Source organism: Helianthus annuus, chromosome 11, assembly GCF_002127325.2.
Source record: "Helianthus annuus cultivar XRQ/B chromosome 11, HanXRQr2.0-SUNRISE, whole genome shotgun sequence".
NCBI classification, from domain to species: Eukaryota; Viridiplantae; Streptophyta; class Magnoliopsida; order Asterales; family Asteraceae; genus Helianthus; species Helianthus annuus.
The window spans coordinates 25,225,799-25,296,908 of NC_035443.2; the positions used below are offsets into that span (position 1 = coordinate 25,225,799).

The following is a 71,110-nucleotide window of genomic DNA, read 5'->3' on the forward strand; positions in this document are numbered from 1 at the left end:
ATGATCACTAGATGAAAATGGAGTGGATAAAAGCTTATGTGAGAGGTCCTTCAGCTTCTAAGAGTTCCAAGCTTCTTTGTATAGCTTTTTACACCTTTGGATATCGAAAGAATGGATGGAAGTTGAATGAAGGTGAGGGTGGTGGTGCTTGGTGATCTCGGCCGAACCAAGAAGAAGGGAGGGAGAGGAGTTTTGGTGTGTTGTGTGGAATGAGAAATGATAGTGAAGAACTAAAAGTCTAACTTATAATCTCCCAATATTGCATAATCCAAAGGTTCATGTGTTTAGTAAAGTTAAAACATGATCTATTATAATCAAAGAAAATCACAAGTGGGGCCACCATGTTAGGGCCGTAGGTGGGGGGGGGTGTAGAGTTGGAATGTAATGTTATAGTTAGATTATGGTTGAAATCTAAGTGTTTAGTTAGGTTATTTAGTTATTAGATGTTTATATAGTGTGTTATGATGTTCGGGGACCATAACTAGCTTGGCAATGTTAAAATAATGCTTCTAGTGAAAATTTGGTGTTTCGGGTAGTGTCCGGTTGTTCGGTTGGTTACTGGTTCGTTAAGGTGCTAAATTATGCAGTTTAGTGTACTTTATGTTACCTTTTGTGACAGTTTTGATTCCCGACACTTAGGAAAGCATTCAGGACCATTTAACCTTATTTCTACATGATATTAAGTTGTTTAAATGCTGAATTTTGCTGAATTCTGCTGAATTCTGCAGAATTCTGCAGTTTATGTAAGTTTTAGACACTTTCCGACACTTAAACTATCACTAGAAAGGCAGTTTTGTGATCCTTACTTTCCCACACACTATACTAGTGTAACTCTTGGTTTCTGGCCCATTCTGTATCTTAGTACCATACCTGTCTATGTACTGAACTCCGTCAACATTTTTCTGATTTGTCTGATAACTGTGCTACCTTTGTTTCGTGCATCATTTGAATCAACAAAGTTTGCATGCAGTAACATTATGTCATTTGCAATATATGATGCACATGTATGCATAATAATAATAATCAGAAAGCAATTCATGTCATAATTTGTAAATCATATTATGCTAATCAGAAAGCAATTCATGTCATAATTTGTAAATCAGCACAGTCATTAAGCATTAATCATTGTCTAATAATTGTACGGATGCATGCAAATTTGACAGTTGTCACAAAAAGATCAAAATTACTCTACAGTTTTTTGATAAACATGCAGGGTAATTTTGATTCACTTGTAAAAGTAATTTTGATGCAGAGTAATTTACAAAATTACTCTACAAAAGATCAAAATTATCCTACAAGAGTAATTTTACAAAATTACTCTACAAAAGATCAAAATTACTCTACAAGAGTAATTTTGATAATTACTCGTAATTATAAAAATGACACCGTGCTTTTTTATCTTTTCCTTTAATTCGTATGTTTAGTACATTTAGTTTATTTTTATTTGATCTTTAGCCTATAAAACTAATCTTAGTGTAACGAGATATATAAATTTATAAGAAATTATTTATAGTATATATGCCATATAAGTTAAACTTTAAAAAAATTGTAAAAGTGCAATTTTAAATATAATATTACATGTTAAAAGTATTTTTATGTGTCATTTTTCTATAAAAAATATTGGAACGCATCTTTATATAATTATATCTTATTATTATTATTATTATTTATATATTTAAAAGTAGTCATAATCTTATTATTTTCTGCGGTTGCTGGAAGATAAGGTTTTAGATGACAAACCTGATGTATGGAAATGGGTATCGGGTGGTCAAACAATGGAGTTCCAGGTCTGTGATTTGCAGCAAAAGTTCGATACAATTCCAAGCATGCTAGAAACAAAAAAACTTGTTGTTGATAAATTGGATTCCAAAGACGGTAAATTGTTTTTATGACGGGCTGTCTTGAACCGAATACCAACTAGGGAGGCTCTAATCAAGCGCAAAATTTCGATTCCCTCAGATCGCTGCGTCATGTGTAGTAACGGGATCGAATCTGCTGACCATCTCCTGGTAACCTGCGATTTTGCACAACAAGTCTGGATGGCAGTTTTGTTATGGTTAAAAGTTCCCTTACCTCGTTACCTACTAAGCGTAGTGGAGCTTTTTGAATTTGTGAGAAATCTTGGAGTTTCAAGCAACAAAAGGAAGAAGATTTACTTGGTGGTGGCGGCTGTTTGCTGGTCATTATGGTTGGCTCGTAATGAAACATTGTTCAGAAATAGAGTGCACCAAGTCTTCAAAGTAATTAGGGAGATTAAATTGCTTTCATTCTTGTGGGTCTCTTCAAGGGCGACTGCAATTAAAACGGAATGGGCAAAATGGCGTGAATATAATATGAATCAATAACTTGTAACTCGTTTTACTTTTGTTTTCCTTTTTTCTTTCACGTACTGTACTCTATGTCTTGAGCATCTTGTTTAAGTTTGTATTTATAAATCGTCTCCTTTCAAAAAAAAAATTAGAAGCTTGTATTCCCATAATTGGACTATAAATATAATTCACGCCCTCATGTTTAATAAGCATGATGTGATAATGTAAATAACAAAAATATTTAAAAAATCGCTCATATTAATATATACATATACCTTGTTTTAAGTATTACTTATACTTTTTAAAATATATAACAAATTTATTTATTATCTTATTTATAAAAACTTATAAATTTAGAATGTGTGTAAAATCAATATATAAACATTTTATTACATGTTATAATATAAAACATGTTAACATGTCATGTAAAACCTTTCACAATCTAATCTACATATTATATATTACTATCATTCATAACTTATAAACCATAAACCAAATATGGATATGGCACTAATTTCTAAGTTTATGGTATAAATTACTAAACAATCAATATCTTATTTCATAAAATAAAAGTATGTAGATAAACATTGATATAGAGGTTCATTTGAGAAGAATCTTTTTAAAAGAATAAAAAATGAATTAATCTAGACCATATATTTTTTTATTAATGGTTATGAATCAAAATATCATTTTTGTCAATTTTTAATTAATGCTTTAATTACTAAGGGTAGTATAAACATTTTAATGTAGAATATTAATAAATATTTTAAAGAGTTACTCAATTCTTATTAATGCAACCATAAAGTTCTCCTTCACCATCATTAATGTATTGACTCCTACACAAATTTTATTAGAAGTGACAAAATTATTTAAAAATTTTGTGTCCTACACATATTTTATTATGAGTCGCAAAATTATTTAAAAGTGTTTGAGTCCTACACATTTTGTATCATACACCAAAATATTGTTTTAATGGTGGTAAGATCATGTGTAGGATTATTTTTATTGTGTAAGGTGCACAACTATTTTATAAGATAGGCTCATTAAATGATTATAGTTCATTAATTTGAATAACAAAAATAAATAATAGACTCATTAAATGATTTGTTCAAATTACCTTTGTATCCTTTATTCTTTTTATTCTTAATTTTTAATTCTTCTCATTTGAACTCTCCACTTAGCAGTAACAGGTTCTTTGATTATTGTTTAGATAAACATTGATATGTTAGCAACAATAGGTTTTTAGATTGTTGTTTAACCTGTAGGTACACATAAAATTAAATATCTGAATGTTTTACTTTTAATTTAGCATCGAGTCTCTTCTTGTTAAGAATATTGCTAAGACTACATGTGATGTAAAGATAGACGTTACATAAGACAACCATCATCTCCCCACGTTTAGACGTTTAAAGTTGCTCTTTTAGCGGCGCCAGCTAATACGAAACTATTTTGACAATTACATCCTTATAGTTTGATAAAATCACAAAACTAATCTCTTTTCAAATATGTCAACATGCTAATATATCTATAGTTATTAAAAAAGAGTTAATTGCCCGGATAGTCCCTGTGGTTTTATTTTTTTTTTTCACGTTTAGTTCTCACCTTTTGGAAATAGCGTGTATGCTCCATATGGTTTGTTATTTTGTTACTCGGATAGTCCCCTGAGTAAATGTCAGTTAGTTCGGTCAGTTAAGTTGGTGTGAAATTACTAAATTGTCCTTACTAAACATAAAAATCTGATTTATTATTTAAAAGAAAGAGTTAATTGCCATTTTCGCCCCTAAGGTTTTGGCACATTTGCCATTTTCGTCCAAAATGACAGTTTGGTATTATTTAGCCCCCCACGTTTGTCACTTTTTGCCATTTTCATCCAAATGCCTAACCTAGTTAGTTTATACCGTCAGATGGGATATTTTTTGAAATTTGTTAATGGTAAGGGGGTAACTTGTAAATAATATGTAACAAATGAAATTTAAATATGATCATCAAAACCCATAAATCAAGATCATCTTCAAGAAGTATTACAGATTATACCGTAACAAATGATCTGTAACAAATGAAATATAAATATGATCATCAAAACCCATAAATCAAGATCATTTTCATCCAATTTAAATATATAACAAATGAAATATAAATATTTTCAAATAGTCTGTAACAAATGAAATATAAATATTTTCATTTGTAAGAAGTATTACAGATTATTTGCTATGATGTTCATCAAAACCCAGAAATCAAGATCATCTTCAAGAACATCATCATCAAAACCCAGAACATCGTTCATCTTCAAACATCATCATCAAAACCCAGAAAATCAAGAACATCATCTTCAAGAACATCTAAAACCCAGAAAATCCCAAATCAAGAACAAATTCCGAAACACCAGAAAATCCCTTCATAATCTGCACCATCTTCATCATCTGCAAATCCGACAACCTCCTCCTCTGCACCATCTCCGGCAACGACGGCACAACCTGCACAACCTGCAACTCCGACAACGACGGCACAACCTGCAACTCCGGCCCATCTCTCTCTCTAGATCTGAACAACGACGGCTTCAAATCTGTATGCGGTGGCCCCATCTCTCACTCTAGATCTGAACAACGACGGCACAACCTGCAACTCCGGAGATGACACAGCCGCCGCCACCACCGTAGACGGCCCTCCTTCTTCACCTCAGACTCTCTTTCTCTCATGCTCGGAACAACCCGACGCCGTCACTGCCGCCGTGAATCTTCGTTTCTGGTCTGTGAGTAGGGGATTTGTTATAGGGTAAAAGGAGGTTTAAGTGGGTGTATGATGGTCGGAGGAAGGGCTGTATGCGTCACCGGAAATCCCGCCGCAGGCCGGGGAGTATTCTCCGGTGATCGGACCGGAGAACAGAGGGGAAAGGGCATGCTTGGGCGGCGTTAGTAAGAGAAAAGGGACTTAAGGGTATGTATGCATTGGCCACTTTACAATTTACCCCTTATCATTTTCAAATTTCAAAAATACCCTAAATTGGGTAAAAAGTAACCTGGTTGGGTATTTGGGTAAATAGGTTAAGCATTTGGATGAAAATGGCAAAAAGTGACAAACGTGGGGGGCTAAATAATACCAAACTGTCATTTTGGACGAAAATGGCAAATGTGCCCAAACCTCAGGGGCGAAAATGGCAATTAACTCTAAAAGAAATATATATATTAATCAAATGAACATAAACATCTTGAAAAAAATATTAACATCTTCAAATTCAAATGAACAATATGAACATTTTCAAACAATGAACACGTGCAATGGAAAATATGAACATGAGATCTTCAAAATAAAGAAAATAAATTCTGGAACATGATCATCATAAATTCGATCTTAAACACCATCTTCATAACCACCACCAACATCATCTCATCATTTGTTTCAGATCTATACAACCACCAAAAATTGAAGAACTTAAATCAACCTAAATCATCTCATCCACCAACATCATCTCATCTAACTTCAATCTAAATCTCAGATTTAAGAACAACACCAAACATTAACTCACCTAAATCTCTGATTCAAGAACACCACCAACATCAACTCATCCACCACCCTAACACCACTGTCACCACCATAAACACTGTCGTCGCTGCCCCTAACTCCGCCGCCTCCCCTTTGCTCAGATTCAAGAACAACCACCACCAACATCATCTTGTGGCTCTCTCTCTCTCTATGGAATTTTTCTCTCTCTAGAATCTAAAGGTGTAAGGGTAGCTAGGGTTAAAGATTAGATGAGATTAAGATGGGTGGAAGGGGATAACTCTGATTGTTGTTATTTGAAGATGATGATTGATGAAGGTTGTTGTTTGAAGATGATGATTGATGATGGTTGTTGTGAGAGAGAGAAAGAGAGAAACCGATGGTTATATATTTATTTTAAATAATAAATCATATTTTATGTTTAGTAAGGACCATGTAGTAATTTCACACCAACTTAACTAACCAAATTAACTTATATTTACTCAGGAGACTATCTGAGTAACAAAATAACAAACCATAGGGAGCATACCTGCTATTTCCAAAAGGTGAAGACTCAACGTGAAAAACGTGAAACCACAAGGACTATCTGGGCAATTAACTCTTAAAAAATTAAGTTTATAGCTATACCGTACGAGATTCTATAAAATGTCAACTTGCTAATATATCTATAGTTATTAAAAAAATATATCTATAGTTACTAAAAAATTAACTTTATACGGTACGAGATTCTATAACTATATAGAGTGATAGACTAAAAAAATTTATGAGTGAAATTTTATAGGATCCGATTATCTATTGTTTTGATATTATTTTTTTAAGGAAGATTATTGTACTAGAGGAAAGAAATATACGAAGTGTAGGAAAGAACTTCGGCCTTTGATTTGCAAGATCAGTAGTTGAGATTAGGTGGTCCCGAAATATAGAATTCATATAACTAAAAACAAAGGAACAAGTAGGGAAATAGTAAAATAGGAAAATCCAATTTTATTGACTCATAAACTCACTCCCCATTGATTTTCAAATGGCTATAACGTTTTCATATGTTAATATGTTTTTCTAAAAATTACACCATATTAAAGAACATTTCATTCTCTTTAATTCGAGCAGCCTATTACTATATTTTTCTTAAAAAAATTGCAGGATTTTGAATACCCATTACATGATTACATGATTTTGAATACCCAGTAAGTGACTACCTGATTTTGAATACCCATTACGTGATTACTTGATTTCATTATAGTATTTTGTGTGAAACCCACTAAGTGATTACGTAAAAATAGTTGACTATGTATTATTATATGACTACATGATTTTAAATACCTATTTCATGATTACGTGATTTCATTATAGTATTTATGTGAAACCCTACTTAGTGATTACGTAATTATGTATAAACAAAACATATAATACATAATATTTCATATGGAGTATCTAATATTTCAGGTATAATCACGTATTAAGGATAAATTATATACAAAACATTAGCCAAACCTACCTATAATAAGAACATAATGTCGTATATTAGAGATTTAACCACGTAATAAAGAATAAAAAGTCAAGTTCTTATTATTGAATGTGTAATAACGTTATAAGCATAATTGCATTAACATTAGTTATAACAAACCATATTGAAGTCTAATCACGTAATGAATTTACATTGAAGCGTAATGATTTATATTGAATGTGTAATCACGTAATGAGTATTAAAAATCACGTAGTCATGTACCCGGTATTCAAAATCACGTAAGGAGTACTGAGTATTCAAAATAACGTAATAATGTAATGGGTATTCAAAGTCCTGTACATTATTTTTAAAAACACTATTGAAATAGGTCTACTTCCATTTTTGCTTTGTGTTTGTTTTCAAGCTCAAACTTTTTTCCCTATATGCGCTAGATTTCTAAACAAACCAAGTTCAAGCTTAATTTTTCAGCTCATTAGAATATGTCGAGCTCATTCGCGCTTGCTTGTCTATTTTTGACCTCGAGGCCTAGGTGACCTTAAATCGACTCGTGAAATCCCTTAGTATTAGAGTTGTTTTTTCTGAATTTAAAAACTTTTGAGTCTTTTATCCATATCATTTATTACCTTCGTTATATTTTCATTTGCATTAATAGAGCGGTGTTTTCTAAAATTGAAAATTAGGTTTTAACTAAAGTACTATACCTAGAATTTAATAATAATAATAATAATAATAATAATAATAATAATAATAATAATAATAATAATAATAATAATAATAATAATAATAATAATAATAATAATAGTGATAATAATAATGATGATGATAACAACAATAATAATAATCTATACTATATAATAAAAGAAACCAACTTTGGGACACTTGTTATTATTGTAGACCATCCTTAATTTTAGATAATTATTATTTAATTTAAATTATTAAATATTAATTAAATTAATATAAATCTTATCAACCCTAAATTATTGACATAAACTTAACTTCAAATCGTAAAGTCTTATCTAAACTAAAAAGGATTGTTTCACTTAATAGTAGATAAACATGCATATTATTTATTGTTAATGTTATTATTGTTAATTATTAGGAATTATATTAAACAACTTATTAATCAAACAAAAAAATTAAAATAGTATTAACCTAATTTAAAAAATAATAAAAAAATACATTTTGATTTAGAAAGATTTTTTTAACAATAGATAAACCCGTGTAATACACATGGTTTTTAAAGATATAACACTTTTTTTATTATTTGCTATATAAAATTAGATTTACTAAACCCGTACAATAAACGGAGTTTTTTTAAAATATAATTTTTTATTATTTAGTATATAATTACATTTCTTCAACCTGCGAATACACAAGGTTTTTTTTAAATATAATTTTTTTATTGTTTGGTGTATAAATTTACATTTGTTCAACCCGCACAACAAACGAGGTTCATAAAGATATAATTTTAAATATTTTTTTAACAATAGATAAACACGTGTAATACACAGGGTTTTTAAAGATATATTATTTTTTATTATTTGCTATATAAAATTACATTTATTCAACCCGTACAATACACATAGTTTTTTAAAATATAATTTCTTTTATTATTTAGTATACAAATTATATTTCTTCCACCCATGAATACACATGATTTTTTAAAAATATAACTTTTTATTGTGTGGTATATATAATTACATTTATTCAACTCGCACAATGAACGAGTTTCTTAAAGATATAATTTTTTTATTATTTAATATATAAAATTATATTTAATCAACACGTGTAATAAATGAGGTTTTTAAAAATATAATGTTTTTTTTATTTAGTATATAAAATTACATTTATTCAACCCGTGTAATACACGGGGTTCTAACCTAGTAATAATAATAAAAGCAAGGGACGATATCATATAAAGCTACATATACTCTTACTTCTTTTTTCTTTCAAAATATATAATCTTACCTTTTTTTCTTTCAAACTGAAGTTATTGCATTATATTATATACTAATAAAACATAAACTCAATGAACAGTAATTTTGAGTTTATTTTTTATTAGTATATTCAATTAATTAAAAATATATTCAATAATGGGGCGGGGTTGTAACGTGGGTTGAGTACAAACGTCCAAGTCACCATCCCGGGTGGGCTTGGGTTTCGGCGTAGCCCCTTGGGCAGGGGTTTCAGCCAGGGCGATGGGCGGGGCTATCAAGATGACATGACGGGATCTCATTGGCCAAGACAAGACAAGTAGCTGTTTGGGCTAGCCGTTGGCCAACGGCTATGTGTTAAAAAAAGATCTAGTAAATATTATAATATGGGATATGGGGCGTAGGTTGTGGCGTGGGTTGGGTACAAATGCCCAAGTCACCACCCCGGGTGGGCTTGGGTTTCGGCGTGGCCCCTTGGGCGGGGGTTTCAGCCCGGGCGTTGGGCGGGGCTATCAAGATGACATGGCGGGATCTCATTGGCCAAGACAAGTAGCCGTTTGGGCTAGCCGTTGGCCAACGGCTATGTGTTAAAAAAGATTTAAGAATTATTAGAATATAGGGTATGGGGCGGGGGTTGTGGCGTGGGTTGGGTATAAACGTCCAAATCACCACCCCGGGTGGGCTTGGGTTTCGGCGTGGCCTCTTGGGCGGGGGTTTTAGCCCGGGCGTTGGGCGGGGCTATCAAGATGACATGGCGGGATCTCATTGGCCAAGACAAGTAGCCGTTTGGGCTAGCCGTTGGTCAACGGCTATGTGTTAAAAAAAAGATCTAGGAAATATTAGAATATGGGCTATGGGGCGTGGGTTGTGGCGTGGGTTGGGTACAAACGCCCAAATCACCACCCCGGGTGGGTTTGGGTTTCGGCGTAGCCTCTTGGGTGGGGGTTTCAGCCCGGGCGTTGCGCTGGGCTATCAAGATGACATGGTGGGATCTCATTGGCCAAGACAAGTAGCCGTTTGGGCTAGCCGTTGGCCAACGGCTATGTGTTTAAAAAAATATCAATTCACTATAAATACTCACACTTCTATTCATTTTTTACCACAACTACTCCACCTCTTCTATAATGATCTCTATCTTATTTTAAAAAAAAAATTCTCATCCAACCACAATACGAAAAAATGAATCCTCATAATCGAGGTTTTGTCCCGAAAAATCCGTGGGCATTCCAAGAAACACCTAGCCCAGCATCCAATCGTCCAATTGCTCCCTTTTTAATGCACTCCACGATGCCGGATATGACTGGTTACGCATCGTTTATCTTGAATCGTTTGAAGAATGATGTCAGTCAGTTTACTTACTGTGTGTATAAAAGGTAATCTAAACTGTGCAATTACTTGTATTGCTACGTTGTTACAGGATTTTATGAGCTCGGTACCAATCGGTACCGAAAATACCGTTACCGAAATCCCCAAAAGTATGTATCGGTACCGAATATACCTGGTACGGTACGGTTCGGTACCGGTTGGTACTGGTACAACACCGGTATTTGAGGGTAAAAATCGGTGAACACCGGTGCCGAACCGGTACCGAAAATACGTTACGTTTTAATTCGAGCTACTTTTTGTTATTTGACATGTTTTGTCATTCTTATAGAACGATTTGGTTTAGCGCGCCGCAACGCGCGCGCATGGAAACAACTAGTTAATCATTAAAAACTTGATTTCTAGTAATCAAATTTTTCGGCCTCCCATTGGCATTTGGGCTGTTGTGAATTAAAAACCATTGGCATTTGGGCTGTTGTGAATTAAAAACTTAATTTCTAGTATCAATTTTCTTTCGGCCTCCCATTGGCATTTGGGCTGTTCTGAACTGTTGGGCTTCATTTTAAATCTTAATTTTATTTTATTAAGCAACAAAAACTGTTTTATATTTTTATTTTTTTAACTCTTTTTTTTTTCTTGTATCTATTTCTCCTCACATGGGATATCCTGGTGTCCATGCTCCACAACTGAAAGATTAGAGGTTGAACGTTAAATCATGTAGGGTACATGTTACAGGTGTATTTATCCTAGAAAATTTAACAATTGGTGTTAAAAAAAGCTCTTTGTCCTCGGTATTTTCATGTCTTTGAACCTCTCTTCCCAACTTTTACATTTTCAGTTATTATATTTGACATCTGTTAATATATCTTGTACTTCATTAACTTGCTCGTATTTTTTTTATTGTTTATCCCCTTACTGAGCAATTGACACGGGTTATCTTTTGTTTTCTTTGTGAAAGTAATGGGATGAATAGCGTTAGTACTTTGTTTAGATTTCTATTTGGGTATTGAACCTTTGGTTTTATTAATATTTAGGGACGTTTGATGTGATTATGATTTCTATTATAGTAACACGTCAACCATGATGGATCATTGGATTGTGGTGTTACACCAACTTTATTATTTTGCATAAATGTTATTGTATTAAAGGTGGATTTCGATGAATAAAGACTGCTTCAATTTCTTATTTCTCATGAGATTTTGTGTATTCTTTTAGCCCTAAGCACCTCAACTTCATTTACCTTACAAACTCCTCTTCCAGTGACCACTTATTCATGATTTAGTGAAAAGTTCGATTCTTCACAAGTTGAGGGATATGGTGTGGTGTTAATTTCTTTAAATAGAACATAACATTTTAAATGAACATGTTATTACCAATTTCTCCACCTATAGTATTGAATCTCAAGGAATGTGATGGATTCATTTTGGAAATAATGTAGATATTTGTAGTGGGTTTTTGGTTTTAAGATCAACAATAAAAACAAAATGAATACTAAGTTCATTACCATCAAGATCGGTGTCAAGATTCTTAAGTGAAAAGGGTATGGGGTCTTGGTTGGGTATAATTCGTCATCTAGGAATATGAATGGAAGGCTATATGACGTGTGCGGCGGTGGTTATATTTTTAAGATATATTTTAGCTCTCTTTACTTGTAAATTCAAGTTTTAAATTTATAAAACACGATATACTACTATCACTCAATACATGTTAGGGCAAGGTGCACCCATCGCGGATGTAATATAGTGATGGCAAGATATCGAGGTCATCCAAGGACACAATAGCTTTTAATACCGGCTTATCGTTAATGTCTAATCTAATAAAACTTTGATAAAAAAGTTTTAAAGCTATAAAAAGATAAACTTAAAAGGCAAAAATAAAATATAAGGAAAAACAAATAGACAAGAAGGAATCACTTGGTTCCATCTCCTCTTTTACGTATCCTTTTAATGATTTCCGTACTTTAGGCATTTTAAGATATTATCTTTAAGTTATAATAGTAGGCCCTCTTCCAGGCAGCGTTACCCTTAACCTATTGGTCTGAGTCAGCAGGGATACAATCCCGCAAGGTCGGATTATTGAAAGATAATTAAGTAAGTTATTAATGCGAAAAGTGGTAGGCCCCCTTCCAGGCAGCGTTACCCTCAACCCTTTGGTCTGAATAAGCAGGGATACAGTCCTCGCAAGGTTGGTTTAAAGTTTCAATAGTAGTTTATAGATAAGGGATTCAAGCGGTTTCTTACTCTCAGTCGGGCCAGTCATTCCTAGCCAATCCATAGAGCAGTACTAAGCTTGAACCAGATTCTCGCAGGATCTATACACTAAACGAGCCATAGAATTACCCAACCACCATTCTAACCCCCTTCCAAGTAGTTAACGCGCTTTATATAGACCGTAAAGACACGAATATGTGAATCAACAACATATGAAGAATGGTTAGATAAATTCGCCTTCAATATAAAAAACTAGTTATTAAAGTCATTAATACATACCCAATTAAAAATGAGCCAAAGATTGGAAATAAAAAAGAAATATATAAAAGATTTTTCTTCAACAAGTGATATAGGAGTTTGGCCAAGCATGGCCTTTGTTTGAAAAGAACTCTTACGATCGATCTTGGATCCCGAGACTACTACATACTGTAAATGATGGAAGATGGATGATGGTGGTGGATGATGGTGTTGTAGTGGTTGTGGAGTGGTGGCAAGTGTGAGAGAAATGGTTTGGGATGGATTGGAATGAAACCAAGCACCCCTATTTATAGCTGAAAATCAGACGTCCAACACGGCTCGTGCCCGCTTGGCACGACCCCGTGGCCTTCAGTCTCTCTCCTCTTCATTAACTGCAGTGTCATACTTTGTACTAACATGGCCCCGTATGTCAACGGCACAGCCCGTGGCCAATGTACTTGTTGTACTATCTCAGATTCTGCGAATCCCAGAGTTGACAACGACCCCGTGTTGAGCTTTGGATTTGTCTTTTGTTGTTATCTTTTTCTTCTACAGAGAATTCTCACTAGGCACGCCCCCGTGCCAAAGCTTCCGATCTTATTATTTCCTTGGTTTGGATGTGGATGGGGGCTTGGCGAGTTGTGTCAATCCTCCTTCATTGTATTTTATGTTGGTTTTTGCCGTTATTTTGCTCCTTTCGTGCATTTAAGCTCTTTTGACCCTGTTAATTAAAAAGGAACAAAGAAACGAGCTTTTTCCAACATTAGTACTGAAAAGGGGTTCATTTTACGCCATATTTGATATAATTTATATGTTGTATTTTAAGCACATCACTATACCACCCTCTTCCCTAATCCACCATGGTTTGCATGGATTAAACCATGGCAACCATGACCCTCCTTTCCATTTTTCAAGTAATTATTTCCTTTTTATTTAGACAAAGATAAATTAAAATAAATAAGGGGGTAGTGGTTTGGGTCATGACCACACCCTTAGGGTAGTGGTTTTGGATTGTGGATTAGAGGTGGGTGACATGGCACTGACGTGGAGGGTCATAGTGATCATAAGGGTCATGACCACACCCTATAACCTAATAAAAGTTATGGTATGCTAAATAAATTCCAAGATATGATAAGTATGATCTTTAGTTGCAATTTTTTTTAATAATTACTCTACAGGTGTGTTTATATGATTCTTTTTTGAACTAAATAATATGTTTGACTAGATGGGAGATAAAAATTTCAAAAAAAAAAAAAACTTCCTTCTCTTTTCACGTTTAGTAGATTATTTATACAATAACATTACTCTATATTTAATCATATATATATTGGGTAAGGTTCTAGAGTGAACACTAGTGTATTTGCGAACTAAGTGAACAAATCCTGGTCATTGATTTACACACGTGTATGGCTAGGATTTCATCATCAAATCGTAAAATACACTAGTGTATTTCATCATCAAATCCTGGCCATTGATTTACACACGTGTATGGCCAGGATTAGTTCGCACAGTTCGCAAATGCACTAGTGTTCACTTTTGAACCTAATCCTATATATATTAGCCTTAATTAAAATAACTATGTGCGTTCTAGATTAAAACTGAGCTTAAGTAATTACATCTATATTAATTAAAAGAAACTAGTATGATGCCCGCACGTAATGCGCTACACGCATCATGTATACCAACCATTTATGTCCGAAACTCAATTCTCGACATACATTGAAAACCCGATTGTTACATAAAAACTTCACACAATTCTTCCACAATGAAAGCTATTCTAATCGTTTGTTCTCAATTTCCACACTTCATAATATAGAAAAGAGTTTCAAAACGATAAGCCTAATATTCTAAGAAAAATGTAAGAACCCCAACCAAATTTTTTGTGTACTACCAAGACCACCCTCTCTCGGTGATGGGCTAGCCTCTTTTTTCAACCCCTGGTTCTATATGGTTGCAGGTGCACACTTGATTCCCGGCTAATGCCCCATTCATGGGAGGATGTTGCCGATGTTTCTTCTTCACGCCCATTAGTTGATACAACAAAAAGCCAATAACTGTCCTGGAATTGCGTGTGCTTGGTAACCTACAAAATCAATAAACAATTATGTCTAAACATAATAAAATGCATGTGATACAAATATAATAGGCAATATGTTTACCATGATTGAATTAACTCTAGCACCCACCTCGTTATGTACATCTAACATACCGTACGTTTGTATTTTGCGAATCTGAAATACGTCGCCAGTTGGGCAGGCAATAACGCAATAAGCAACCAACTAACCCAATATGTGTGCCATACTGACACGATACCAACCAACAATTCTGCATAAGGTACAATAACCTATTGCACAAAAACAACACTAATGTATAAGTCAGTAACAAAGCAAACCCACAATAGTTGGTATTTGATATTATATGAGCATAAAAACATGTACAAGTGTAGCCTAACTAAAGTTACTTGTTATAAAAGTCGAAAATGTGATATCAAGTATCAACCATCATTGGTTACAAATGACCATAGGCTCAAATTAAAATAGGTGTGGTTGCTTGTTCTAAGCCATCTCAAATGCCTAAAATAAAGAACGTAATCATCATCGCCTAATATTAATTGAGCTGACTCTAATTCCCTGTAATATAGCAGACCAATGGCTCACCTAAGGTTTACAGTCACCAACAAATCCAGTTCAAAAGATATGCAACACAAAAAACAAGTTTAGGTACATAACAACTAGAATAATCCAAAACTAATTAAAGGTTGCTTGCAAACGTATCAAAACGAGGTTCAAATATATATCATCAACTCTGCATTCTGAGATCAAACTCATATGCAGGCGATGTTTAAGTCCACAACAACCACATATCCATTAGAATTCACCAGAATAAGGCTTAAGTACACATCATCGTCCTTACATTTAGAGAAAGGTCCCCGATTCAATCAATGGCTAGTCGCATAACCAACATATACCCAAAAACTGATTAAAGGTTAACATCACAATTCATAATCTATAGAGCTCAAGCACACATCATCACCTTACATTCGGAGAAAAGGTCTCCAATTCAGCAATGGTCAACCGCATAACCAACACATACCCAAAAACCCAATGAAAGGTTAATAGCATAATTCATGATCAATAAGGCTCAAGCACACATCATCGCCCTTACATTCGGAGAAAGTTCTCCAATTCTACCAATGGACAGCCACATAACCAACACAAACCCGAAAACCCGGTTAAAGGTTTTAACTTAACAAACAATATACATGCCTCAAAACACATATCATTGGCTCTGCATTAGGACAACAAAGCCCACCAAAGGATCATCGCCTTTGCATCTCGGAAGTAAACACGATCATACCAAAACAAACATAAACATAAGAAAAGTCTGGAGCTCAAAATTTCATATATAAACCCGTGTTCAAGGAATCTAGGGTTCTGGAAAACAAAAAAAAGAACCAACGCTGATACAAAGAATCAACTAATACCTGATTACGTTCGGCGGCAAACAACATCTGACACAAAGTCATCAACAAGATTCTAGAGAGAGAGAAAAAGAGAGAGTACCATATGCTCAGTTGATATAGAGAGGTCAAGGATATAAGAAAAGAGGGAAACTCCCCCAAATTTATGTGTGGCAGTGTATATACAAGTGCCCATCGCCACCCCCTCCCCCAAAAAAAAAATAATAAACAAACCACAAAGCTTACAATACAACAGCCCAAAGCGCGAAAAACCACTCAAGCACAATGTACAAACACCTAATATAACAACCCTAAAAAATGTCCTAAAACACTCTGTAATCAAAAAACCGAACTCGCTAAGAAAACCTTTCGCGAGGCGCGAGAGGCTTGTACCTTTCTGGACACGCCTTGGGACACGTGTCGTCCATGTGTCACACCTACACCGGTGACTAGTCACACCTAAGCCCTAGATAGAGGGTCTCGCGGGCCGCGAGAAGAGTAGCCTGAGGCTGTCGCGGGGCGCGTGAGAGTCAGAAATTGCTATAAATAGAGCATTCGTTCAGCAATTTGAAATCGCTCAAATCTCTTTCTTTCTCTCAATATTCTGAACGAAAATAATACCCTAATTTCATGAAGCTCTGCCCCGTTGAAAGTGTTTTAACCTGTCACGGCCCCCGACCCGGTTTGACCCGTTTCAGGAACCGCGGGACAGAAATCCCGTGATATTTAATTATGTGATTTTAGCAGCGGAAATTGTATCGTCAGGATCGTTTTAAAACTAAAAACTTTTCCCGATTATTTTATTTCACAACTCGGGATAAAACCCCGGTAATTTATAATAACTTGGTTTTACTGAGAAATCTTTATTTTTACAAAACAGAATTCCTTATTTTATAATGAGCCACTATTTTAAGCCTGCACTGCTTCCCAGCACTTTTCCTGAATTACAATAGATCACCTGAAACATGTTTGAAAAAGGTTTTGTCAGCGGGAAATACTGAGTGAATCATTCTATTTACTGAAAACGACACATTTATTATAATTTACAGTATTAAGAGTTTTTACATATGTTTCAGATATCTACCAACTACCCACAGTATTTGTCACTCGACCGGATCTGTGACTGTGGTCATATCACCATTGGCTGCCCCAATGAATGACGTATATCACTTAAATTTAGGTTCGCCCACCTAATGTGATTAAGACAGTAGTAATGTGCACAATACCCCACATACTGGCTGTAATTTGGTGATTACATAAACTTAATCACTGTAAGTTATAATTCTGAAAATAATTTGGAGTATTGTAAAACATTTGATAAAAAGAGAATGACTCACATTGCAGATTTAACACAGGCAGAATATGATTTAGCCTTGTTAACCTAATTTAATAATAATGCACACAAAACCGGGTTAGTGATCAATACAGCAGTTACGATAACTCACGAGATCAAATTCTCACAACGAACGACAAAGTGCAATACTTAAACATTCATCGATTTAACGACGAACGACAAAGTATAACCCGATGTGGGCGGCACTTAAACATCCATTGGATATATTGATCAGTCTGAAAATGAATCGTAATAGCGATCGAGTTATTACCCTGTTTTGCGGCAGCACTTCGATACTAGTGTGTGTTTTGGACTGTTTCTGCTTATAACGTACTCTACACAACGAATTTCTTCTTCGAATGAACAACAGAAAGCAAGTCCCAATGTCTGCTATTTATACTGATTTTTGGACAGGCTTACGGACCGTATGGCTTTTCCCTTTACGGTCCGTAAAGGGTGCAGTCTAATTACATAGACTAGCTGGGTTCGGGACTAGCTTGCATGACTCACTCTAAATTCGAAATTCAATCTGTACAACGAGACATAAGGATAATTATCACTAGGGTTTACCCCCTCTTGAGTTTTAGGGGCCCTGATCCTGATTCTGATTGTTCTGAAAATTTTAGGGTTAGTGCAGAATTATTTGGGTGTCTCAATTAGGGTTTCCTTATTATCTAATTATCATCCTAATTATGGATTTTAATGAGAATTGTTACATCCTCCCCACCTTAAGAAAAATCTCGTCCTCGAGATTTACTGAAATAGATGAGGGTATTTCCGCTTCATTTCTGACTCCAGTTCCCAAGTATACTCTGGTCCTCTCTTTGAATTCCATTTGACTTTCACCAGTACTAGTCGCTTGTGTTTGAGAAACTTGACTTTTCGATCTTCTATTTGTAAGGGTTTTTCTATGAATTTCAGCTTTTCATTTACCTCTACGTCTTGAAGAGGTACTACCAGGGATTTGTTTGATAAACATTTCTTAAGATTGGATACATGAAATACATCATGTACTCCAGTTAGTTCTTCTGGTAGTTGTAAGCGATAAGCTACTGGTCCTATTCGTTGGATCACTGGGAATGGTCCAACATATCTTGGACTCAATTTTCCTTTCTTACCGAATCGTACTACTCCTTTCCAAGGAGATACTTTCAATAGTACTTTGTCTCCTATCTGGAATTCTAAGGGTTTGCGGCGATTGTCTGCATAGCTTTTCTGGCCATCTCTGGCTGTTTTCAACCTTTCCTTGATTTGAGTTATCTTGTCTGTGGTTTCTTGTACAATCTCTGGACCTGATAATTGACTTTCTCCTATTTCTGCCCAACATACGTGTAACATCTGTCAAAATGCATTCCCGAAATCCGACCCGCTTTGAAATGCGAATCCCAACCTTTGAAACCACAGAAATTCTTCGCGAATTAAATAACCGTCGAAAGATTTTTATATGGTTATTATCTGTGTAACTAATTATTTATTTGTCAAAAAAAAATATAATTCAATATAGTAAGTAATTAATTAATTTAATTAACTTAAAGGTTATTTAGATAACCTAGTTAGTTATAGGAAATCAAAATAAACCAAGTTAAGTTAGCTTATTAGTTAACTCTTAAATTGAGGGGCTATCTGTGTAAATAATTGAAAGTATAATTAAACCTAACCCTAACTCTTTTCTTGTACGCAGCCACATTCCCACACCAGACCCCAAATACGCTCTCCTACCTCTCGATCCCCCCTCCGGTCGTCATTACTGTCGGCGACAAGCACGCACACTCCCTCGGACCTCTACCACTCTCGTTCTCCTCTCCCTCGCTCTGCACAAACGGCCGACCACCACCGCAGTGGTGGCGGCGCACAAACAACAGCAGCAGTCGCATTCTCACGACGGACGTGGGGCGTACCCCCTAAATTAGACCTTCCGAGTCCGCCATTGGTGTCGGTTTCTCTCGGAGCATCGAAGGAGGCAGTTTCGAGCTCCGAACAGATACATCGTCGAGTCTTCTTCTCCGGTAAGTTCACTGATCTTTCATTTTTTTTTTGTTCTTTTTCTTTGATTCCGGGTCAGATTGTTCCGGCTTCGATTGTTGCGGGTCTCGGTTCCACAGGTCATAGGTTCGGGTTTGATTGGTTTGAGTTTTGGGTTGTTTTGGCTCGGGTCTACAACAAACAACAAAGCCGATGCGCGCGACAGTAGCCGGCGTCGGCAGTGGAGTTGGCTCAGATGGGGTTTTCGGTTCGAGTTTGAGTTTAGTGTTCACTCCAATCAGACTATCAGGTCAGATTCAAGTTTCTGTTCGGTTCATTTCGATTTATTCGGTTTTCATTCGGTCCATTTTAATCCGGGTTCGTTTCAGATTTGGTTCGGGTTTTGTCGGGTCAACCGTGGTCAACAACAGTCAACACAACATGTTGACTGGTCAAACCTGGTCAAACAGTCAAATCGGTCAGATGCGATGTTCGGTAAATTCTAACGTCTTGAAGTTCGTCATATTCTTTATGTTAACGATATTTTATAAACGCGGGCCTCGGTGTTTTAATGACGCGAATATTAGTTATATTGTTTTGGATTTAGTTATTGCTTTAGTCGCGGAACCGGCTCTATATAACATGTAACAACTGTTTACATATACATTGTATCGACAACTTGTAATATGTAACATTGATTACTTATTGAATTTTGACAATCTATCGACAACTTGTGTTGTTGGGATCATCCAAAAACAGAGGAAACTCTGCCCGTTTTTTTTTGTAAAAATCGGTAAAACGAAATGTGTGAAACTCTTGAAGCGAAACCTATCAATTCGCTTACTTCTTATAGAAATAGATATAAATGAACATTTATTTTGTCGATACTTCCATAATATTTTTCGATAAACTTAATTTAGAATATTACTTAAACTATATATAATATATATATGTAAAAAAATATATATACTTATCGATCGACTAGATATACTTTAGTTTTCACTTCAAATCTACCGTCGTAATTCCGTTTACTCATGCACCATCGTTTGCCCATTTAGGGTGACCTCGGTGCTCCGTCCTCCTAAACTCGCACACTCGTCAACACTTGGATAATCGGAAGACTTAGCAATTTTGTGAGTATACTCGAACCCATTTTACTTTTAAACACTTTGGGTGCAACATGTATTCTATATTAAACGCACGTGACACTTGAAACTTATTTGAAACTTACTCTATCTATTTAAACATGAAACATGAAACTTGTGATACTTGAGACTTTTATGCTATGTGAACGTTTAATCCCTGTGTGTAGTTCCGCCTTAACAATAGTAGCGCTATAGGAGTAATGCACCTCCCCGTTAGTCTTTGGGGTATTGTTAGGATGAGACATATAACCTCCCGTTAAACTTTGGGAAAGGCACTTAACGCATTGGAAACTTGGGCTATCACTTGGACTGCGTGAACTAGCATGGCTGAAACTATTTTATTATGTTCATGTTGGATATGAGTTTTATTCTATTATTCTATGTAAACAAACTTGTATACTCGCTCTTTGCTTTTGCATTGAAACTCTATTTTAATACATGTTGCAGGTTGACAGTCAAGATGTTGAAGAATCAAGTTAGGATGGACTAGATACCCATTTTAATAATAAACCATGTTTGTTGCAATTTGTCTTTATTTGAATCAATGTATTTGAATTTAGTCATTTATGAAATTTGATTTAATCTATATTGTCACAAATAGTGTTATGATGTTTTTGAGCGATTTGTTCGTCTCATCCCGATGTTTCCGCCATCGGTTGGGGTGTGACAGATTGGTATCAGAGCCATAACTATAGGGAATTAGGAAAAGTAGGAATGCTTTAACCTAGTCTATAGTTTTAGAGCTTTATTCTCATGTTTTGCTTGAAACTACTTGTATGCTATCTTATTTGCCTTTATTTATTCTCTTTTTATCTTTCAAACATATATGTCACTTATGTTATAACACTTCACATGCTATATACTTGTTTTATTATGTGTTAATACTTGTTCCGTTGTTCGATTCTTTATGTGTATTCTTAGCATATTTCTCTATGTGTTGGTACTTGTTTTATTGTCCTATTCTTTATGTACCGTTCTTGATGTGCATTCTTATGTGTTTACACTTGTTTTCGTATTCCTTTAACATACTCCCCTTTACTAAAGCATTTTACTCGATTTTTCTTAAACTCGAAAACACTCGCATTGTACAGACGAGACGAGTTTACCAAAATAGGCGTGAAACCCACAATTTGGTAAACAACTCTCATCCCGCTTGATTTCATTTTTGTTGCACGAAATTACACCATTAAGTTAGGAGTGAAATCCACATCTTAATGGAAATTTCAAATTTCAAATTTCAAATCCAATTTCTAGTGGACCCTCGTTAACGTGTCGAAATTAAATTTTGACCCAACGAGTACCGACCACACTTAGGGTACGAACTCGTCAAGCTAGGGGTGAAACCCGCATCTAGTCGACTAGTCCCACTCCTTGATTTTACATAAATCTCGCCAAGTCTCGAATTTTCGATTGAATTGGGGCATGTAGTAACCGGAAGGGTGAATACCGTTAACCGACTTGTCGGCGAGAGTATACCACCTATTAGGCCAAAGCATGCTCTCAGATTCAAAAGACCTTTCGACCACTTTAGTTAGTCAACGTTCTGTTTTGGAACCATCGGAGTTTCTTTTTATCAGATGTACGCTTTATTATCTTCGATCTTTTATGATGAAACTCTTTCTTGTCAATTTTGAACCATTTTTAAGATTTCACTTTTGCGCATACATCATACGATTATATATCATTAGCATGCATAATTTTACTTAATTTTAATTACACTTTTGTAACAACGAGTGAAGACATATCATCAAGATAGGAGTGATTTCCTTACCTTGACGATTAACTTCACTTCCTTTTTCATCTTACAACGACCTCACCAACGGATTAGGGGTGATTCCCTTACCTAGGTGGTCGTTACCAATGCTTTCTTTTAATAGATTATTTTATGTAAATACAATCATGTTTATATCCAAATCGTTTATCATACAAACCTCTAATTATTTCAAAATGCATTACTTATATAAAGGAATTTCTTACCTTACCATCTATATTCCTATAGCTCACATACACGAAATTCTTAACTCTTTCATAGACGCTTGTTCTTCAACATTCGAAATTTCACGAAATGCTACTCATCAACTTAGTCAGTCAAAAAAAAAAAATCCATGGCCCACGAAATTTCGCATTCAACATAATTAATAAAACACGCTCACCTCACAACATTAAACTAGGGATTTTTTATTTTCAATCAGGAATCAACAAACTTTTTTTTTGCACACGTCTATAAAACATTAAAAACCTTATTCAAACATTTACTAGAACTTCTTTCAAAATCAACAAAACATTTTATTAAAAGACGCTTTCAATAATCACTAAGTTCATGCACCAAATTTCTTTTCTAGGGATCAACTTTTCTCAAGAATCTATAAACTTCAAAATTGTTTATACACAAAGTTATTTAAAACGATACAAACTTATTAAACCCTAGAACTTTTCAAATCTCACTCGATACGCCAATTAAATTCAAAATACGTGGGCAAGGAAACTTCATAAGAACCGACAAGTTCTCAACTATGTAAATTCTTTTAAAACCATAATAGCATTTCCATTCTTTTACAAAGTATCCTTTCGCATAATCAAAAGATGTTTTCTTTTATATTCTCCTTACATTCACAAACTAGATTTTACATTCCATGACAACTCAATCTATTTTAACTTCACGTTTTGCGCAAACAACTATATATGTATATCATTTTACACGTTTTAGTCAATATCTCCCAACAATCTCACGCGTGTCACTCGTTCTCTTTTTTTTCCTTTCATATTCAAAACTTTAAATCTTTTATGCGCATAAACTCGTGTTTTTTTTAATTTTATATTATAAACAAAATCATTATTTCCTACATCCATACTTATACATTTTATGCCTTCACTTATGTTCACACTTACGCATTTATGTTATACTCACGATTCAAAATTCATACGTTTTACGTTTATACACACTTACGTTGTCCTTACATTCATGTCTATACTACATTCGTATTCATATTCATACGAGTTATGTTTTCATTTGCACTTTTACAACTTTGTTACACTTATACTCATACGCATGTATTTTATTCATACTTAAACATTCACGTTTTACACTTAATTTTCACATTTACATCCATACTCATGCATCTTATGTTATATTCATATTTATACTCGTATTCACACTCGTACTCGTGTTTATACTCTCATTTATACGATTTATGTTATATTCGTACTCGCATTTATACTCACGTTTATAAGATTTACGTTATATTCGTACTCGCATTTATACTCACGTTTATAAGATTTCTGTTATACTCGTACTTTTGTTTGTACTCTCATTTATACGAATTGTGTCTATACTCACGTCATTCGTTTGTGCTCAAATTGTGCTCACATTTATGCTCATTTTTTTATACACGTTATGCTTATACTTTTACTCATACTCCTGACATGCGTTTTGTGTGTATGCTCACGTGCGTGTTCAAATTTAAACTTATAACTATGCTCATGCTTTTTACTCAAAATTTATACATTCGCACATGTACACGGGCGAAACCCGAAGGATTCGCTTACGTGGGACTTATACTATTTGGAACGTAAACATGCTTATATGCTAAATTTCTGTACTCACGCATTTTTGTTTTCAAAATTTATGTATACCTTGAGTCATACGTAACTAGTACAAGCTATGCGGATTATGCGACGGTCAATATAATCGCGGGTGCACACGGGATTATAGTGACGGGCGTATGAAAACCATAGAGTGTACTACTGTGTATGGTAAGACACGGAACGTAACATGACACCGAATACGAAACATACGTAATGTGGTCAAAACATGGTGGATACGCCGCTGGTACTTTTTACATATAAATGTTTGCACCATATTACCAAACTTTAGTAAAACACGCCATGAGAAATTCAGTGTCTTGCAGACCTTTTGGACCTAATTCAACCTTTAAACAACTCACAACGCATTATATCCGATTATCCACGACGAGACTCCATTCTTAGTATGCGACTTTGGTTTATCCAATACTTGTGTCATTCTTGTACTTGCATTCACTTAGAGTCAATCGTTTACTTCCATACTCCCACTATTCACTATTATTCCATGTCTTTTATACGAACCCCTTTCACGATCAAGTCTCATCTATTCTCTCTGTTGAATCTTCAGATGCCATCTTTTCAAAAGTCTTCCTCTTAGATTTCGAGGACGAAATCTCCTAAAGTAGGGGAGACTGTAACATCTGTCAAAATGCATTCCCGAAATCCGACCCGCTTTGAAATGCGAATCCCAACCTTTGAAACCACAGAAATTCTTCGCGAATTAAATAACCATCGAAAGATTTTTATATGGTTATTATCTGTGTAACTAATTATTTATTTGTCAAAAAAAAATATAATTCAATATAGTAAGTAATTAATTAATTTAATTAACTTAAAGGTTATTTAGATAACCTAGTTAGTTATAGGAAATCAAAATAAACCAAGTTAAGTTAGCTTATTAGTTAACTCTTAAATTGAGGGGCTATCTGTGTAAATAATTGAAAGTATAATTAAACCTAACCCTAACTCTTTTCTTGTACGCAGCCACATTCCCACACCAGACCCTAAATACGCTCTCCTACCTCTCGATCCCCCCTCCGGTCGTCATTACTGTCGGCGACAAGCACGCACACTCCCTCGGACCTCTACCACTCTCGTTCTCCTCTCCCTCGCTCTGCACAAACGGCCGACCACCACCGCAGTGGTGGCGGCGCACAAACAACAGCAGCAGTCGCATTCTCACGACGGACATGGGGCGTACCCCCTAAATTAGACCTTCCGAGTCCGCCATTGGTGTCGGTTTCTCTCGGAGCATCGAAGGAGGCAGTTTCGAGCTCCGAACAGATACATCGTCGAGTCTTCTTCTCCGGTAAGTTCACTGATCTTTCATTTTTTTTTTGTTCTTTTTCTTTGATTCCGGGTCAGATTGTTCCGGCTTCGATTGGTGCGGGTCTCGGTTCCACAGGTCATAGGTTCGGGTTTGATTGGTTTGAGTTTTGGGTTGTTTTGGCTCGGGTCTACAACAAACAACAAAGCCGATGCGCGCGACAGTAGCCGGCGTCGGCAGTGGAGTTGGCTCAGATGGGGTTTTCGGTTCGAGTTTGAGTTTAGTGTTCACTCCAATCAGACTATCAGGTCAGATTCAAGTTTCTGTTCGGTTCATTTCGATTTATTCGGTTTTCATTCGGTCCATTTTAATCCGGGTTCGTTTCAGATTTGGTTCGGGTTTTGTCGGGTCAACCGTGGTCAACAACAGTCAACACAACATGTTGACTGGTCAAACCTGGTCAAACAGTCAAATCGGTCAGATGCGATGTTCGGTAAATTCTAACGTCTTGAAGTTCGTCATATTCTTTATGTTAACGATATTTTATAAACGCGGGCCTCGGTGTTTTAATGACGCGAATATTAGTTATATTGTTTTGGATTTAGTTATTGCTTTAGTCGCGGAACCGGCTCTATATAACATGTAACAACTGTTTACATATACATTGTATCGACAACTTGTAATATGTAACATTGATTACTTATTGAATTTTGACAATCTATCGACAACTTGTGTTGTCGGGATCGTCCAAAAACAGAGGAAACTCTGCCCGTTTTTTTTTGTAAAAATCGGTAAAACGAAATGTGTGAAACTCTTGAAGCGAAACCTATCAATTCGCTTACTTCTTATAGAAATAGATATAAATGAACATTTATTTTGTCGATACTTCCATAATATTTTTCGATAAACTTAATTTAGAATATTACTTAAACTATATATAATATATATATGTAAAAAAAATATATATACTTATCGATCGACTAGATATACTTTAATTTTCACTTCAAATCTACCGTCGTAATTCCGTTTACTCATGCACCATCGTTTGCCCATTTAGGGTGACCTCGGTGCTCCGTCCTCCTAAACTCGCACACTCGTCAACACTTGGATAATCGGAAGACTTAGCAATTTTGTGAGTATACTCGAACCCATTTTTACTTTTAAACACTTTGGGTGCAACATGTATTCTATATTAAACGCACGTGACACTTGAAACTTATTTGAAACTTACTCTATCTATTTAAACATGAAACATGAAACTTGTGATACTTGAGACTTTTATGCTATGTGAACGTTTAATCCCTGTGTGTAGTTCCGCCTTAACAATAGTAGCGCTATAGGAGTAATGCACCTCCCCGTTAGTCTTTGGGGTATTGTTAGGATGAGACATATAACCTCCCGTTAAACTTTGGGAAAGGCACTTAACGCATTGGAAACTTAGGCTATCACTTGGACTGCGTGAACTAGCATGGCTGAAACTATTTTATTATGTTCATGTTGGATATGAGTTTTATTCTATTATGCTATGTAAACAAACTTGTATACTCGCTTTTTGCTTTTGCATTGAAACTCTATTTTAATACATGTTGCAGGTTGACAGTCAAGATGTTGAAGAATCAAGTTAGGATGGACTAGATACCCATTTTAATAATAAACCATGTTTGTTGCAATTTGTCTTTATTTGAATCAATGTATTTGAATTTAGTCATTTATGAAATTTGATTTAATCTATATTGTCACAAATAGTGTTATGATGTTTTTGAGCGATTTGTTCGTCTCATCCCGATGTTTCCGCCATCGGTTGGGGTGTGACAATACGGGAGTTCTGCACTTACGTCCATACAGTGCTTCGAATGGAGCGGCTTCGATGCTTGAATGATAACTATTATTATAGGAGAATTCAATTAATGGTAAATGGTTATCCCAATTACCACCAAAGTCAATTACACATGCTCGGAGCATGTCTTCTAGAGTTTGGATCGTCCTTTCACTTTGTCCGTCTGTTTGTGGATGATATGCAGTACTTAGATTGAGTCGGGTTCCCATTGCTTCTTGGAAACTTGTCCAGAAACGGGAAGTGAAACGACTATCTCTATCCGATACAATGGAGAGTGGGACTCCATGTAAGGATACTATTTCATCTACGTACAACTTGGCTAACCTTTCCATGCTAAAGGTTTCCTTTATTGGTAGAAAATGAGCAGATTTGGTTAATCGGTCCACAATTACCCAAATCGCATCATTACCTTTTCTGGTTTTGGGTAGTTTAGTAACAAAGTCCATTGTTATGAGTTCCCATTTCCATACAGGCATTTCTAACTGTTGTAGTAGACCTGAAGGTTTCTGATGTTCGGCTTTAACTTGTGAACAGGTTAGACACTTAGATACGTATTCGGCTATATCCTTTTTCATTCCTATCCACCAGAAATTCTTTCTTAAATCTTGGTACATCTTATTGTTTCCTGGGTGAATAGTATATCTAGATTTATGAGCTTCCTCTAAAATCTTATTTCTTAATTCTCCCTGTTTAGGTACCCAAATTCTGCTTTTATGGAATTTCCAAATTCCATCATTTCCTTGTTCCAATTCTTTTAGGTAACCTTTCATTCCTTCGGCATCGTCCTTGATTGCCGTTTCCTGAATTTCCTTCAATTGTTCCATTAAATCTACTTGTAGATTTATTCTAAGAGCACGGACTCGCCTTTGCTTCTCATGATACTTACGACTTAAAGCATCTGCGACTACGTTTGCCTTTCCTTCGTGATATTGGATATCACAGTCGTAATCACTCACGATTTCCATCCATCTTCTTTGCCTCATATTTAGCTCTTTTTGCCCAAATATATACCTTAAACTCTTATGATCTGTATAAACAGTAAACTTACTTCCATACAGATAATGTCTCCATATCTTAAGGGCAAAAACTATAGCTCCTAATTCCAAGTCATGAGTCGTATAGTTTTCCTCGTGCTTTTTCAATTGTCTGGAAGCATACGCAATTACCTTTTTGCGTTGCATTAACACACATCCGAATCCTAATTTTGAAGCATCACAATATACTTCAAAATCTTCTGTTCCTTCTGGTAAGGCTAAGATTGGTGCATTGGTTAATTTCTGCTTTAAGATTCTGAAAGCTTCTTCTTGTTTAGGTCCCCATTTAAACTTAATGGCTTTACAGGTTAGCTTAGTTAATGGTACAGCTATCTTGGAAAAATCCTTAATAAACCGTCTATAATATCCGGCTAAACCTATAAAACTTCTAATTTCCATTGCAGTTTGCGGAACCTTCCAATTGGTAATTGCTTCTATCTTAGCAGGATCTACGTGAATACCTTCATGATTCACCATGTGTCCTAAGAATTGCACTTCTTGTAGCCAAAATTCACACTTTGAAAATTTGGCGTACAACTTTTCATTTCTTAACAAAGTTAAGAGTGCATGCAAGTGTTGACAATGTTCGTCCTGACTTTTTGAATAAATAAGTATATCGTCTATGAAAACAATTACAAATTTATCCAAATATGGTTTACAAATCCTGTTCATCATGTCCATGAATGCTGCAGGTGCATTAGTTAATCCAAAGGGCATGATTGTAAACTCATAGTGTCCATACCTAGTTCTAAAAGCAGTTTTAGGTATGTCTTCTTCTTGAACTTTCAACTGGTGGTATCCAGATCTTAAGTCTATCTTAGAGAAATACCTAGCTCCTTGCAATTGACCAAAAAGATCATCAATCCTAGGTAATGGGTATCGATTCTTAATTGTAACCTTATTTAGCTCTCTATAATCGATACACATTCTCATCGATCCATCTTTCTTTTTCACAAACAACACTGGTGCACCCCAAGGGGATGAGCTAGGTTGTATAAATCCTTTGCTTAGTAATTCATCTAATTGCTTCTTCAATTCTAGCATTTCGGTAGGAGCTAATCGATAGGGTGCCTTAGCTATCGGTGTAGTTCCTGGAATTAGATGAATTCTAAATTCTACTTCCCTATCTGGTGGTAACCCAGATAAATCTTCCGGGAATATATCTGGGTATTCTGAGACTACAGGAATTTCCTTAAGTTCTTTACCTTTAGTACTAATGATTACTGAAATCATATATACTATTCCTTGTTTTCGTTCATAATTAGCAACTTTCATTAGTGATATGAACTTCAGTGGCTTTCGAGGTTTATCTCCTGTAATCATGATTATTTCTCCAGTAGGTGATTGAATTTCTATAGAATTTTTATCACAAATGATTTGAGCATGGTTGGCTATTAACCAATCCATTCCTAACACAACATCAAATTCAGCTAATTTCATAGGTAATAGGTTTGCAGCAAATTTATGACCTGAAAGTTCTATTTCTACTTCTTGCAAAACCTGATTGATTTTTACTGAATTCCCATCTGCGGTTTCGACTGTAAAAATCTGCCTAATGGTAGTTAAGGGTAACTTAAGAGCTTGGCAGAATGAAGTATTGATAAAACTTTGGTTTGCACCAGAGTCAAACAATACTTTTGCATAAACGTCGTGAACTAAAAACGTACCGGCTATCACATCCGGAATGAGCTCTGCTTCTTGAGTGGTTAGCTGGAATGCTCTGGCATTCTTCTTAGTAGCTCCTTCGGTCGCTTTGGGTTTGTTGTCTACTGGTTTGACTAACTTAGGACATTCTGTTTTGAAATGTCCAGCTTCTCCACAATTATAACAAATTATGGATTTCTTTCTGCAGTTTTCTTCACGATGTCCTATCATTTTGCAAAAATTGCAAAGTTTGTTACATTTTCCAAAATGTTTCTTTTTGCAAATTTTGAAAAATGGCTGAGTTGAAGATTGCCCTGCTCCTCTTTTCTTGAAATTACTACTATTACCCACCCTAAATCCTTGGGTAATTTTCTGAGCTAGTTCCTTCTTCCTGTCTTCATCTCTTGTGCGTATCAGTTCATCAGTTAAGGTGTTAGCTAATTCTACTGCATCGTCAATAGTGCGAGGTCTCGCAGCCTTAACGATATTTCGAATTTCGCTAATTAATCCCCAAATATAGCGAGAAATGAGTACCGGTTCTGGCGAAGCCAGTGTTGGTACCACTCTAGCATATTCAAAGAATGTCGAAGTATAACCACGACAGTCTACGCCTATCATACGATGACTCAGGAACTTGTTTGCCATTTGTTCCTTTTCGTATTCGGGACATAATTTTCTTTCGACAAGACTCTTAAATTCTTCCCAATTCATCGCATAGGCCACCCTTCTTCCTTTTGCTTGTAGTACTGTGTTCCACCATTCTAGTGCTCCTTCTTTAAACGGATTTGATGCGTACATGACCTGATCATCTTTGGCACACTTACTTATTGCAATTACTGCTTCGGTTTTCTCTAACCAACGCTGTGATGCAGTTGCCCCTTCATTGCCTGCAAATTCAGTGGGTTTACAAGGAAGGAATTCTTTGAAAGTGCAACCAGGTGTTGCAGCTTTCAGTTTCTTAGGGAGCGGCGTGTGCTGGGATTCATTATCATGATTATCATGATTATTGTCCCCGTTTATACTATTACTGAAGTTATCTTCAAAAGTACGTTTACTAGAAACGATATGTTGCGGTTCGATTGGACTTTTTACAGCAGCAACAAATGCTGGAATAGCATTGGCTATCCCTTGAGCAACAATATTTTCAATATCTTGTCTAGTCATATATTGATCCCCTGGATGTTGCTCCGACTGATTAACCTCATTTTCTGGTTCATTACCAATGTTTGCCATCTGATAATATATATATATATATATATATATATATATATATATATATATAGTCTTTATTAGTATCTGATAAATAGCAATTATACACAAACAATCACATAATTTACAATACATGTATAGTCAAAACTATCGATTTCTCGATTTCATTTTATATTGGTTATAGTATGCATCAATACACACCAATATCTTACAAAGTTTTATTCGGAGTTATGTTACAGACTGATTTCACTATTTACTTTTACTATTACACAACTATAATTTTACCATCCTCCTATTTCTCGTCACTTGTCGTCCTAAAAACGAAGTTCCCTTTCATCATATTTCCAGGCAATTTGTCCCCTATCTCCCTGATTCTATTTCCGGCATCCATCAATTCTTCACCGTAATGGCGAAGTTCAGCCATATTCTCGTTACTCATTGATGGATTAGGTAGGGGTTCTGGATCGAATTGTGGAAGAAAGGAATAAGGGTCGTTGACAATATTTTGAAATTGCCAATCATTCGTCCACCATTCGTCCATTTCTACAGGTTGGGAATGAACTATTGGTTCTGGGATTGCCGGTTCAAAATTCATAGGGAGTGGATTTTCAACAGGATAGGTAAAAATATTAGTATTGACGGGTTGAATAGTCTCACAGTTTTCCAATAGAAAATCTATTTCATCCTGAAAAGTTGTTCCCTGGTTTCGGTTGGAGCTCTCTCCGATTTCTATCTGAGTTGGTCTAGAACCTTGTCCTACTTCCATTTCTATTTCTTTAGAGTATTCCTCAAACTGTATTTCCATTTGCCTAAAATCTTTCCTAACTTCAGTTTCTATCTCTTGCTGTTTGGAATTTTCTTTGATTACAATTCCTTTTTCTTTTTCTAAAGGGTTGTTTATTTTAGGAAGTTTCGGAGCTGGCTTTTTCCTACGTATACGACTTCCCCAGACATAATTCTTTCTTTTCTTTCGTTTTGGCTTTGTCAAAGGCGGAGCATTGAATTCTACAGGTTGTTCCACATCAGCAAAGTATCCAGTAAAATCTTGGGAAACTTCTACATTCACTGGGTAAAGATTGAGGTTCTGAAAAGCTTCAGATATCTCGCTCATGCTGTGTAGCATATATGCAAAATGCACAAAAATGCTAAGTTAAAACTTTGAAACAAAGTTTAACAAATAAACATCGAAATTTTATTGCACACTATTTATACAAAATAACAGGAAAGAACACACTCGGATTTATTTATTTATTTACTGGGAAGTGCTTTTACTAGATTTAGGGTATTTAAAGATTTGCATGTTCTGCTACAGTGGCTAGCATATACAAATTTGCCCATTTCTCATCTAGCTTGTCTTCCCAAGGTGATTTATTGATTAATTCCTGGGTTTCCTTTTTAATCCTCTTTTCTCGGATTTGCTCTTTACTTTTCTTAATAATCATACTCCTTTTTCTAGGAGAAAGCGATTTCTCATATTGTGCTTTTCGCACAAATATTCCTTCTTCAGGAATTATAGGGAGTTTAGAAGATGAACTTCCTTCTTCATAGACTGACCTATCTAATTTAAGATAGATATCTTGCAGCTTTTGCTTACCCATACTGTAACTAACAAATAATCAGTTTTAATAAAACACATAATAGTAATCAGGAAAAAAATTAAGTATCTCTAAATACTTAATTAGCTTAACTTAGTGGCTCTGATACCACCTCATTTCTGTCACGGCCCCCGACCCGGTTTGACCCGTTTCAGGAACCGCGGGACAGAAATCCCGTGATATTTAATTATGTGATTTTAGCAGCGGAAATTGTATCGTCAGGATCGTTTTAAAACTAAAAACTTTTCCCGATTATTTTATTTCACAACTCGGGATAAAACCCCGGTAATTTATAATAACTTGGTTTTACTGAGAAATCTTTATTTTTTACAAAACATAATTCCTTATTTTATAATGAGCCACTATTTTAAGCCTGCACTGCTTCCCAGCACTTTTCCTGAATTACAATAGATCACCTGAAACATGTTTGAAAAAGGTTTTGTCAGCGGGAAATACTGATTGAATCATTCTATTTACTGAAAACGACACATTTATTATAATTTACAGTATTAAGAGTTTTTACATATGTTTCAGATATCTACCAACTACCCACAGTATTTGTCACTCGACCGGATCTGTGACTGTGGTCATATCACCATTGGCTGCCCCAATGAATGACGTATATCACTTAAATTTAGGTTCGCCCACCTAATGTGATTAAAACAGTAGTAATGTGCACAATACCCCACATACTGGCTGTAATTTGGTGATTACATAAACTTAATCACTGTAAGTTATAATTCTGAAAATAATTTGGAGTATTGTAAAACATTTGATAAAAAGAGAATGACTCACATTGCAGATTTAACACAGGTAGAATATGATTTAGCCTTGTTAACCTAATTTAATAATAATGCACACAAAACCGGGTTAGTGATTAATACAGCAGTTACGATAACTCACGAGATCAAATTCTCACAACGAACGACAAAGTGCAATACTTAAACATTCATCGATTTAACGACGAACGACAAAGTATAACCCGATGTGGGCGGCACTTAAACATCCATTGGATATATTGATCAGTCGGAAAATGAATCGTAATAGCGATCGAGTTATTACCCTGTTTTGCGGCAGCACTTCGATACTAGTGTGTGTTTTGGACTGTTTCTGCTTATAACGTACTCTACACAACGAATTTCTTCGTCGAATGAACAACAGAAAGCAAGTCCCAATGTCTGCTATTTATACTGATTTTTGGACAGGCTTACGGACCGTATGGCTTTTCCCTTTACGGTCCGTAAAGGGTGCAGTCTAATTACATAGACTAGCTGGGTTCGGGACTAGCTTGCATGACTCACTCTAAATTCGAAATTCAATCTGTACAACGAGACATAAGGATAATTATCACTAGGGTTTACCCCCTCTTGAGTTTTAGGGGCCCTGATCCTGATTCCGATTGTTCTGAAAATTTTAGGGTTAGTGCAGAATTACTTGGGTGTCTCAATTAGGGTTTCCTTATTATCTAATTATCATCCTAATTATGGATTTTAATGAGAATTGTTACATAACCCCTGATCACGGATTCGATACCCTGTCCGATCGATCTTGAACCCAGCAACGAATGCCATAGCGCTACCTGATAAAGGCTATGCTTTGTAAACTACGTTGGTGTTTTGATCTCGTGATGTATTGATAAAGTTGAATTGGGCTATTATACTAACACCCGTGCATTGTATATTTTTATTAGGAACTCCGGAAAATCATCAGAAAATATTAACAGGAAGCTTATAGTAAAACCCTAAGTCTGCAAAGCGAGTCATTCTTCTTTTCTCACATTATTGTGAACCATTTTATTTAAAATGCTTTGAAAACCCCTAAATGTTTTCAGTTATAATTACAGTAATTAAGTCTTTATATTTCGAAATTACGGCAGTATGTGGGAATGCTTTCAAAACCCTATTTGCTATATATTATTCGATACACATTATAGGTAATTGTCACTAGTATAATTGTATATTTATATACTATTCTCATAATAAAATTTAATAACATTATAGTGTATTTAATAAGTGTATATTAAGATATACATCGTGAGTTATTTAATATTTAAAATAGTATATTATAAACCTTAATGTATAATATATAAACCTTAATATGTATCATAATAAAATTAAACGATATATGTCAATTATATATTTAACTTTTAATATACTAAGATATACATCGAGAACACATTATTTAAAAACCCGATATGTGGGGTTTGGTATACATTATTTGATAAGCGTCACTAGTTGAAAGAACGATCAACAGTGATACGACCGCAATCACTAGTTGAAAAAATGATCAACAGTAATATGACCACAGTCACTAGTTGAAAGAATGATCAACAGTGATACGACCACAGTAACTAGTTGAAAGAATGATCAACAGTGTTATGACCACAATCACTAGTTGAATGAATGATCAACAGTGTTATGACCACAATCACTAGTTGAATGAATGATCAACAGTGATACGACCATAGTAACTAGTTGAAAGAACGATCAACAGTGTTATGACCATAGTCACTAGTTGAAAGAATGATCAACAGTGATATGACCACCGTAACGGGAATCACCTAGTGACAAATACCTTTGAATAATAGTAAGATATAATATATACATTACTTGACAACCTTCACTATTGGACGAAAGTTAGCCAATGAGTGATATGACCACCGTCACATCGGAACTGCCACCATGTGACAACTACTGATTGAGTTTTTGGTAGATATAAACAATGTAATCTCCCTTGCTACTGTAAAATATAACAATGTGTCATTTTACAAAACGGAATGAACTCGCCAGTATTTCTTGCTGATAAAATGTTTTCAAAACGCGTTTCAGGTAATTTGCTGTAAAGATAATAGAAGTCTGCTATGGAGCACTAAAGGCTTAAATAAAGTGGCTATAAATACCTTAATAAAAGAAGAAATTTATGTTTTATTTATTTGGGTTTATCCCTTTAAAAATTTTGAATTGAATATGGGTTTTAGCCCATTTATTTAATATTAAAAGTTGATGTTTTTATAAACTCTGAAATTATTTTCTAACTACGATCTTGATGAAAAAATTTTACGCTGCGTATTTAATAAACACCGGTACCACTTGACTTATTCACGGCTCCCGCTCCCAGGGTGGGGTCGAGGGTTGTAACACTTAATTCCAACCAAGGTTAGTAATTGATATTACATAAACCGGGCTACTCATTTAACGTTTTAGTCGATGAAAAAAATATTGGTGAAAGTGGTTAAAATTCCTTATCAAATTGGTGCAAACCACTTTATGTCGAGTGCATTAGCTTCTGGGCACCGTGTTTTCGAATCTCATTTAACAGGGGGGGAAGGAAAATAAATTAAGAGAGAAAAGGAAGGAAAAGATTTGATTTTTTTCGTGTTCCCGAGTTTAATGAAAAGTAAAGCAAAAGAGAAGAAATCAAACATTTTATGTGTTACCGAGTTAGGAGGAAAAGAAAAGAAAGGAACAATTTTACTATTATACCCTTTAAACATAAAACATTTTAATTAGATATGAGGGCAATTTAGTAATTAATAATATTTTCTCTCCTATAATCTCTCCAATTTGGGAGGATAAATATATGGACAAATTTTCTTCTCTTTCCCTCCCCTCATATCCTTAAAAAAACTCGATAACATGGTTTTTTTATATTTTCATCTCTTTTCTTTCCCCTCCTCCTGTTAAATAAGACTCGAGAACAGAGTGTAAAGGATGAGATGATTTTTGTTACTGATGAAATTGTTTAAGAACCTTTAATCTATTTTTTAGACAACTTTTTTGTTTTTGAATTTTATGCTAAGGTCCCAATAAAGTCTAAACTGTGGAACCAAACTATTAGTAATGGTTTAGTTCTAGTGGCGGAACTAGAACATCAACTCAGGGGTATCCCAATTTTTTTTTATCGTGCAATCATAAAATATAAAAAAAGACAAAAAATAAATAAAGTAAAACAATTACATAATAGATTTGTCCTCTTCTTTTTTTCATAGCTTGAAATCGTTCCATCACATACTCATCTTTTACTTCACTTAAAAAATCCTTTTCGACCGCACAAACCATAGCATTGTTCAAAAATTCTTGGCCCATTCGATTGCGTAAATCCGTCTTGACAAGCTTCAATTTCGAAAAACATCTTTCAACGGTTGCGGTTGCAACCGGTACAAGCAAAGCTAACTTAACTACCCGATAAACTAAAGGACAAGAAATATGCGTTCCTGTTTCAACCATAAGACACGCAAGATCATTTATTCCATTCAAGTTGTCAAAGTTATCATCATCGCTTATTGTGTGACGAAATCGAAACAAACCTGTATTTTCTGTTCGAAATCAAACAAACCTGCCGAAGTTCAAGTGCCGATTATGTACTTCCGTTCGTTCGTTTTTTGGAGTCGACGTCTCTCACGTCTGTTCGTTCAATGATCTGCCGAAGTGCCACTGATGTTCGTTCAATGTTGTTGGCTCTTTGTTCGTTCACGTCTGTTCGATATCCAACAGTGATTAAACATACCGCCCAATTGCCCAAATCAATAATCATTCAATTTTGGCTATTATTTACTTATTTGGGCTTAGCAAATGTGTTATTATTTACTTATTTGGGCTTACCTAATGTGTTATTATTTACTTATTTGGGCTTACCAACATCTTATTATTTTGTAAAAAAAAATTTGAGGGGTGTCCTCGTACTTGTTCAGGGGTGTCCTATGTATAAAAATCGAAAAAATAAAATAAAAATTAACACTACTAGTAAAAAGTTGAGCCGTAGCCCGGGCTACGTCCCACATAACTAAAGGTCCGCCCCTGTTTAGTTCAGTTTGGTTTTAAATTTCAATGGTTTGATTTCGAAAAAAAACCATTATTAACGGTTAGGCTCACGGCTTGGCCTAAAAACCGTCAAAAACCGGACGGTGAACGCCCCTACTTGAACTCTCACCACTTAGAATGAACTACACCTTAACAAACCTTGTTAACTCATACTTATAAAAGCTTAAAAACAAAATCAATAAATCATAACAAAGGTATAACAAGTAAACGCATTCACAAATAAAAATATTTATATATTTCAATCAATATTCATTTCCTATACTTATCATTTTAACTTGACTTGAAACAAAATGCAATCTACGATCACATTATCAATGCTGGCACCATATGATGGAGACTAAAAGCCGATATTCGGTTCAGAAAAAAAAAATAAAGTAAATGTTTAGGGAGTTAATATTGAATTAAAAAATACACTACAAATGACATTAAATGTTAACTGAAAGGTGATTAGCGAAAGCAACCCTACCCCACCTTCGTTCACACATTACCTTATTACCAAATAAGATTAAAACAGAATTAGGTCACTTAATTATCCCCCTTTCAATTAATTATAATTAGTCTATGGGTTTTGCTATCTTCATTATCCCGTTACAAAAATAGAAGAGAATAACACCTACTTATAGTATAAGGTGTGAACATGTTAAATAATCATCCTATTTTTTATTTTTATTTTTATTTTCAAACATTTTGTCGACGAAATAAAAGGAAATGTTTACACATTTTTACACGTTTCTTCTAACTATAATTCCTTTTATCCTTTTAAAGTATAACATTAAGTGCTATTGCTATTATGAGTTGTGATTTGTGAACGGAAGGTTGACTTTGATAAGTCAATAATCGGAGCTAGACAAGGATGTAAAAAATATCGAATTCGATCTCAATGTAAAATGTATTCGAACCGTAAATTTGATGATCCGTACAACTTACGGTATTTCTAAATTTTGATAGAAAAGTTGCAGTTTCATCCCAGTATCAGAAAAGGCTAAAACTGGTTCAATCAGATAAGAAAACCTGCCGTGCAAAATTATAACTATAGGAACAGTTATATATTTGTATTATTATAATAAACGCAATATATTTATAATAGACTTAGGGTAGACATGTAAATGAGTAGACATGCAAACCCATCAAATATCAAATATCAAATATCAAGTGAACCATTCTTATGATGTTCATTCTTATTGTTTACTTAATAATTAACAAACAAACATCAACAAATCAATGTTTTTATTTATCTAAAACAATAAACATGTATCATGTATGCATGTCTAGTTCGTTTATTTACCTTCATGAACATCCGTTTATGTTAATTGTAAATATTTGTTCCTTTACATTTGTGAAAATTCTTTTGTGTTCATTTATTATTATTAGTTTATGTCTGTCCGTTTACATACTCATTCAAATAAGTTATTTATTAATATTGATAACTTTTCAGTCATTCGATGATATTCAGACTTTAGTTTGGAATATCTAACTTGTTGCTATCTGTTTGTGTTAATTTATGTTCATTTGTGTGTTTTTATCTGTTTATGTTCGTTTACAATATTAACGCACGAATGTAAACACATGTTCATTTCTTCTAACAAAGGAACACGGACAATAAAATATGTTTTTGTATAAGCTTGTGTTTGTTTAATGGTTTGGTGAAAACTAAACAAACAAACACAAACATAGCTCAGTTTGTGTTCTTTTGGTTTGTATACTATGTGGGTCTAATATATATGTGTGTTAGAGTGAAACCTAATAAAGTTATTTAATATAGTTTTTGGGTTTAATAAAATGAAATGGGCGGATGCCTAGAATTAGGGGGCTTTGGCATGAATTATGTCATATACCAAACATTTTATTGCAGGGATTACGTGTGATAAAAGAGATAATTATGTAAAACAGATTATTTAACATGCATGTGTTTGGTCACATGTTTAAGGATCATGCAATTAGTGACCATGCCTGATTCTGTTACATATGAGATATGTGTGAGAGGGAAAATAAGGTTAGATGGTCGGCTCATTCTTTTCTCCTTCCTAAAATCTCCAAACACACATTTTATTTGAGAATCTTAATTTGTATTTGTTTAAATAATTAACAGCTCTTTACATTTATTGGAAAAAACATTTTTGTTATTATTTTTTAGATAATATCATATAGTTTTCTTTTTAAACAACGAATCAGCCGGTCCGACCGAGAACTAGCGCTGGTTCAGTCTTGCTAAAAGGGTCAAGTGTTGCATGATTTTATATCATGTAACTTTTAAATAACATTTTTACAAAAACATTAAACTGATGAGTTTTAGATGATTTTATCTTTTTCGTTTATATAAATTTCTCCGTATAAAATCTCTCTCTTTATGGTTATTTATTCTTCTGTATGATCTTGTGGGGCCTTGGAATAAAACCTAGACAAGAGGATTGGATGCGGATTTAGTACTTGTCACAAGTCAACATGATGGATCACTATTTGCTTAGAAATCAACCAAAAATAATTAATATATTCATTAAGTCTTCAACTAAGTATCGACATTACTTGCCAATGAGCTGGTGATAGAGTAGTAAGGGAGAGACCCGATGTTCTAAATGACTCGGGTTCGATTCCTGCCGTCCCCATTAGTTTCTGCGGCACATGGTGATGCTGGGAGACTATGCGAAGATTGCTAGTTCGATCTTTAAAAACCGAGCGGGTTTTACCTCACCACCCTATCATGCCTTCGGGCGAGTGTTCACGGGCTTCGGCGCTAGGTGAGGGTTTTCCCCGGTTCGGAGGCGAGTGTATCCCGATGTAGTGAATTTTGCCAGTAAACCATTTGGAGAATTCGTTGGTCGTTTAAAAAAAATATATCAAAAATACTTATTTAGTGTTTTATTGTATTTTAAATGCTTTTTTTTTTTTTCAAACATCAAATATTATTCAAGAAAAGCAACTAGGAGCTAGAAGCAAGGAAACAAACAATTTGCATGCTGATACAATTGAATTAATTAAAAACTACATCTATTTGTCCACTCTAGATTTTTGTACTTGGAGTTGTTCTTCACCCAAAGATACCCCATTGTCTTAATTTTATTAAGCAGATTTGGCACAACTTTGCGTAGATTATATCAGTACACCCCTTTCAAATGCACCAACACAAGATCAAATCACGACATAGAAAACGTATTTTGATCAAAATATTTTTATAAAAAAAAACTTAATTAAAACTGTATTAATTTGTGGTTTTTCCCTTCTATTATATTATAATGGACCAATCAAATTATTCGATTTGATGCGAAACCACGTACGACATCATGGGGACCCGGTTGATGTTTCATCGGACTGACTATGGTCTGCACCACTGACAACTGGGGTCCACCGAATTTCCATCTTCAATCCTGACTGCTAAATGACAATTCTACCCTCCCGCATATGACGTGGCGCCAGACTACTGAAACCAAGACCGTTGATTCTGTACGGTTCACCCTATATTAATACCATGGTCCTATACTCTTATAAAGATCCGCTTATTTACATCTCTTTCTTTCTAACACACTCATGCTCTTAACTTCTCTGATCAAACCCCAAATCAACATCACTTGAACTGATCTTCTTTGATTATGGAGAGTACAGATTCATCCACCGGTTCGCAGTTGCCTCAGCTGCCGCCCGGCTTTCGCTTTCACCCCACCGATGAAGAGCTCGTGGTTCATTACCTTAAGAAAAGGGTATCCGGTGCACCTCTTCCTGTGGCCATTATCGCCGAGATCGACCTCTACAAGTTCGATCCGTGGGAGCTCCCCGGTAAGCATCATAATAAGAACTTTTTAGTCAGAGGGTCATCATAAGTTTCTGTTACAGTTAGTTAGGGTCCTCATGTTTATCTTAGAAAAATTAATAATAAATATCACAAATTTTGAAATTTTAAACATCAGCGAACCCTTTTGACCCTCTTTATACATCGTGTTTGTTTTGTGGTTCTTAAACTATTAATTAATTGATTGTGTGTGTTTTTTAGCTAAGGCGACGTTTGGGGAGCAAGAATGGTACTTTTTTAGCCCTAGAGATCGGAAGTACCCGAACGGGGCTCGGCCTAACAGGGCCGCAAACTCGGGGTACTGGAAAGCCACCGGAACTGATAAGCCGGTGATGACGTCAGGCGGTACACAGAAAGTTGGTGTGAAGAAGGCACTTGTTTTTTATGGAGGAAAGCCACCAAAAGGGGTTAAAACGAATTGGATCATGCATGAATATCGGCTTACGGATGGTAAAACCATCTCCAAACCCCATGGTTCTGATCCCACCAAACAAAAAGGCTCTTTGAGGGTAATCATTAATAATCTTTAAAGTTTATTTCATTTCTGATATCTGATATAAGTGACACGTCAGCTCAAGAAAGTTCAGGGTGTTATAATATTACAATGATAATAATGTTTTCTTTGATGAATTTGTAGTTAGATGATTGGGTTTTGTGTCGAATCTACAAAAAGAGCAATACTCAAAGACCGATGGATAGCGACGGATGCGATCATCACACCATGACTGGAATGCTAGCATCTATACCTCCATCCATCTCGCTAGCCGGCGGCCACCACCCAATGATGCAAAACCAAGAAACCAACCTCCTATTTGATGTTAGAATGAACTCAAACGAAACCGAAACCGACAACAACACCAACACCAACACCAACAACATCACTAACCTCCTTCCTTTAAAGAGGTCACTATCCGGTCTTTTCTGGACCGAAGAGGGCGCCAACGGCAACACCGGAAACTCATCAGCCACATACACTAAAAGGTTTCTAACACCGGAGAGTAACAGTGATATAAGCCCCATGGCCACAAGAACCAATGAGGAAAACAGTGGTTCTATAGCAAGTTTACTGAGTCAGTTACCACAAACACCACAATTGCAGCAGCAAACAATGTTGGGGTCTATTGAAGACGGTGTTTATCGGCATCCATATCAGTTGCAGGGCATGAATTGGTACTCTTAGAGATCAGTTTTGGAAAGTGGGTATGATTCCAAAAGGGATAAAAGTGAGAAACTGCACATCTTGTTTTCCATTGGTCACTAAAAACCCTAAAAGGTAAGAATGATCTTTAAACTTTTCTGCAACAGTTTAATCTTCTACATCATTTATATGTAACTTAACAAGTTATTGTAATATGTATATGTAGAAGTAGTTTATATATATAGCATTCTAAAAACCATTATCACAATATTATATCATATATATTATGCACTTGCTTGCTGATTAATTCATTACTTTTCTCATTTTCTGACTACAGTTAGAATTCAATATTTATCATTCAAGTTAATTGAGCGTATGCGTATGTGTATGTATATGTGTATCGTATGCGTATATGTATACATGTTTGTATGCATGCGTATGCGTATACGTATACGTATACGTATACGTATGTGTATTTTCTTTTGTTATTTGCTTTTGCTCAAGTCTAAATACCATGAATGCTTGAATGCATCTAAATGATATGTTGGATTAATGTTTGAGTGCTACTAGCTAGCTAGCTAGCTAACCTCATACATATATTGGCTCCTTAGGTTAGCTTTTGATCTTTACATCAAGATGATAATATGGCAAGCATCACAAAAATAGGGTGAGAAAGATCAACCCCTTTTAAACCTTTTATATCATTGCCTTTTACACCCTTTCAAGAGTTAAAAAGATTGAAAAGGATTCGATAAACAAAAGCTAATGGGGTATGAAATGCCACTAACAAATTGAATACAATGTATGTTACTTGTTCATTATCAAAATTCCCGATAAGAAAACGACAAAAACAAAAAAATATCATGCGTTTAATATCTCGATCATATAAAATTGTCTTCAGCTGTATTTTCAATGATCAGTTCACATCCATAAAAGAATCAACAGATAATAAAGTGGTGGGGATATCTATCACGTAAATTAACCTTTGACATCACTTAGATGTGATACTTAATTTGTTATTATCTCTAAATTAATGAACTTTAGAAATTAATTTATATTAATGTGGCATGATAGGGTCATTTTCCTGGATGAGACTTGTTAATTAACCACACCTCACAAAATCCTCTTTATTTTTTATTGTTTAATTTTTTCTTTTTAGTGGACCATTGGGTTGTCATCAAAAGGAATCATAATCTTAATACCACACAAATTAAATCACACTGTTTGCATTTCTTTCCTTTTTTAGTAAAGTGTACAAACCAACTTTATTACGTTCTGCATCATTAGTAACTTTATTCGAAAATCTTAATGGGACAATCTTGATATGCACCATCTTTTTTTCTCAGCCCTCTCTTTCATAGCTGAATTGAAGCTATCTTATTACCTAATTAAATAACCCAAATACATATATGATAAAAATGATGTTTTTTATATATTTGAACACGTATAACTATACGTGTTCATGGTATATGACTAATATAAGAGGCATATAAGAGCGAGCTAAGAGGTGTTTACATTAGACGAATACTAAAGCGATGTCGATGATCAGAGTGAGTTGTACGTTTAGGATAAAAGTTATATATTTTTTAAAATTGTGTCAAATAGGATGAAGATAAAACTTGATTGTTGTTATGAATAAGAACGTAGAATGGAGTTCAAATTATTTGTAACATCGCAACCAAAATCTGTAGCTTGCAAAGTTCAAGTGTATTCAAATTCAAGCATGAATACGACTTTATGGACTGTTTAATTTAATAATATAGCAACAAAAATGGAATGAAATTTTCTTATTTGGTTATTAAAAGTATGATATTTTTTAATATACATCAAAAAATATTGAGATGTCACATATGGTTGTTATTCTCTAACAGCATACATACTTCAATTAATCTTACTGAATTATAATTTGTTCAAACTTAAAACAAATTTAAATTTCAAGGTGGTAGCGTATTTTAGGGCTACTTAAATAGCCCGGAACTCGCTCGGATTAAGCTAAAAAAATTGCTCGTTTGTAAAACTAGACAACTCAGCTCGACTGCAGTTACTTTATTTTTACTTTCTATATAGGTATGTGAATTTTTGACGAGATAAGAAAAGAGACAAACCACATATGAAATTCGTGTTGAGTTAAACCTAACCGTATCTGCAGTGTTAATTTTGGGTTGAACCCAAGGGCATAGGTTAGCTAAACTACCCTGCTTGAGTCAACCAGCTTGTAGTAGGGGTGTAACCATGTAAATGAGTCGTGACACTCGCGAGGTACTCAAAATTAGTACGTGAAAATCTCGAATGAACTCAAGCTTTAATTGGAACTCGTTACATAATATACTCAAGCCTAAGTTTCGTATACTAAACTTTATGACACATGTGAACCTAAACGAATCTACAATTTATACAGATATAATAATTCTTATATAATATACTAAATGGATAATTATATATTATATTATATATTATATAATTATATAATTATATATTATATAATACTATAATTATAATTTGCAACATTGCTATGCAATATTGCTTGTACGATGTGCTTTCTTTGTTTTACTTGCATATTGTATTTGTACGGTACATGCTGGAAGTTTTATTTTGTATATAAATACAAGGGAGAATTTGCAACATTGCTATGCAATATTGCTTGTACGATGTGCTTTCTTTGTTTTACTTGCATATTGTATTTGTACGGTACATGCTGGAAGTTTTATTTTGTATATAAATACAAGGGAGAGAGAAAGACATTATAATCAGTGGCGGGGTTTAGGGGTATCCCAAATCTTTTTTTTTATAGTGCAATCATACAATAATAAAAAGAACAATAATAAATAAAGTAAAACAAATATTTAATAGTTGTTTGGGTTTTGGGCTAAGTTTATCAATTATATTTAGGGTCTTCTTTAAATTCTATTATTTCTAAAATTTGGGCTTATTTTATCATTGTGTCTTAATTATTCTATAAGTTTTCGGGTTGTAAAATGTTTGAGCTTATAAAAAAATTGGGATTTTAGTAATATAAATTATCTAATTTTCTGGTTAGGGGTATTCTCTTATCTTTTTTAGGAGTATCCTTTATATAAAACTGGAAAAAACACTACGAATACGCGTTTGAGCCGTATCCCGTGCTACGGCTCCTAATATTATAGTTCCGCCCCTGATTATAATCTAATACATTCAGATTTTAGAGTGAGAACAGAGAGATCTTTAAAGAGAGAGAGAGAGAGAGAGAGAGAGAGAGAGAGAGAGAGAGAGTGAACGGTGGAAGCGTCACCGTTTCCGGTGGTGTTCCCGTCGATGCATGGCAGAGTGTCTGACTTCCTACGGGGTTTTTAACCCCCACTTCACCGCTTGCACCGCGACTCTCTATCTCTCAGCCTCATATTCCGCCTATAATCGGTGGCTTGAGTTGTGCTTTGTTGTTTGGTTTCTTTCAGCGTTGGCTTATCTCTGTTTCATTTGGTTTTTTTGTTACACCCTAAGCCATTTTTAACTAAAATGCATGCAGCGGAAAAATACGAACCATAAAATTTCTTACTTTATAAACATTGTTTAATGCTTGGAACCCATTTTAGTATTTCTTTTAAAAGTATTACATATTTACATCGTTCAATCATGCTTATAATATTTATTAAGACAAGTATTTAAAACACTACGCAACCGCACTCCCGTGCAATCCATGTTCTAACTCGATCTTCAATCATTCCATACTTTATATGCAAGACTGATATAATCTGAAGTCACCAAACACACATTAATAGTCAAGTAAGTGATTTCATGTCACACCCCAACCAATGGCGGAAACATCGGGATGAGACGAAGTGTGAAGATTGCAAGAGATATCATAACGCTATTTGTGACAATATTTAATAAACCGATTTCATTTCATAATTCATTTGTGAACATTACAAAGAAATCAAATAACGGCAAGTTCAAAGGAATTACAATACAACATAATCAAAATTGATACAACGATTAAACCTAAACGTCTATATGTGTATCTAGGCATCAACGCTACTTCATTTCATAGCATCATCATCCTCAACCTGTAACATGTTTAAAATAAAGTTCAATGCAAAAGCAAAGGCGAGTATACAAGTTTAAGCATAAGTATAAGTATAAAAGTTTAAAACGAATCCACATGGCAACTTAGTTTATACGAGATCAACCTATCGTGGCATGCAATATTTCTAGCCAACCTCTGTTTACGCAAGAAAGTTTAATTAATTCAACATGACCCAAGTTTAAGGGGGGCGGTGCGTTACTCCTATAGCGCTATACATGTCGAAGGGAGACTCGTGAGAGCTAATGACTAAAACATATCACATAAGTATGGTCCACGTAAGCATCAAGTATCATAACATGGTATTCATGTATAAGGATTGTTTGTGCATTGCATAAAGAATAAGTTTAAGTGTAGTTTAATAGTAAAACATGTTACACCCCAAAAAGTGGTAAACATAAAAAGGGGGTTGCGAGTATACTCACAAAATTTGCATATGCTTTCCGATTATCCAATGTGACGAAGTTGATGAGGTTAGAAGGTTGAATATGTTCGTGTAGGGATTTAGGAAGTTAAAACACAAGAATATAGGTATTCGAAAGTAATCATCCTTTAACACCAAGTACTTGTTCTTGACACTATGAAACCTCAAGGGTTAATGTTTTCATGAGTAATATACTCATTAGAATCGTAACAAGTCTTATGTCTTAGATGATGTTATTCTAATATCTTGACGAATGAACACAAGTCCATCATCAAGGGTTCGAATAGTATATATATGTATAAGTATTATATGTATTATTTAGTCCATTAGTCAAGCATGAGGTAGAAGATAAATCTTCATTTAGGTACCTCGATTGTGTCATAGAATTCATGTAGGAGGTAGGAAGAGCAAACTTCCATTTAGGTACCTCTTATGGTTCACCACTACACTTGATGTAAAAACATACAAGGAGGGTCATGAACTAATAACAATACAAGAATAAGAAACAACTACACTATGAGAAATCATCAAGTAATGTGGGGATTCTATGTTGGACAACCCAAGTTAGTCCATAATCACACCTACATTAAGTCTTGGACTTAAACATTACTTATGGGTTAAAAACCCTAATTAAAACCAAAAGTATTTGAGGTTTATCCTCTGATGTTGTATGTCTTAACCTTGTTTTTAAGCTTAACCAACCATAAGATAGGTTGTAAGCATTAGGACATAGGTGTGAGATGAGTTAGACTCAAGTTTGATAAGTTTAAACAAAGATTAGTAAAGCTTAATGAAAGCAGTGAACTTTAGAGCCTATTTGCCGGAGTTCCAGGGACTAATTTACTGTGAAAAACCCATGGAATCGAAGCTAAGGTCAATCCAAGCACATAGGAAAAAGAATGGAGTAAATCGGACAAGAAACGAGTGAGTTATGCTCACTTTAGTGAAGCTTGCTGAATCTGCCCGAAATTCTGATGTTGCTGCGAATTTAGAGTGGTTTGGGAGTGATTAGAGAGAGTTGAGAGTGTTTAGAAAAGTGAAAATGGCTTGGAGATGCCTTGGTATTTATAGGGAATGAATTAGGGTTTAAGTTGGTTGAGTATTAATGTAATTAGGTGGGACTTTGAATAATAAAGATGGAGCCAAAAGGGAGGGAGCACAACTGGTCATGTTTAGCTGTTCATTTAGACCTGGCCGAAAGTGGCTGTTAATCAGCCAAGAAATTGCCTTATCCCTTTTCTTTTTGTGTGACAACTCTAGGTCTAGCACCCATTATATTTAATTATTTAATCGTGTGGTTAGTTGAAGTTAAAAAAAAAAAAAAACAACCAATTCACCCTTGGCAGTTGCGATCACATGTCTGCCATGTTTCATTCTTTTATTTTTTTTTATATTTTTTTTGAATACTACTAATATGTATGTTTGAAGAATTCAACATCAACGTTGATTGTTGATGTTACACATATTATAGTATTATATTATTAATATTATTATTATTATTATATTACTATTTTATTATTAATAAAATTATTATTATTATTATTATTATTATATTATTACCAGAATTTAATCACGTATTTAATAGTTAACAAGCATTAATAAGTTATGAGTACTAGTATGTTGGGTATCGGTTGCGCGTATGAATTCGAGATGGGTAACGTATAACCCAAGTATTGCGACACGTATAAGCCTGTAAAAAAATAGAATTTCATTAAGATCGAAGTCTTGGATTTACAATGGTTTGAAACGAAATACAAAAGGAACAAACTTCTAAAAAAACAGAAATACAAGACATGTTTTCTAGTTAAAGAAAGTTACGAAAAAGCGGGGCGTTACATTTCATACCGTACATATTCAAAGTATAAATGAAATTCAACGAAAACCAATTGATCACGTCAAATCCCCTCTACAAGTGAGGGTTCATTTGGTTAAAATCTCGAATCCGATCTCCAGATTGTAATATTCAACTCCCATGCATTCATTCTTAACATGCCTGCACTTTCATTACCATTTACATAACAATGTGGTTAACAATGTTATGATATATACGTACATACAAATCCCATGATCGTATTATCATGACCCAACTTTTACATACATACCTATTTCATACATACACGATTACAAGTGTCTATACGTCTCGTTATGTTCCACAATTATCCCACATGTGACAACTATACCTACCCAACGATTTAGAACATATAAGACCTTGCGTACTATACATTCTAATCTAATCTAATCCACACCTTAACGAGGTCTTAAGTTACGGGTGCAACATTCTAACATTTCCAATTTTCATAAATATTTGACCCTTATGGCTAACGAGTAATTACACGAAAACAACTCACATTCAATATCGAATAAATAACTTTCATGGTCTTAACAAATCAACATAGGCTTTTAAAAATATATAACCATATAAGCATATAATATGTGCTCATAACCTTTATGACAACGAGACTAATAACCCATATTAAAGTGGATGTAAACCACTCACCTTCGCTCGTAGGAAAGTCCTCCCCATTTCCACTTGTTTGCCATGTTGTCTTCCAAGCTTTCCCGCACCTAGCTTGGCAACAAGTTCATTCCTTCAATAATTAGAATACACCTTGTGGTTGTAGAAGACATTCAAATATATTGATAATTTTCCACATACTATCTTATGTATTCATCTACAATAATACTTCTCTACTAAGATTATTGACTTTATAGTCAACTCGTTTTAACTATTTAAGTGAACACTTGCACAATCTATTTTTATGCATATAAACACTTTAAACACACATCAACAATTGTAATAATTCATCCAAAACAACATTTAGTTTTTATGCAATGGGTATTTAGACAATCACTCGTGTTAAGTTCATAAAACACATTCTTTTCACTGATGCGTTTTTGTGCAGCTGCTATTCTCGACCCATTTTCACCCTTGTATAATCCGATTTAGTTCAACTTGTTCAAATATAAAACGCCGTACATTCTGATAGCTTTCCAACCATGTATCTTACGCCTTAAACCGAGCTACAGTTGATTTTATACGATTTTTTTAAAAACAGATCAGCAGCACAATTCCTTTCAATCAGCATTGCTGAAAGTTCTGAGTTGCTGCTAAAAAATATCTATTTTGGCCCGTTTAACATTGAAACCAAGTCTATATGTTCAAACATGAAATAGAATAAACTCAGAAGGCTTTCTAAGCATATAAAGCTAATAAACACATGAATTTTCTATGATTTTACACGGATTTTATAAAACAGGTCTGCAACTAATTCAACTTCAACATAGAACCTTTTAAACTCTAACTTTCATTTTCTTTAAGACATTTCCACAAACACTTGGTGTGCATCTTAGTAAAGGATCCATGTCAAATCTATATAGACTACTTGATTCCATCATTAGCATTCATGAACAATGATTCTTCCATATTAATAACTAATTTATCTTTATTAATCATTATTCAACACATTAGCATAGAAATAAAAGGAACTTAATAAGCAAAAGCTTGCATAACTCATCTCTTCATCAACTAATTACACGTCTAGAACACATAATAACATCCACATTCATCTTTGTGAGGCTGTATAATCATACCTTGCTTGAGGATACTTATTCATTCTAGATCTTCTAGATTCTAGCTCAAATCCACCATGCATCATCAAATCTTTTTGGATTTTATCTTTATTCTTGTGTTAGATGTAGGTATATAAGAACCCTAGCCAAAAGTGGAGATTTTAATTTGATTTGGGGCTCCTCTTTTCGTTCTCCTCCCTTAGTTAAACCAGATTTTTAGTTTAGTTTTACAATTTGACAATTTAAGCCCCTCTAGTTTCGGTTTTAGGCCTATTTTTGTCAAAACTTCCATTTACCTTCATATTTAGTTCACTTGAACATACCATATGTCAAATAAATCCCTTCCTACAAAAGACTTGCTGGAAATTAATTAAGTTTGACTAATTTATAGTTTTAACCCTTATAGTTTAGTAATTTCCACTTTTGACCCAAATTTCGCTTTTCTTGCAATTTAACTAGTGTAGTTCTTTTTATTAACTTACATGATGAGTTTGCCTTCATATCTAGTCGGGTTTATTACCAAATAGTTTAAATTATATAGATAGCCCTTGTAGTTTGGTTTTTGACACCCCATACCCAAACTTCAACTTTTATTTTAAAAACACATCTAGTTTTCCAATTCAAATCAAAAAGTGCATTTCTACTAAATTAATAATGTTACTTCCAAGCTTACTTTAAATGTTCCTTGAGCTTTACTCCATTCAATTAAATGCTTAATATTTAAGTTAACGTAAGTCCCAGATTTTAGGATCCTTGTAGTTTGGTCTTTGACATCTCGTACCCAAGCTATAACTTCCATTTTCCCATCTCATGTAAATCCACATAATGGGATGTTACACACACTTTATAACATTTCAAGTGCAACTTGTTTTAATATACCATATAATATATTAACCCATATAATTATGCATGTTTATAGCCTAACTTTGATAATTTACATAAACAGTCCTTCTAGTTTGGTATTCTTTGTCTTTTGCCCAAACTTTCACTTCCTTACAACTTTTCTAGCATTGCCAATCCTACTAACTAATTTACTTTCATTATTTGGTACTTTATAGGCAAAATATGGTAAAATACATATTTAGCCCTTATTGTTTGATTTTTGACATCTTATACAAAAAAACTCTCATTTCACCTCATTGATATTTTAATGTTTCAAACTAGCCTTTGAAGGTTTCCGACCAATATAAATATCTTTCACACCATATTGGATGCCTACTGGACCTTACCAGTTAAAAACCTTTCAAACATCTTAAGTTAAGGTAACTCCAAATTTTGGGGCGTTACATTTTTATCCGATGTATGTTGACGGATGATGTGGTCATTTGTGTACTTTTTTTTTATGTTCACTATGGTCTAAACCTTTTGGGTTTTTCATATGGCTTACCAACCAGTGATGCAAAAGAGTAATTCTATGTAATGAGGTTTTGTACTTTGTGCTTTCTTTGTGTTCCTAGCATCTTGTCATTGTACGGTTTAGCTTACAAAGTTAAAGCTTATTTGGGAACCTTTATTATGTATATAAAATTTGGGGGGTTTTGCTTTTTCTCACTCGATGATGATGAAACAAATCTCATCCGAGAGTATGCTTCCTATGTATTGTAGCATTAACTTGATCAGATGCACTTGAAATTGTGTATTGCACTCGATGATGATGACGACTTACTCATCAGAGAGATGCGATGGTTCATTGTTGGCTTGGTTGTGTACCATTTTCTTAGGTTTTTGTTTTTAGTTGTGGCTGTAATTGGGACTCTGATTGTCTGTTTTATCAATTGGCAGTGGTTTTGGGTTTGCTATCCTACTTTGGTTTTCGAATGTGGTTGTATTTGGGACCTTGATTATGTGTTGTATCGTTTGGTTGTGGTTATGAATTCGCTTGGTTGTGATGATGTTAGGATCTGAGTTTGATAAGATTGTGTTTGTTTAACTAAAATGAAGATGAATGATAAACAATTGCAGCAGAATTATATGAATAAACTTTCAACACAATCAAAGAGAGAACAATTTTCAGCAAACATGTTTATAATAGAATCGGATGATTGTATTTGATTACAATAAATAAAACTATTGCATGCATGCACAAAGTCTCCCCCTCAGCCTGAGCTCACAATGGTTTGTTCGTACAGAATGACTTGGAGAAGAAGAGAGCTAATAGAACAGTACAAGGCACTGTTCTATTTATAGTACAGAACAAACAACTGAAGCATCTTTGCTGACGTCACCATGAAAGTGACATCTAACCTCCTAACAACTTACAAATACTGCCTATTACAAACACTGTTAGACTAAACTACTGATTACATCAATACAAAGAAATAAACTAAACTACTGCTTCTCATTCCACTGTTATACTCCTAGTAGTGCTTTGCTTCATCGGCAGTACTTGAACCATAACAGTGGATTGAGTATCAGTGCTTTGTCTTCAACAGTCTTTAGGTCTTCATCAGTTGTTGAAGATCAGCAGTTGTTTGTGAAGGGCAGTACTTGAAAGTCATAAGATGTTAGGCCACATTCAAGGAGGAAGACTGATGCAAATAACTGCTTATTATGAATCCACTGATCTGATCCAGTTTTGGCTTTATCAACTGTTCCTTTGGTAGGGTTCAATCCCAACAGATGAGTTCACAATTTTGTCTGATAATTGATGAGGATGGTGTGGCATGGCTGACGGATGGTGGGTATTGACCTGCAACCCGTCTTGTAGCCAGTGGCGGACCCAGAAATTTTTTCCTGTGGGTGCGGAAAAAATTTAAAGATTTTAGGCCCCTAGCTATATAAAAAAATTCAGTTCATAGCGGGTCGGATTGGGTCGGGTCGGGTCATGTAAAACCAGTAAACATAAACAAATAAAGTTTTACGGGCCGAATCAGATCGGGTTGGGTTGGGTAAATTTCAATTTTTAAACAATCAAACCCTATTTTCTAACCTCCTATCACATTAACAAACAAAGTTTCAAGTAAAACAGTAAACAACAATAAAAAGCCTTCATAAGTAAGTAAATTAACAACAAAAAACCATCAAAGTTCAAATGCTACCTACTTCTATTTCTCCTAATAATTAAATAAAACAACAAAAAAAAACTTATCTAAGACATAACTTAGTCTTTAACTAGAAGAATCCGACAAAAAAAAGTGGTCCAACCATTTTCTGTAGAGAAATCGCACCATAACTTCTTTACACATAGTTCTTGTCACATATTAATTTGCTGCGTAAGTTCGTAAAACAAAACAAAACACTTAAACAAAAAAAAACAATCATGTTCAACCAATACCATAGTCTATAATTTTCAATTTTAATTTTCAAACATTCAAACCCTAGTTTTAAATGTTGATTAGTAATACTTTAAACAAACAAAGCTTAAAATAAACAACAAAATCGTTAGAGTTAAATGCCATTTTAATCCTTGTGGTTTGGGCCATTTTGCCAGTTTAGTCCAAAGGTTTCATTTTTAACCTGTGGGTCCAAAAAGGTTTCACAGTTGCCATTTTAGTCCACTGGGTTAACTTCATCCATTTTTTTTGTTAACGAGAAGGCTAATTCGGTCATTTTATATGGCTGAATTGCCCTTTTAGTTAACAGAATTACATACAAAATGACCGAATTGGCCTTCTCGTTAACAGAAAAAATGGATGGAGTTAACCAAGTGGACTAAAATGGCAACTGTGAAACCTTTTTGAACCCACAGGTTAAGAATGAAACCTTTGGACTAAACTGGCAAAATGGCCCAAACCACAGGGACTAAAATGGCATTTAACTCAAATCGTTAAATACAAGTCTAGAAAAACTAAAAAACATCAAAAACATAAAAAGATCAAACTCTTATACATATATATTTTCTCATAATCACCACATAAAACAACAAAAAACAATCAATAAAAAAAGGGTAAATCTTTGGGTTAGGTTGGGTTTGGGCTTCGGTAGTTAGGTTAATAAAATTAGATTGTAGATTGAGTTAAGTAAAGTGAATAAGTGGTTAAAAAATAGTTATACAAATTGTGTTATATACTTATATGTTCATAATAATCAGTGTTTAATTTTTTTATAAATTCATAGTATTTTTTCTAAGGAGGGCGGTTGAAAATTTTCAAGGGGTGCGGTTGGGATTTTCGACAAAAAATAGTACTAAAAACCTTTTTTTAAGGGGTGCGGCTGCCTACCCACCATCGTGGGTAGGTCCGCCCCTGCTTGTAGCCATGTTTTTCATTAACTCTGAGACAAAGAAATACCGGCATCACTTAGGTGCAGCCTTTGAGATTGCTAAAAAATAGTGAAACCCATAATTAACGAAGCCTGAGATAGGTGAGGTGATGCAACGAGAATAATATGATTGTGAGTGTTTTATTAATGTAAAGGCATTTGAAATTTTCGAAGTTAAATAGGCTTCAGTAGCCTAAGCATCCTATGTAAGGTTTTTTTTTTCAGTGCAATGTGTGTGTATCGTTTAATTACTATGCTTCGATATTTAACCTCCCGCTCCTGACGCATCGCGACGGGAGGCTCCACCCTAGTTACATGATAAATAGTATCATATGATGAAGTTAACTAAATGATACTTTTATGTTGTTATATATAATATAATATAAAGTAAACATTCAATAAATAATAAACCAGTGGAGACCATACTAAACTCGAGTTTGAAAATCATACTTACAAATTGATTTTTAGCTTTAGATATAGAGCTTGAAACGAATTAAGCTCCAATTCGAGCTTTTTTATGTTAAACGAGTACTCTTGCCCGCCGCGTTGTGGCGTGTAAAAACAAATTGAACATGTACACAACGAAGGCTTTAGCATCCGAAAAATGCAATGCTTAATAATGATTAAATACATCAACAGAGTTCGCCGAAAAGATTATCGAGAGCATGACAACAGGTCCATTGCACAACACCGACACCTAATCTACAAGGGATAGCAGCAGGCCATTGAGTCAAGTCTGGCAGAGGTCCTGTGAGGGCAAGATAATTTTCACCATGGCTTTTTTGGCATCTTTTTCTAATTCACCTGCCGGCTGCCAGATTGAAATATGCAAGCATCAATTAGTAACAATTGTTTTCTTTCATGTGCAAGTGAAATAACAAAAAACCCATTAACCATTCTCTAATCAAGATTCCAAAAACACATCATTAACACTAACATATTATAACAATCAAGTGAAACCAGATGATTACCTGCATATTTCAACCGCAAGTGAACCTGCCTTTAATCTCGTACATTGAACCCAGATGATTGTCGGCCACATCAACAAAGAATATGCATTTTTGTTCAATAAAGATGACTCATTTGATAAAACTGGTCATTTAACTCGTTCAATGAAGATGACCCATTTAATAGTTTTTTGTTATGTGTGTATAATCTAGAACTTATCACGCCTTTACTTATTACCATTACCCTTACATACCACAATTCCCCAACAACTTTTTTGTAAGTAACATAAAAAATTTGAACCTTGGGTGTTCAAAACTAAATAACGATGAAACTTGATTACTATGTAGTGGTAGTTGTTGAATAAAAACTAAGGAACTTACAAATCATATCATAACAAATTGTACCCCAAAATAAAATAGACAACGACAAATGACAAAAATGGTCACAACCCAAGACCCCTCACCTGCACAATTTCAGTATTTTGAAGCTCCTGATCGATGAGCCAATATTCATGCATATCCCAGTTTGTCCTCTCACTTTTTGGGGCGCAACCACTATCACACACTAAACTTTTCTTCATCCCAACCTATCGAGACCTATGGTGAACCACTCAATCCTTTCTAGTAGTCTTCCAATACCTCCATTCCCATACTTCTTGTCAAGGACACTAAAAAAGTACCATTCCAAACCTCTGCTCTTTTGACTTAGACACACATGAAACAACCAAAGATGACACTATAGCATAACTCATTCACAAATCACATATTCTCATATATCATGATCTATATGTATAACAATTAACAATCAGATAGTCAATTTCATAACAACATGATCCTTAAACTATAGAATCCATAACAACATTAATCATAACACTTACAATGAGTGTTGTAGCTTTGTTCGTCGCCAGCGGAATTGATTTAAGTACGTCATAAGCTTCCTAATCCATACTCATATCCATAGCAAAGCATTTTGACAAAACTTCCTAAACCAACTTCGCCTATGTATGTCACACATGGCTTGCCGTCGGGTACCTGATGCATGCCTAAAAAGAAAATCCACATAATGGTTAATTTTCAAACCATCAATTTTATAATATGAAACGAAAATAATCAAAATTACATAGCGAAAATAAAATATGTATTGAGGCGCTATTGGAAGAAGAATACACCCTTGGTTTTAAAAAGCGCGTCTGAGGCGCACTGAGGCGCAGCTTAAGGGGCCTTTTTCGCTCAGCGCCTTGTGTAATTATAAGAAGCGCCCAAAAGGCGAAGATTTCAAGGTTTTTTGGGGGCTTTTGTAACAACCCTCAAATAATAATCCGTAATCGTAATCCCCAACACGTACGATGAAATTCTGTTTGAAAAATCAAATAAAAATGAAATTTTATCCTGTCACGGGCCACGACCAACTAAGAAAGATCTCTCGCGGGGCGCGAGCGACTTGTTTCTATCCGGACACGTAGAGGGACACGTGTCGTCATACGTGTCAAGACCACACCATGACTCAGCATACCCTAAACCGCCCTACGGTTCCTCGCGGGCCACGAAGGAAGAGGAAGAAACTCTCGCGGGGCGCGAGAGACTTCTGTTTCAGTTATAAATAGAACGAGCACTGCACATTTCAATTCGTTCAATTCTTTTCTTTCTCTTAGCCTCTATTATAACAAAATAGTAGCTCGGTATTATAATCTAAAACCCGAAACTCTGCCCGTTATTAGGGTAATAACTCTAATCACTGGTACGATACTTTATCCGATCAATTGAAACCGATCCAATGAATGTTTAAGTGTTGCCCGTATACGGCTATACTTTGTCATTCATCATGAAGGTTTTGATTTCGTGATCATCGTTAAAGTTGAATTGGGTTAATACACTAATTCGAGTTCCATTGTATCTAGAATTAGAAATTATACTCAGGGAGCTGTTTAACTAGAATGCTTAGCAATTAAGTAAACTTAGTGTTTAAGTAAACTTAATGATTAAGTAAAACTTAGCAATTAAGAAACTTAATAGATAAGTAAACTTAACAGCTAAGTAAGATTAATTAAACAGCTAAGTAAGATTAATTAAGTTAAGTAAGATTAATTAATCAGCTAAGTAAGATTAATTAGGCTAAGTAAGATTAATTAATCAGCTAAATAAGATTAATTAACTAAGTAAATTAAACACCTAAATAGATGTACATGAAAATACATATATATGAGGAAGGTGCATGGAAGGTATAAGAGAATATATATGTGGGTAGGAAGCTTTCTAGAAAATGTATAGGTAACTTTCTAGAAAAGGTATATGTAATTTCCTAGAAAGTACAAAGGAATCTTTCTAGAAATTTCATACTCCTACCTATAAATAGAAAGCTTAGAATTCATTTTTCTTTGCTCATTTATTCTATTCTTCTCTCTATACGTTGGTGTTCTAACCAATAATCACCAATACGATATTCTTTCCGATCGATTCGGGAACCAACTAATGAATGCCAAAGTGCTGTCTAAATAAGACTATACTTTGTGAATTTCGTTAAGGTTCTGATCTCGTGACCATCGTTAGGTTTGATATGGTTTTACACTAATACGTATTCCACTCTGTTAAACTGTATGTTTAACTATCAGCAGATCCATAAACTTACTATCAAACAAGATATTTAATCATTAGAAGATTCAGAACTATAAAGTAAATGCTTAGTTATCAGAAGGCGTAGAATCAAGAAGCTTGTTAAATCAAGACTGCATGCTTATAAAGTGAGTCATTCTGTTTTTATCAACCTACTTTGTAAAACCCTAAATGTTTTCCAGTTATAATTATAGGGATCAAGTCTTTTCAAATCTTTAATTACTGGCAGTAACTGGGGTATTGTGCACATTACTGCTGTATTATCACTCTTAGGTGGGCGAGCCTAATTTGCGATACTCGTCACTATTGGGTGACAGGACCCAATAGTGGTATGACCATAGTCATAGATCCGGTCGAGTGACAACTAGACCAGATAATTATAAGATAGGGGCAAATGTAAAACTCTTAATACTGTAAATTATAACAATGTGTCTTTTATACAAATTGAATGTACTCACCAGTATTTCCTGCTGACAAAACCTTTTAAAACGCGTTTCAAGTGATTACAATAGATTGGAATAAGAGTTGGATACGACACCAAAAGGCTTATAGAAGTGGCTCATTTTATCAACTAAATTAAATTAAGAAAAGTCGTTTTATGTATTCGAGCTTATCCCATATTAATGCTATGTAACACCCCAAAAACCGGGTTTGGTAATCAAACCACGTTGACAGTGACGGCGGGTAAAATACCGTTAGTGGTAAAAATTAACCCGGTAAATATTAGGATTTAAATAAATAAACTTGATGTTAATTAAAAGGAGGATAAATACTTTGAGAAAAACAAAGTATATAGAAGGCCCGGGCTAACGGGACTTAAAACAAAAACGGGTTATAACTTCCCCGAACCCACTAAGTAACTAGGAATATCAACCTTGTTAAATGAGTGTTGTTAAAATAATAAAGAAACTTGAAATAGGTAGCCTACTTAATAACAAACCAAAACATGAGGGACCAAAGTTGGATAACTTGAAAAACGGTTTTATAAACAAAAAAAAATAATATAACACAACACACACTTAAGGTGAGTGTGTGCGTGTGTGGAGATCGACCAGGAGGGTGCTCCCAAGAGCTCAAACCCTAAAACTCAACAAATCATCAAATTGAAGCTTGATTCAAGGCCAAAATCGATGCATGAATACATAGAAACGATCACCTAGTCATGGGGATCACAAGGTATGTCATAAAACCTAGATTGGTTAAATTTGAAAATTTAGACAAGTAGGTTACCTACAAATAGATGGTTGGGTTATGATCCAAAGTCGAAATTGAATGTCTATGTATGTTTAATTTTGTTAGTTAGGATGATATTATGAAAAATTTGATGTAATATTACTTGAAGATGATTAACAAGTAAAATAGAAAGTGAGTTTTCACTAAATAGTGAAGGTGATGATATGTTTGTGCTAGAAATCATCATAAATGATAGTTGAAGGAAGACACTTGAACAATTTGCAAGTTTGAGTATTTGATCATACATGATAGAGGATGAATTTGATGTCAATCTTGGTAAAAATGATTAGTTATGAACTAGTTAGTAAAGGTGTAAAATTATGCCCATTAGGTGTTTGTTAAAATGCCTAAACGAAAGCTAAATTGTTGAAATTTCGAGTGAAACACACATTTGAATAATATGGCAAATTATGCGAAATATGAAACGATAAACGTTCTAAATATCATGTTGATTTAGACTTAACTGTGCAAACCATGCTATCGAAAGTAGTTAACTTTTGATAAGTTAAGTTAACTAATTATGAAGTCGAATAGTAGTTTCGACATAGAAAATAAGTAAGGTGGAATAGTCGTGATTGTTAATGACGAATCTAACCACCTTGTAGATATTGACAATAGTTTGACGCTTAACGAGCAAGGTGGAGGCTTGGGAAAGAAGCGGTCAAACGAATCAAATGCGAGAAGAAAAGTGTAAATCGGACGAGAGGTAAGTAAAGCTTACGCCCCTTTACATTATCTATAAAATACTTAATTGTAAGTTGTGTATATGAATGTTATTAAGTGGTTGGTATATGATGTTCCGATATGATCTAATGAAAGTCGGAACAAGGGAAAATGGTAAGAAATCATGGATTATGGTAAAAAGGGTAAATTAAGTCATGTAATGACAAACAAATAAGAAACGGCTTTTAAGTAAAAGAGTTCAAAGAGAAAACCAGGATAGGTTTAAAGGGATGAAATGGTAATTAAATACCATCTCATATGGACAAATGGTCAATTAGACTAAATGGGTCAAATGGTGTTGTTAACACCATTTGACAATAACATTTGACAAACGTTTGTTGAGTTTTATGATTCACAGGAATTAACATAAGGCTCGCGTTACTATTAGCTAGTGATTAATAGTGAAAGGATTGTAATGGGTCGATATTATGACCCGGGCCAGGTACGCATAAATAATTTGTTAGTTAAACATGCAATTTTGGTCAAATAATTAGTGAGAGTCCTTCGTCGTAAATGAAGGACTAAAAATGACCAAAACACCCTTGATAGGTAAATAGGGCAAACAACCCTTAGAGGTCGTTTAGATACTAGTATTATGGTTATGTAACTCTTAGATATATGTAAGAGTTGTAAGTATAAACCTTGAGGATCAAATGCCTAAGAACGGGTCAATTACGTAGAATGACTATCCAAAGGGTAAAATTAAGGATAACGGTCCATTATGTTAAATCCACTACAAAATAGTTGTGGTGGAATATAAGAGGCTATTTAAAAATGGAAATACGAAGTGTAGAAAGAGAAGTGCGAGTTTGATGCTTAAATGCATGAAAATCGTTCTAAATGGGTCAAAATGAGTAGATATGCAAAACGGGTTAAGATTTCATAAGAAACCTGTAATTTGAACCTTAAATATTGGTAAGTGAATATAAAATGATGTCCATGGTATTTTAAAGGTAATAAACAAGTTTGATTGATAAAATCACGAACGGGTCAAAAGTGTTAAAATTGAATTTCAAGCCAAGAGCTTGAAATCTAAAATTTTTTAAATTCAAATGTCGGATTTTTACTCCATGAGATGGAGAATTAAATTACGAACGCGTAGGAAAAAGAATCGCGTAAAACGGATAAGTAGACAAAAAGTGATGACCCTTTGAAGTTTGTTTTTCGATTAAAACTATAGCTGGGCATATGCAGCACCAGCATCAACACATTCTGTCGAAATGGAGGCGTGGCGTCGCGTGACGCCTAAAGGGCTTTACCGTCCCGCGCGGCGTCGGGGTAAAATCTTGAATTTTTTGTTTATTTTGATTATTTGACCCAATTACCTTGTTGTACTTGTTATTTAACCATCAAAACTAACTTTTAAGTTGGTTTTGATCATAGGTGAATGTCGAGAGTCCCAGATGAAGATCAAGTGACGAACAAGAACGAACACACATTAAATGAAGCTTCCACGTTAAACCTTGTTTTGTTTTGTTGTAAATGATTTATGTGCACACTTACAACTATGTCTTGAAAAGTAAAACATATGGGAATGTAGGCATGACAAGTTTTTGTAAAGTCGCATTTTTAGCATTTAAAATGTGTATTCTATTATTAAAATCTTGATTAATTGAGACGGGTGTTACAAGTTGGTAATCATAGCTCACGCTTAAAGAGTAAAGCGTGTTCGGTTCGAAGCTTGATCGCAAATCTGGTAAGTACATGTATATTAATGGTTTGGTGTGAGTTAAAATGTTGTGAACAACACATAGGGTTATCGTGTGATACACTGTAACACCTCGAAATTTTTGTGTCCAATGGTGTGTTAACACGTGTCATTTGATTACACGTGGCATCCATAATAAATAAAGGACTAATTTTGACAAACCTTGAAAGTATATAAATTCGAGGGTTATAAATGTCAACAAGGGTAAATATACTGTATAGTATCCCTAAATAATGCTTAAACCTTCAAACGAATAAATTATAGATCGTACAAAAATAAAACGCGGAAGAAAGTGAGAGATTACAAACTACAGGGGTTAACTGTGTCAACATGTTTAATAATACCTCTGAGTGACCCTTTAACGTTCCAAAGACTTTGTAACGGTATTATACCCTCACTAAAATAATATATATGAATTTCGCGAAGTTTCGATATGAAACGAGAAAGTTACGATCGAATTCGTAGAAGAAGGGTTAAAAGCGTCAACAGTGAAAGTTAAGGCTTTCCAATATAATTAATAAATAAACCGGGGACTTAATAATGCGGGTAAATAACACGAGGCCCCTATCGGTAAATAACCGAGGGCCAAACCGCAAAGTTACCCCTTCAAACCCGAAAGGTCAGGTAAATCATTACGAAAGATTTCGTTATTAATGACCGGATTCTGTAATCATTACAAAAAGATTTAAAAATCCTGAAATCTTAACCTTAGGCGGCCCGCGTGAAGGTTAAGGATTAGTTGAGGCGGGCCGCGAGCCTCCTCTATTTCGCGTCTGTTATTTGAACTTTAGGCGACCCGCGTTAAAATGGCATGGAACTCCCATGCGGGCCGCGTAAAGTGCCCAGATGCAGAATATTGATGTTTTCTTGACTTTTGGAGTCTTGAACGATCAAAAACCAACAAATGGGGCATGGGCACCCTATGCTCAACCCATAACACTTAGGGGACACCTACCATCACCTCTGGTCTGATTGTAGTGCTTGTAATGATCAATGAGGCTTGACATTGGCTATAAATAGCACACCTTAGTTCATAACCATTCACACAACTCAAACTCACCTTTCTGATCATTCTAAGTGCTCCCAAGCAATTCTCTTCTGCTCTATAATCAAGAACACACTTCTGTAAGTCGTTCATAACCAATTTGGCCTTGCATTTCCATAGTTTTATCCTATAAACGCAACCGTCGTAACTAACGGTTGTCATTGCAATATCTTGCAAATGGTTCAGTCTTATGACGAATCAAAAATGGTTATGAGTTGGTATTTATGTGGGAAATAAACCTCTAAAAGGGTTCCCCCTGATCACCACTCTAACTATGTCAAATATCGAGTCAAACGCGCGGTTAAAAAGTCAACAGAAAGCTATTTTGGCGATTTATGCATAATCTGTGAAGTATATGTTATGGAACCTGTTTTGACACTCATAAAATATGATATTAAGTATATAAACTTGTTTGCGCTCGTTTGAATCGACCATTTGCTATATTGAACCGGTTCGGAGCCGAATGTCGCAAAAGTTTGACTTTTGCTTTGACTTCAGTTCTGACCCGTTTTAGTGAGGTATAGATATGCCTTAGGACTCTCTTAGGACCAGGTCACATATTGGTATAAACCTCTGTGATCGGTTCATGAGTTATCCGAGTCTTTTACGTATTTCCGTCATTCGCCTAAAAGTTGACCGTAACGGCCTTTTAAAAATTAAAACGAGTATTTCGGACACGTGAACGGACCAAAACCTTGCTTGTTAAATTATAAGCATGTCCTTCAAGTTTCACGTCAATCTGAGGCCTAGAATGAGAGTTATGCTAAAAGGCGCACTTTTAAGAAAGTTTAGTAATTAACGGCGCAATTAGCATAACGCCCATCTAACCCAAGTTTTCGTCACCAAAACTTTTACCCACTGTGGTAATATAATATTTTGGGAATTTTAAAGATTTTTAATAATTTTTACCTTGCTCATAACCTGTGGTTATGGCTACGGTTCGGTGAATACCGAATATGCCCTTTTTGGCCAAAACGGGAGTTCTACAAGGTCTTTTGACCCGATTCCAGTTGCCACTGATTTTAAATAATAAATAAAGTATTTTAAACTTTATAAACTGTTCGGGAAACTCAGATTTCCTGTAGAACCCGAAAAGCCCTTTAAAAGTCTTTAAAATGACCGAAAAGCCCCTACGGGGCATAATATAAACTTAAACTCGTTACGGGCGTCACGGAAGGTATCCTACTGATACCACAACACATTTAAGGCATATTGACCTAGGAAATGAGCGTACGACTCTTATGGTTAACCGTTTCGCCTATTTGCGCACACGGTACGGCTCATGGAACTAGTTTTCGTGCAATAGCCGATATGGGTCAAATTATGTTATTTGAACCCCAAAATTCAGAGTATGAACCATAAACCCATATAAAACAAGTCTCTGAACTTGTTGGGTCCAAATCATACTCCATTCTCGGTTTTCGCCTTTTCATGCGAATTAACCATATCTATATATCGGAATCAACCGGTTTAAGCTACGGCTAATACAAGGACCGTTAGGATTCTAAGAGGTTAATTAAAACCTTCATTCCAGATTAGGAGCCCCAGTAAAAGCTATCGGTGACTTGATCTAAATTAAGGATTAATACTTGCAAAGGTAAATACTTTAACTTATTTCCCCTATATGGGCTTGGGTTACGGTATATTAATACCGCTTGATTGAGCATTATATAATTCCATCGCTTAGGTGGTTAATTGATTAAATATGATCGGCTCATTTAAACAGTTTTGTTGCTTATAAGCCTTTGGGGGGTTTAATGACCGTTGTCCCGGATATCCTTGGCATCATTTTATGAAATGGCCACGACCATCGACATCCCGGTGTCGGCGTACACCCGGTATAAAGTGTCGACATTAAAACTAAAAGACGTAGCCGTTGGTTTTTGTACTACGGTTTTACGCAAACGTGGTGTGTCTATAAATCTTTAACCCGGCACGACCCGGGCTACTGAACGCATAAAAGAACATGTAAAACGTTCACAAGATTTTATTATAATTTTCCCAAGTTATAAAAGAGTTTGTGCCTTGTGCATTCAAATCAATTTTAATAAACATTTTCAAATGTGTCAGTTGAATGTATTTACCAGTGTAAACTGACGTATTTTCCCCAAAAAGATTAAGTGCAGGTACCTAAACGTAATTGGCGGGTATTAGCTCCCTAGCGTCGGGATAAGCCTCGCAAGCTTGATTGCAGTATCTAATGGAACAATACTTTATGATTAATTACGATCCACTGTGGATATTCAACTTCTGTAATACATTTTGATATTACGATCAGAGGTTGAAATTTATATATTTATCTTATGCTTCCGCTGTGCATTATATAATTGTGTGGTTTGACTATATTGTTGCCAACATCGTCACGGTAATCCCCCACCGGGCCCACCGGTGAGACACGTGGAAATCGAGGTGTGACAGGTTGGTATCAGAGCCAACATTGAGTGAATTAAACACTATCCTATTGTGTTTAATCTCAGTGACACAATTGCACATACTTGAGTCTAGACAAGAACTTAGGACAGATTCGGATTAATGCTCCTTTTTGTCTTTATTTTTTTCGATTTGATTTTTAATAAGTTTTGGAGCAGGAAAATGCCACCTGTTATATTCCGAGGAAGAGGAAGGGGACGTAGAGGCCGAGGAGAAATCGTGACACATCACGATCAAGAAGCTGGACCATCTGGTATAAGACATCCTTCGATGACACGAAGCGAAGAGCCACAACGACGAAGAGATCTTTACGAACCCGCGAGGCATTCCACTTCGCACAGCTCGACGCCATCCTACCGGCACTCCTTTGGACCAGATTCAGAAAATAATCCCAACAACCCACAACCTTCCTTCATACCTCTACAACGTTCGGTTTCGCACCGGAATTATGACGACCCTACTCCATACTACGTAGCTCAGTTTAATCCGGCTGACTACATACAGGAACCTTCAGGTTTTGTTCCACTAGGGCCACAAGACCATTTTTCTGAAGATCCCATGGAGGAAGATGAGGATCCAACTGAACCAGCTCGTGGTACGCCCACGCATCCGATAGAAGTATCTGATGGATCTTCATATCATGGTCCGCAGTATCAAGGCCCAGACAGCTTTATGCCCTTGTTTGACCGACATGAGTGGTACAACACACCATCTCATCAGACATCGCAACCGAGACATCCACAGGATCCCTCTGAGGATTCACGCTTTGAGGCAGTTACGCCACCACCTCCGCCACCGGCACAACCAGTAATACCTGATCCGCCGAGGCGTAGGAGGACAAATGCTCGTATGTCTACACGAGGAGGAGGGGGTATCCGTTTCAGCACTCCTCGACATTCTAGTAGTAGCCACTATCCGCCACTACAAGAAGAAGGACCTTCAAGTCCTATACAGGAAGCGAACTCCGCACCTACTGCACGAAATTCGCCACCATTTGGGTATGACCAACCCATACCAGCTTACACAGGTCCAACGGCTTACAACCCGTTTGAACCGTCACAAGCACAATACAACTACGGCTATGAGCGCGACCCATATGTGGTGTCGGCTAGATATAATGCGCGCTACCCTGACGGAGCACATGGAAACATGGCACCACCGGACTACTCAGCTCATGGGTATCCAATACCTCCCAGACCTCCAGTTCCACATCAAGCGCCACAGCCACGTTTCTCTCCTCCTGAACAGGAAGAAATACTCCATCGACTAGATCGTGTGGAGAGAGAGTTCGAGGAAGAGAAGAAAAGCCACCGAGGATTTCTCAAAGGCTTGGCGAACCTACTAAAGGGCAAAAAGAAGAAACGTGACCACTAGCCCTTAATAGTTGTACTAATGTAATTTCTACTTTAAAATAAGTCCCTGTGTGGACAACTTATCGTATTTCAGTCCCTACGTGGCCTTATCTTTAGTCCTTGCATGGACACCTATCTTGTATTAGTCCCTGCGTGGACTTGTCACTTATTTTAAAACCTCTCTGGAGGTATGTATTATTTGAAAGACCCGTTTAGGGCAATATGTAATTGTATTTGAGATTTTGGAATGTATGTTATGAGTTTTGTTTTAATATATATAAAAATAAATCAAAACCATTCCTTTTATATTGATCTGCCTAAATAAAGAATCTTAAAAGGTGAAACCTAGCTTGGGGTTTTTTAAGATCTAGTCAAGATGGTACGACCTAACTGAAAAGATTCTGATTCCCTGTTAACCTCTGTAGGCATGTTAACATTCATGGCAGATGTGATTCGTTATAATCACGCACGTCATTCCTATACAATAATCCTTTAAGGATTTCAAAACCCAACTAAATGATTTATAAATCGCGGGTTAAATCACCAATGAAGGTGATCAATATTATTACGACATCCAATTGTGATGCAATGCCTACGGGCCAGTATTATAAAGACGTCCATTAGTGATGCAATGCCTACGGGCCAGTATTATAAAGACATCCATTAGTGATGCAGTGCCTACGGGCCAGAATTATTAAAACATCCATTAGTGATGCAGTGCCTACGGGCCAGAATTATTAAAACATCCATTAGTGATGCAGTGCCTACGGGCCAGAATTATTAAAACATCCATTAGTGTTGTAGTGCCTACGGGCCAACCATACTAAACATCCATTAGAGGTGTAGTGCCTATGGGCCATAATAATTGTCTTATAAAGACAAAAGGCAGTGGTAGTCTATGACTCCCTGTCGAAAAGAAATAAAGAACTACGGTTCAATTCTCTATGCCTTTGATTCTCTGAAATCTCGGCTAACATTATAAAACAGCATCATGATTAGGCTTTATGCCGCCAATACTATTTATATAGTTGGAATAGGATATATTCAAATCCTAATATATAATGAAATAATAAGTTAACCAAATATGGACTCTGTACCATGGTTGACAAATTGTCATAAAAGACAATCATATAATAATCTCCTAAATTAAAAATTTTGTTATCTTCTGTAACAGATTCAAGTTACAATGGCGGATCCCAATGGAGAGAACAACCACACAAATGAAGATGACTATGACAATGCGTCAGTACATTTGACAGGCGCACAGCTAAAGGCTCTGATCAACAATGCTGTCCAGGCAGCTATTGATCGTCAACATACTGAGTCTCAAGGCAGAACTGTGTCAAAACCACCCTCTAAACCAAAGACACACTCCAAACCACCCTCTGAACCCAAGAAAGATGACGACAAGCACTCGTCTACTGAGCACAGCGTTCATCGCGATAGAGAATATACTGATGCGTCAAGTGCTAAGGGTTGCACCTACAAATACTTTGTATCATGCAAGCCCCGTGAATTTACAGGGGAAAAAGGTGCGGTTGATTGTATCACCTGGCTGGGCGAGATGGACACGATTGTGGACATCAGCGGGTGCGCTGAGAGGGACGTGGTTAAGTTTGTGTCCCAGTCATTCAAGGGCGAGGCCCTGGCGTGGTGGAGAGCTCTGGTGCAGGCTTCAGGTAAGTCTGCCTTGTACAAAATGTCATGGGGGGAGTTTATTACCCTCATAAAAGAAAACTACTGCCCTCAGCACGAGGTTGAGAAGATTGAGGCTGATTTTGTCTCACTAGTGATGACAAACCTGGATTGTCAAGCTTATCTGACAAGCTTTAACACTATGTCACGCCTGGTGCCATATCTTGTGACACCAGAACCTCGAAGGATTGCCCGATTCATTGGGGGCTTAGAGCCGACGATCAAAGCTAGCGTAAAGGCCTCTAGGCCAACGACCTTCAGGTCAGTTACTGACCTCTCCTTGTCTCTTACACTTGATGCTGTCCGTTTGAGGGCACAAAGGAGCAAGGAGGCTGAAAAGCGAAAACGTGAGGATGATACCTCACGAAAGTCTGGGAAAAAGCACCGTGGAAACGGTGAAGGAAAGAGAGGGTCGGAGGCAAAGAAGGAGGGGCAAGCTGATGGAAGACCTCACTGCAAGGTCTGCAAGAAACCTCACTCCGGGAAGTGTAGGTTTGCGTCTGGTTCACAGTCGCAACAAAGGACTCCACCCTGTGGGCTATGCAAGTCCAAGGATCATAAGACAGTGGAGTGCAAAAAGATAAAGGATGCCACCTGCTATAATTGTAATGAAAAGGGGCATATAAAGAGTAATTGCCCGAAGTATGCCAAGAAGGCGGAAGAAACGAAGAAATCAAATGCGAGAGTTTTCCGCTTAGATGCAAAGGAAGCGGTCAAGGACGACAATGTGCTTACAGGTACTTTTCTCGTAAATAATATATTTGCAAGAGTACTGTTCGATTCTGGCGCTGACAAGTCCTTTGTAGACCAGAAATTTTGCCAACTACTAAATATGCCAATCAAAACCCTTGACGTGAAATACGAAGTAGAGTTAGCAGACGGCACGATAGAAACCGTCTCTACTATTCTAGAAGGATGTGAAATATCCATTAGGAACCATTCTTTTCCTTTATCTCTACTTCCTTTCAAACTTGCGGGTTTTGACATCGTGCTAGGCATGGACTGGTTATCCCATAACCAGGCCCAAATCATTTGTGGCAAGAGACAAATAGTTTTAAAGACTCCGAGTGGTGAATCTCTTACCATTCGAGGGGATACGCATTACGGATTGCCCAAAGACGTCTCTATGCTGAAAGCTTCAAGGTGTTTGAACAGAGGCTGTGTAATTTACATAGCTCAGGTGATAATTGAAGAACCAAAGCCGAAGATCGAGGATCTTCCTGTCATTTCTGAATACCCCGAGGTTTTTCCTGAAGAACTACCTGGTTTGCCACCAGATAGACAGGTGGAGTTCAGAATTGACATCATTCCTGGAGCAGCTCCGATAGCAAGAGCACCTTACAGATTAGCGCCAACGGAAATGAAAGAACTAAGGACCCAGTTGGATGAACTGCTGGCGAAAGGTTTTATCAGACCTAGTTCATCTCCCTGGGGAGCTCCTGTCCTATTTGTAAAGAAGAAGGACGGATCTATGCGGTTGTGCATCGACTATAGAGAGCTGAATAAAGTTACCATAAAGAATAGATATCCTTTACCAAGGATCAATGATCTATTCGATCAGCTGCAAGGAGCAAGCTACTTCTCCAAGATCGACTTAAGGTCGGGTTATCATCAACTAAGGGTCAGAGATGAAGATGTACACAAGACTGCATTTAGGACTCGCTATGGTCATTACGAGTTCCTAGTGATGCCTTTTGGGCTCACAAATGCACCGGCTGCGTTCATGGATCTCATGAATCGCGTGTGCAAGCCGTATTTAGACAAATTCGTCATAGTCTTCATCGACGATATCCTTATCTATTCTAAGAATCAAGCTGACCACGAGAAGCACCTCCGTTGCATTCTCGAATTACTACAGCGTGAGAAACTCTACGCCAAATTCTCGAAATGTGAATTCTGGCTACGAGAAGTCCAGTTTTTAGGACACGTTGTGAGTGAGCGTGGTATCCAAGTGGATCCCGCTAAGGTAGAGGCAGTCATGAACTGGCAAGAACCAAAGACGCCTACCGAGATTCGTAGCTTCCTGGGTTTAGCAGGATACTACCGAAGATTTATTGAAAATTTTTCGAGGATTGCTGCGCCCTTGACTTCCTTGACCAAGAAGAAAGAAAAGTACATTTGGGGCCCGAAGCAGCAAGAGTCCTTCGAAATACTGAAGCAGAAGCTAAGCAACGCACCTGTGTTGACCTTACCTGAGGGTACAGATGAATTCGTAGTTTACTGCGATGCATCACACACGGGCATGGGGTGTGTGCTTATGCAGAAGGGCAAGGTGATTGCCTATGCTTCAAGGCAATTAAAGGTGCATGAAAAGAATTACACCACCCATGATT

The 71,110-nt window shown here is 35.5% G+C and overlaps 1 protein-coding gene and 1 long non-coding RNA gene across 2 annotated transcripts; one reads left to right on the forward strand and one right to left on the reverse strand.

Moving 5' to 3' along the window:
- Positions 1-41,338: 41,338 nt before the first annotated feature.
- On the forward strand, positions 41,339-43,068 carry LOC110889576 (NAC transcription factor 25). Its single transcript, XM_022137132.2, has 3 exons — positions 41,339-41,632; positions 41,847-42,154; positions 42,283-43,068. Exons 1-3 carry the CDS (start codon positions 41,449-41,451, stop codon positions 42,823-42,825), a joined length of 1,035 nt encoding a protein of 344 aa, XP_021992824.1. The 5' UTR covers positions 41,339-41,448; the 3' UTR covers positions 42,826-43,068.
- Positions 43,069-48,957: 5,889 nt separating this feature from the next.
- Positions 48,958-50,999, reverse strand: LOC110891761. The gene is made up of 3 exons (XR_002565538.2): positions 50,856-50,999; positions 49,762-49,829; positions 48,958-49,257 (listed from the first exon to the last, which is right to left on the reverse strand). It is a non-coding gene; the product is annotated as an uncharacterized LOC110891761 (long non-coding RNA).
- Between the last annotated feature and the right edge of the window lie 20,111 nt (positions 51,000-71,110).

Excerpts from the sequence above, each read along its gene's own strand:
- LOC110889576 (XM_022137132.2), top strand. The coding sequence starts at position 41,449 with ATGGAGAGTACAGATTCATCCACCGGTTCGCAGTTGCCTCAGCTGCCG. Across the intron at positions 41,633-41,846 it reads CGATCCGTGGGAGCTCCCCG|CTAAGGCGACGTTTGGGGAG; the intron begins GTAAGCATCATA and ends TGTGTTTTTTAG. Across the intron at positions 42,155-42,282 it reads AACAAAAAGGCTCTTTGAGG|TTAGATGATTGGGTTTTGTG; the intron begins GTAATCATTAAT and ends ATGAATTTGTAG.